The following is a 63494-nucleotide window of genomic DNA, read 5'->3' as shown; positions in this document are numbered from 1 at the left end:
TTGACCAAAGTAACATCATACGTTCTAAGACATTGTTCTAAGACTTAGACTAGGCCCAAGAAATTAAAGGATAGGCACGTCTACTATCTTGAACGAAAGACAGAAGTAGCCAAATGAATCAGTTTGAGTGATTAGGGATGTAACAGATGGAAAGAAAAAGACAAACTTTCGATTTGAATTTTGCTGATCGAGAATGAAAATGTTTAGAAGCAGTCTTGATGAAATCAACTGTTCCTATAGAGTAATATCAAACAGTATAGCTTTCCCCCTATCTCTAACATGTACAATTATTGATAGTTATTCACGCATCAGCAGAGGAAGATTGGCCCTACACTACAGTTTTCGAACATGATCAGGTGTGTAGTATTCCTGGCAAACTTGAAATATTTTTCTTTTTCAGTCATCAGATAAAGTGTAAATGCTAACTGATGGAACAGGAATGTGAAACTTGACTGCATGAACATTTCACCACCTTTTCACCACCGACATGAGAAAGGAAACATCGAGCTGCCCCTGACGGGCCTTTGACGCTTTGAACCCATTGTTTTCATTGTGAGAGGGCAGAACCAGCTTGCGATGTACGACGAGCGGGGCTCACGAAAGTTTCGTCGATTCGAAGAGACGGCTACAAGGTCTTAAAATGACTCAACCCACTCGCTCAGTGCGGCGTCCCGCTGCTCGCTCTCCGGGATGCTATCCGCTAGCAGACGGGCGACAGCTCCGTGCGCTCTGTTCGCATCTCGCCGCTCGGAGCGCAGAAGACTTCCTCACCCGTCTCTGTTCCCTTTCTACCGTCTATGTTCTCTTTCCTTCTCTCTTTTTCTTCGCTGTTCTCGGTCGTCGATGAGTTGCTATGGTTGCCTGACGAAACTTTGAGAACTCGTTTTCGTGGGGCAAGATGGTAAACACATGCTTTCGATTAAAACCAACAGAAAAAAAATTCAGAGCTAATCTCGAATTACAATTGTAGCAATATTTACTTCTTTTATTTCCTCCACTGCCCCAACGACCTTGCTAGTATTTCCTGTGCCCAATTGTTATATACCAGCTTCCGACGACTGTTTTCGTTCCCACAATGTTACTCGTCTACAACGCAAATCCGAAGTTCTGAATCGCTACGATGAACAATTTTTCTTCACATGTATATATATATATATATATATATATATATATATATATATATATATCCACATTATTGCGCGTACTAATAACACTGTAATTAGATAGTTCAGCACTTGGAGTTGAAATTCATTACATTTTTGTCATTTTACTTGAAAGGTGAAAAAACGTAAAGAAACACGATGATTGCATTGCTTAAAATAGGTCAAAAGTACAAAAATCTAACTATATTTTAAAAGGACACGCAGACACATACACATCTACTACATGCACACGTTCCAATGAGTCATGAACTGCTTGGATATAAGCTCCGAATGGCTTATCTGGGACCTCAAAGTTTGTGGATTTAAAGGTGCATAAGATACAACAATAATTGACGCGTCCATCACGCCCTCGTCGCCCGATAGTCGTAAATATTACACCTTCCCATCTGAGAAAGTCACTAGTCTACAGTCAGGCGTTTGCAGTTTGGATTTCAACTTGAAATATTTTTGAAATTAGTTCATTCTTCTATCATTACGCGGAAGAAAAAAAACGTAGAAGGAGGCGATAGATGGACAGTCAAAAACTGAAATAATTTGGTGCAGGAACTGGAGAATATTAGAGGAGAAAGATCACGGACTGAGCGTATGGAAGGAGACGAAGAATTCAGGATCTGACTGGATAACACAAAAAGAATATAATTAGGAAATCGAGAGAGAGAGAGATAACCTGACATCAGAACATGAATATAGTTCAAAGAATGATAGAAAATAAACAACAGGACATCGTAGAAGAGAAAAAAGGAAGGACAAACGAAAGTACAAGTCGACATTGTCATGTAGCTACATGCCTGATAGAGGGATCTGTCGTTACGAATTACGTGATGTCACGAGCTCTTTTTCTCACCCGGAACCGGATATGCCATTTTGACCCCTATGAGGTATTACGCTATATCGGAGGCAACGGGTAACTCGATGTCTGCTATTGATAAGAAAAACTACCGGATATAACGAACACACACAGGCACAAACTGGCGATCAACTCTTGGCAAGGTGTGCCATTCAACTCTATGTTAATGTTGACTTTGATGAAATGAATAACACTCAAAATGAACAGAAAGCTAGAAGTTTTATGAAGCTAAATTTATGGATTTTCCTTGATTCATTGATATTGATCGCAGCCACGCATTGGAACAAGAAGTGATGATACCGTCACCTTATAACTCCCCCATTGGCTTGTGCAGATTAATGTTTTTAACAAAGAATTTAGGTTTTTGTTTACAAAGTTCACTGCTGCAACCTCCTCCCCTTTATAATTTTTGAAGGATTATACAAAGCTCCGTTGGTAAAGGATGCAACTTATCGTCATTAATTTCATTGATATTTAAAAAATAATAAATTTAGTGAAGATCTATTACAGGTCAATCAATGGGAGACTTATGAGGCTCTGACGTCATCGAATCCTTTTCGAAATTTCGAAATTAAAATTTAAATTCCGGGAAGTCGATTATTAAGCCCCCCCCCCCCCCCCCCCCAAAAAAAAAAAAAAAAAAAAAAAGTGGCGGAAAAAAAGAAGAAATTGAGGTAGGTATTGAAACAATCAAAAGGCGATTGGGAAAACCGTGAGAAGACTGTGCTGTATGGTATCATTCTCAGGTGAATCAACACTGCATGATGTACACTGCGGTATATAGGAGATTTCTCCTGCGTTTTGTTTCTCGAGAACCCGACGCCCTGTTTTCCTTTCGCGCAGATGCCTGGCGGTTGTGTGTTATACCGCGGGGTCTGAAGTGGGCTATCCACAGGGGTGTTAAAGGGGTCCCATAGCGGGTCGCTCAGGGGGTGTTGACAGTACTGTTTCGGGCGGCTTCGCATTGCCTCGGTCCAACCCAGCCCGCAAAGCTGCATGGTTTGAACTTGACCGCGCGGTGGTTTACCCCAAGTGGGTTTTAAAAAGCTCTTAAAAGTGGTTGTCATTACTATAAAGGAATTCAAAATGTGATTAGACGTACCTTCACTATTGTAGTACAAGATGACTGCATAAATTTACATTATTTTGAAGGTGTAGTGATTAGTTACATGCTTTTAAGTCGGATTACACATTTTGGAAATGTGAAGTACAGATATGACAACATTTGAATATACCTGAATCTGATTATTATCAGTTGACGATAAAAATTGAGAGTTGACAATATAGAGAAGAACTTCGATGATAACATAGTCTTCTGCCTCATTTTGTAACTTTCAACACGCTAATTTAAAGGCATTATTTACTATTTGCAGAGGGAGCAAAAACTCAGCTTTGGTGCTGCAAAATATAGTTCTAAAATGAGAGTTAGGGATAGAATCAACCAGTGCAGAAATGTTAATCAGTATAATCAATGTTAAGTATTGTTAGATATACAAAATGTGAACAATAGTTATAATACATTGTTTCTATAGAATAACCCGTCTACAGTTATGGTTTATTGAGAAAGATAGTGATATCTCCTTATATTTTACGTTTTATTGCAAGATTTTTATATGGTAGGATGTTTTGTGATACAACTATGATATACATAATATGCAGCAAATGTGATAACTCGAACAAATTATGTGGTAAAACAAATGGTAAAACAAAATGGTAAACAATATACCTTGAAACAATCAAATACTGCCCTCTCGTCAAATTCAAGCTTGTTTTAATGCAAGCAGAACGTATCACTATTGCTATTATCATCATTGATAGATTTCATTCTTAGTTTATTGGTATCTTGCTATCTGCCAGAGTTTCACATTTAAAATGATCACAGTAGAAATCATTTCCACGCCCAGGAACGAATAATGACACACAAACCTATTACCCTGATGTCCTGATAAAATCTCCGCCTCTGATGTGTATACTGTATAAACATGGTCAATGATGTAACCAATCTAAGTCCAATTTATACACACTGGCATCTTGGTCTATTATCCCCACCGCGTTTATTCTCCATCCATGCCATCTTCTCGAACTCGGACAAAGTTTTCCTTCCCTGGCACCTTCATGTCACTTTTGATGGCTTTGAACTGCAAATGGCGCTATAAATCTCAAATGAATTTATTATTGTTGCAGCGAACGGCAGACTAACGCGAGCGGCCATAAATCGGGTGCAACGTATAGGCATGAAAAGGTGAAGGGAAGCTGCGTTGCACCGTGGTTCTATGCAACACTTCCACACGTTATAAGACTGTGTGCCGAGTGAATCGGGCTTCTTTCACACAACAAATTGAATGAAATTAAGGTTATTGTCATAAAATGAGAAAGTGCATTCTAAACAATTAATATTGTTTGACGATAAATATATTGAGAACGGACATTTCACTTTTGTGGCGGTTTAACTTAAAGGACAAGTCCACCTTCATATACATTAGGATTGAGAGAATGCAGCAATATTAGTAGAACACATCAGTAAAAGTTTGAGGAAAATCGGACAATCCGTTCAAAAGTTATGAATATTTCAAATATCTGCACAGTCACTGCTGGACGAGAAGACTACTTCAGTGTATGATGTCACATGCGTACAACTATATTTATTACAAGGAAAATAAAAAGAGAATTTCACAAAACTTTAGTTTTTGAATAAAGTGCACATTTCTCGACTTGCTACTGACGTATGTTAAGGGCAATATTATTCCCCCTGCCTTCTGAAAGAGAGAAGTCGAGTGTTCTTTTATTATGCGAGAAAAATGGAAATATGTTGAATTTTCTTTATTCTTTCTTTATATCGTTGTACTCATGTGACATCACAAGCTTACTTAGTCTTTTCATCCAGTCGTGACTGAGCAGAAACTTCAAAAATTCATAACTTTTGAACGGATTGTCCGATTTTCCTCAAACTCTCACTGATGTGTTCTACTAATATTGCTGCATTCACTCAACCCACATGTCTGTGAAGGACACTGAAGTTGTCCTTTAAAACGTAGTGTACATGACATTGTGGTGTATACTACCTGAACATACACAATTGACACACACACGCGCACGCGCAAGCACACATACGTCATGCAATATCGGGAATATATTGCACTATCGATGCAGCCTACAAAAGAAAGATGCCTATCACGAATAATCGTATACCGTATTATATACTGTCCAAGTTTGAAGATGACGAAAACTGTCGTGATAAACCGAGCGTATACCCAAGTAGGATTCAACTAGGACCCAATGGAAGACCAACCTCTAGTGCAGCTGAATATGGGCTATCCAGCCATCTTGTCAGATGGAAAATGACAAACAAACAAATAAACTGATATACAAACTTTGTTCGGCAAAGAAAAAGAAAAAAAGACATAAAACAAGAACGTGTTCGGTTTCTGATTCCTTGGCACCTGCGTGAAATGCATTTGATACAATGACATGTCTTCTCTGCATGAAGCAGTGATGGTACCTATACCATGGAGGTTCGAGAAATGGAGTCACAACAGTCTTGTTCGCTTTGATCCCATGCTCGAAGCCGCCACCCAAAAATATTTGAAGTCAGTATGTGTCAAACTGGATCTGCCGCTCAGATGCGAAGACAATTGATTCGTGTCTCATTGCATAATCACCAGCCACTTTCCAAGGAAGATATGCCTTTGTGATGGTAATTACTTTTCGCTATCCCTACTTACAAACGATGGGCGGTAGACAATTAATGGTAAAGGCACGGGGGTGCGCGAATAGAAATTGCTCAAATATTGCTGATATAGATATCAAAATCACTCGACTGTACGTGTCTGTACGCTAATCGGACATATTAATTTATAAAGAACTATACTTGTAGATGATACCATATTAGTTTCATTTGGCGGAAATAAGAAGAAAAGTGATAAAACCGGCTTTCCATTTCAAACACTTTCACAAAATATAGCTCAGATTTACACTTTTGCACATAATTATTTTCGAACGGAATTGACTTTTGTTTTATATGCTTTATCATTAGGGGAAATTTTATTGCATTTGATATATAAAAGAGCAGCATATACCCGATATTATGTTAGCGTTAAAAATGAATCTTCAGATTGCTCAGAAAGATGGCGGCTTCAAGCATCGAACATCAAAGGCACAAATGCACCTGTGGAATTCTTTTGTCCATCCATAGAAAACTGACAGCTGATTGAATAATTATAGTCAGTTGTAACTCCATCTCTCAAACCTCCTTGCCTGTACTGCAGACAGGTTTGAATGTCTGCACAAGCATTTTGTGTGTTTGTGTCCGCGCATGTGCGTATATGTGCTTGCCAAAAATGACATAATCTGTAGATTATACACATAGGCATATAATATGTGACTGAAGGACAGGTTTTGACTATGTTAATGCTATGTGGGAGTTACAGTCTTTGCATGGATTAAATGTTTACTTATGTGATTCTGCACTGTCATTCTACCTAAAATAGGAATTTCTTGTCAAACAAACAAAATAAAGAGGAAGTAGTTAACCAGATATATAGCCCTAATTCAATAGGACTAATATCACATTATATAGTAAGAAATCAAAGAAAATATGAAAATGAATGAAGAATGAATGACCTTACCTTTAGGACCACTATATTTACAAGTTAAGTTTTATGTTCAATGCTGCTAGGCGCTTTCATTCATGTGGTATGAAAGCAAAGCGCGAGTACAATCTACCAGTAGGCCTACTAGTCTGGTGACTTCGTAAATTGGGCATTGGCTGTAATAACTTTTAAAGTGTTGATTTTCAAGTCACTGCTGTTTGAAGCCGACAGCTCCTGACTATAAATGACGGATAGCAGAGGAACTCGCATGATCATCATGCGGCCCCAGTGACCTTTCTATCTGTCAATAAATCCTGGCAGAAATATGAAACATAGATTCGTAAAGAAAGATATATGTGTGAGGGCATATAGAGGGGAAAACACAGGCAGACAGATAGTTTTGGATAGTATGAAACATATGGGCCGAGAAAGATATATACAGAGAGAGAGAGAGAGATGAAACGGAGATGGGAGATAAAGGGGGAAAGACGATTAATATTGTTGGACTCATAGTCGGAGCTTTATATTTGGACGCCATATAGGCCAACCAAGTAAAAGGTGAGAAAAAGAAAGATGAGGAGGGATAGATACATAGATAGATCGGTAAGCATATACACGATATAGGTAAGTAGGCCTATAGGTAGGTAGTTAGATAGATAGATAGATAGATAGATAGATAGATAGATAGATAGATAGATAGATAGATAGATAGATAGATATATCTCGGGGGAGAAAGAATGACATTAGATGAGGATACTGAAAAAATATTGTTATGTCTTTATGATTGTGTTAACAAGTATGTATGGATCGACATAAATTATATACGCGTGTGTCTATACGTGTTCATTTAGAAATATAATTGCATATCCAAAAAGAAATCAAGTTCTTTTTCCATTATTTTGATTGTCGTCGGACAAATGGATGAGATAGCAGAGCAATAAGATGAGTTCGGTGCGGGAAATAAGTACATGTGTACATCTCGCATGTCTCGCACGCCGGTTTACAGCGTCGTTAGACCCTGGCGCGGCGGACATACTGAGATTTACCGCGCGGAATACGATGTTATTATTATTCCTTGCTTGTGTAAATTTGCGGTTTTACGGCGTGTCCGTCATATCCAGCCATATTGGAGGGAACACATAAAGGGAGAATATGACAGGCGTATCCTGAAAGGTCAGAGGCAATTTAAATTGTAACTGTTGGAGGGTAGAAAACAAAACAAGAAATAGAGAAAGACAGAGGAGGTACCAGCAACATGAAACGTCACTTCTATCACTGTCATCACTGCCTGCCGGAAAACATCTTTATGAAAATGATATGTAAGATATTCAATCATCCTAGAAAACACTGGTTGTTAAATGTACAAACGATGATAATTGCAGTAGTTTTTGTTCTTGCTGCTTTACTATCCCACACTTGACGACGCCTCTGGACTAATTCGATCAATCTCATTCGGTGACAGTGCACAACACTCGTGAAAACATTAAACACAGCTGCCACGAAATCCTCGAGCTGTTCATAGTTCGACTCCACTCTTTGGTAGCGTCTCGAAAATCATTGGGATTCTGACATGATCAAAGGCAATTTGATTGTAGCCATCGATCACTGTGGGACGAACGAGCCAGAGTTACGACCTGGCTGAGCTGAGGGACCAATAATTTGTCAAATCGGTTATTTTGACAAAAAATTAATACCCGTGTCCCTCTCATAGGGTGAAAGTCACCTAGACGACCAATGAAGCTGTTTTCTTCCACTATCATCCTTCTCCCTTTCTTCTTCTTTTTCTTCTTCTTCTTCTTCTTCTTCTTCTTCTTCTTTACTTTCCTTGTCCCTTCACTCTCAATAGTTGAATGATACTTTCTTGGAATATTCGACTTGTTTTCTTCAGTGATGTGTGTGTGTGCTCTCTAGGTCGCATTGTGAAATTCCCATGACATTTCACCAGATACCCCCCCCCCCCCTGTACGTGCCGTTTGTATTTGGTATGAGAAGCACGGCCAAGGCTCCCCGAGACGCCCGCCCATTTCAGGCGCGCAGCCTCGACGCGACTTCGATGGGTAAGGTCCATCACGTCTCGACATTGGCTCACTCTCTGTGCTATAGCTGAATGTGGTGAATATGGTGGTGATTTTTGGTCGCGTTAGGAATAGCAAGATGTGGGATTACGCTCAAAGAGGAGAAATGTGTACATGATGTACGAATAAAGAATGATTGTTAATGCTCCTCGACAACCGTTAACTTAGAAAGCGTGATATAAAGAGCAGAGTGCCCGGATGTATGAGCGAAAGCAACCGCCTCGTATAGTATACAGGAGTAATGTTGTCATCAAGTCGTGAATTAGATTAAAAAGAATAAATGTCTGTATGCTCGTGCGAGTCGACAGGTGAGCAAGCTGTCCCCCCCCCCCCTTTCACGAATCTCCCTGCCACAGGTGACCTATCTGTATATAATGTCGGGGGGGGGGGGGGCATCTTGAGATTTGGTACTGAGAGTGGTGAAGTCCAGAATATGTCTGCCTGTGAACTGTTGGAAAATTGAAAATCATGGCACGGAAGTTGGATGGGGAGCAAAGTAAGTCAGGTGACCTTTAACTCGTAGCAAATTTACTTCTGTAATGCATTGTGAACGCGATACATCACGCATGTCGGCCCTGACAAGACGCACCTGTGACAAAATCAACAATATCATAACTATTTCTACGGCATGAACAACAGTTGTCATCGACTTCGTGCAGATAAATATCTCACGATCACCACGTAGCTACAGGATATACATTTATATACATAATTATTTCTTCTATGCCCCTATCTATTTTTGCACAACCGATGCACAACAGTTTACTCATCTCATTCATTACTATAATCATTAATGCAAAAAAAAAAAAAAAAAACACCATTGGGGAGTTGTTCAATGTGATTCAGTGGGTGTGACCACGGGCTCTAAAATCTTGCGGCCCCGGGTTCGAATCCAGTGGCGGCAGTGATAGTGCACTAATATGCAAGGTACCTTGTTTTCACTGGCCTCTCCTTCGGTGGGGAACCTTACGACATTGTCAGTCCCTTGGCTGAATGCACACAGCCATTTGGGAGGGCGAGCCCTTTTAGTGGCCGTGATTAAAAACTAAATCCAACATTACAACTCCACACCAACTTCAACTTCGAAGAGGACCCAGCCATCTTGAAATTGAAGTGGCGTCCGAAACGAACGCTCTCAAAGGTGATCGAGAACTTGAAATCTTCGCCTGGCGGGCATCTCCCTGTACGCCGTGTTTATTGTGGATACACAAACTGTAATACAGATACTATCTCCCACGGGAAAGGCACCATCGCTACTCGTATTATTTCATCCTCCACCGACGGTAGCCGAAGGTCGACCGTGTCAGGGTCTTTCTCCTCCTTCTTCTTACTCCTCCTCTTGCTTTTCCACCACCACCTCCCGTCCTCTTCCGCCCCCTCCATCTCCTTCTTGTTCTTCTTCATCTTGTTGTTGTTGTTGTTCTTCTTCTTGTTCTTCTTCTTCTTCTTCTTCTTCTTCTTCTTCTTCTTCACTTTCTTCTGCTTCTTCTTTTCCCTCTTCGTCTCCATCTCTCACTCCTCCTTTCTCTTCTTGCTTCTTTATATTTCTTCCTTTCCTTAACTTGTGAATGCAACCAAACTCCTGAGGGGCAAGGGAGAGAGCGAAAGTCACGAACTCCCTCCCTGGGGACCTCTTTCGTCCCACGATCTGCTAGTTTCCGTTCGCTCTCGCTGCATGAATGTACATCGTTTGGGAAACGTTTCTTTGAGATTCAGAACCTTACGTGACCAATATGAAATTCATTTGTAGCATGAATTCCACTTGCCGATCAAGATTTCTTGTGTTCAAATTAAATGGTGAAAATGACTGTTGATTTGAACATGTAAACATGTGGACATTTCTATTTTGAAAAGAATTAAAAATCCATTGAAAATCCATCTAAGAAATGAGCAGGTCCTACATATTGTGTGAAGTAAGTGAAAACGAGACGCCAATAATATATAGAGACGTTTAAAATCACTGTTAGCTACAATTGAAGATGGAAACTTATTTACTTTCCATTGATTAAAATTTACTGCTACCATGACAACTGCAGCTATTATAAGTTCTGTAGAGTTCTCAATGAATCGGGTAAGGCAGATATCTTTATAGTGAGCATTATGACGCGGGTGTTCGGAAAACAAGCAGTATTTCGGTAAACATGGTAAAATAAGGAGATATATCTTCTTGGGTAAACTACGCGCTTACAACGATAATTCAACAGTAATCACGCAATACGAGAAAGGCATGAAAGATTTCAATCCAGTACGAAGCCTACGTTATAGTTTATTGACCTTAGACGCTCCCCGCCAAGCCCACTATTGTGGGTGTCGGACCTTTCGCGAGGTGCACTTAGCGAGACTTAAGTCGTCATGGGCGTCCTTCCTACTCTCTTTTTCTTTTTAATCTTTTTCTTTCTTGCCTTCTAGATTTTCATCGGGAGATTTGTTTATTTGCAACTTCGCCGATGATTTCATTTTTTAAACAAACGTGAGGAAAGTCGACATTCTCGAGCGGGTGATGAACTTGGCATCGGCTGTAAAGCGCACGGTGAGGCAGAACGCAGACGAGGACATTAAAGTGTCTATTATCGAAGCGCGTCAGATGGCGAGAGCGTTCTGCACCCGAGGAGCGGAAAGAAGCAATACAGGGAGATGACGGCGACACTTCTAAATCTGCTTGCAGTATGCAAAATCAGTGGTGAAGATGTTGGTTTGGCATCATTGAAGTGCTGAAACCCATGATAATATGATGCGCTCAACAGTGTATGTGGTTTTCAAAACATTACTCCATATTTCTAGGATAATAAAAGAGCACTTTACTTGTCTCCTTAAGTGGTCAGGGAAATGGCATTCTTTGGCGTTTTCATATTTTTGCCATTATATTATATTCTAAAAAAAAATATAGTATCTTGAACAAAGTTGTCGCAAGTTTCCTCAGACTCTACTCTGTTTGGTGCTATTAATTGTGTATTCATTCACTGAATCCATATAATGCTAAAAGTAGCTTCCCCTTCAGTCCTTGTTCAAGACAAATCTTAAAGGGACATTCCGGACGATTTTCATAATTTCACATCATGTAGTACATAAATCAACAGCTCCGCATGTATAGATTCGTGGAATTTCTTGTGGTCTTTGAGCAGAGAAACCGATAAGTTGAAAATCTTAAAACAAATTACACTGAACAGTGTTAATGACATCAGAGCCTCATATATTTCAGAAATGTAGCAGTGCAATTCCATCACAATACCACTTGCTCAACAAGTTCACCTGTGAAGAATCTTTGCATGCCTTCTTCTTTTGTTCTGCTTCCTTGAACCCCAACTCATGCATTCTTATGGTGAGGCTGCCATGTCATCATCCTTGTTCATTGCAATTTGTTACAAATTTTGAAAACATTCTCATTAGTCATCCCAATCACTATAAATTCTTAAACTCTGTACTCAGTTTAACTGATTTATAGTTGTTCAAATGTAAAAGTCTGAAAATCATCCGGAGGTCCCCTTTAATTTCCGGAAAGCACTGAGATGAGATAGACAAGGACAATGCTATAAGGTTTCACGCAATATGCAGAAAAGGGATGACAGACATTTGCGTGAAGCCCAGATTCCCTGTTACGTAACTCGTAGCATGAAGGAAAAAATGATAGTGATACAGATTTTAAAGCGTACAGGCAATAATTTTGACATTTCGCCAAGGTATATAGTGACGTCGATTGCTGGGGGTCATCCCACAAGACCGACACCCACGAGTCATACAGCCCACGAGTTCGACATTGATAACAGGTCCATGCGTCATACAGCTCACGAGTCATACAGCCCACTAGGCAAATAAAGCCCATGAGTTCGACACTAGGTGAAAACAGCCCACGAGTTCGACAGATACAACACGGGGCTTAATGTGTCGGTCTCGTGGGCCTTGTTAGCTTAGTGTCGAACTAATGGGCTGTATGACTCGTGAGCTGGATAACTCATGGGCTGTATGACTTTTGAACCGTATGACTTGTGGGCTGTATAACTTGTGGGTGTCGGTCTCGTGACGTGCACCCGACTCATAGTCATACAGCTGTATTAGACCAGATTGCTGAGCTCCGCACACGCTGAGCTTGATTACAGTACTTTGCATTAGCCAGTACTTTGCATCTGTCTGCGATCCTCTCTGTAGCCGGTCGAGTGAGGGCTCATTTCCTTTGATATGACAACGTATAGAAAGCCTGCATGGTGGGTTGGTAGGCCTGCACGACCAGGGGGCATTTCATGAAGCGTTTTGTCAGATATTTTTTTTCTGACAAATTGTTATAAGCTACTGAAATCCTTGCATTTGATTGGCTAAAACCAAATTTATCGGACAAATTTGTCGGACAAAACGCTTCATGAAATGCCCCCAATTCTGAGCTCACACAGATCACACATTCTAATCTGGATAGAACATGGAGCTGCCAGAGATCTTGTAGCTCCATGGATAGAGTAGGCCCAACTAGACAGTGTACGCTATGGAATTTAAAGCATGAATGCTTTAAATCCGAACAGTATAAAACTATACAAGCTTCCTAAAGAAAAATGCAGCAGGAAAGGACCATAAATACCTACATACATTAATTAACATTGATGCACGCACGTATATAAACCGTACACTTGAAATCACATACAATATGAAAAAAAAATCATACATAATGCAACTGTGTACGAGACATCATACACGAGGAAAAGATAAACACGTGTTCCATTCAAGGGCGCGAGCGTTAGCACAACAACCCTGGCATTGCCCGTACCACCGGTGCGAGAAGAAGACACAAACCTTGTTTATAGATTCACCCCGAGGGTGTCGAACGACAAAGGGGTTTAACTCTCGACCACGACCCACAAACCTAGAGCTCGTCGGCCTCAGGAAACGCTCCAACAAAAGACCAGACATGGAGGTGCAGAAACATATTTTCAAACGTTCTCGAACTGTAGTTAGGCCTACTTGAAAAAAAAATAGGTAGAAGAGAGGACTGTTGGTTAGAGCCGAGAGTATACTTCAAAGGACCAACGATGTGAGCCTACACTCTTCTCGTCATCTCGTTATATATTATGAAAGCATCCGGGGAAAACGTCAATTTCACTGAAATGCTCTCTCCCCTCACACAAAGCACGACCATACACAAACACACCATAAAACAGACACATACACACTCGCACACACACACACACAACACACACACACACACACACACACATACACACACAACATGAAAGGCACATATACACGCACGAATATACGCTAATACAACTCAACTCCATATACAAAATTTCTGTGCCGCAATTGCTCCCTGATAATGTCAAAATCCGCTGATACACTTTGTTTGTATTTTTATATTCCCGTTATTCCTTTACAGTTTAACAGATGGATTATTTCATCTCGATATAAGTGATGGCATATCACTTCATATATTCCGACAGATAAACAGTGTTGGAACTTGTCGTGACCACCAAGCCAGCTCTGGAGGTTGTGGTAAATTTCATCGCCAATACCCACTGACAACTTAACGATAAACTTGAGACAAGTGGGGGAAGGGGAGGAGAAGAAAGAAGAAGAGATATATAGGGGAGAGATCGAGATGGGAGAGAGAGAAGGAGGGGGATATAAGAGAGAAGAGGGAGGGAGGAAAGATAGGAGTTGTAAAATCAAATAAGCGCTTTTAACCCGGTTCCCGTGTTATTCTGAAATCCTCACTGGTTTTGTACAGGCCGGTCAGTTTGCGGTAGTCCATGGATTAATGTAAGTGATACGCTCATATCTTTTTTTTTTTCCTGACGTGCATTGATGTGCGCTCGATGGGAACTCACTGCGCAACAAATAACATCGTACATTGCAATCAATACTGTCCGTGCTTTTCCCTGGCATTTGTGCATATTATGGCGAATGCTTACAGTGCGCACGTTGCAACCAGAGTGACAGCCTGACAAATCATACACTGAAACACAATATTTCAGAATCAATGAAAAAAGTTCCTTCTTTCCGGAATAACAAAATATGCGCGTCTGTCTGTAACATTCATCAAAATAAACGATTGTGCTCAAATGTCGTAATAATTGCGACAAAAGCTAAGAATAGCTTTACTTGTTGAAAATCAATTGATTTCCAAATTCTCAATTGAATCTTTAATTTGATAGAAATCGAGGAGTCTTTTATTTTAACTGCAGAGTTTATTTACTGTTACGCCTCCACTTTATAGAAAGAAAGTAAATAGAAGAGGATTATCACTCTCAGCTTTAACATTCTGTCACTACTTATTTCATCTTTGTACAAATCAACAACGTTTTCTGCTAAACTAACATGCTGCTATCAAGCATGACATTTAAAAAAAAAATAAGAACATGAATCATAAAATCATCTCACTGTTTCCCGTTCAACTTGGTCGTTTTCCATCTCTGACTCCACAATTTTTTTCACTGTCATTTTCAAAGTTTTCATTCTACAATATTTTCGTTCTTCCCTCCCCTTCTCTCTGTCTCCCTCGGTTTTTTCTAAGATATTCGACAACCCCATCGTTGAGAAAGCTTTCGGGGGTATACAGGTCGATCGCCTCCCCAAGTCACGACACTATCGCCAAGGCGTTACGGGCCGGTGCGGAGGGAGGTTTACGTGCAGTCCTCGGTATGAGACAAGACAGGACATCGAGAGTACGTTGCTTGACATCCAGCGTGAGGGGTTCAAGTGATGCCTTCTTTGTGGGTCCGTCCAGGCAGTAAATCAAGATGGACGAGGAAAAGAAGGTGGTAAAGGAGGATCAGGAGGAGGGGGGGGGGGGGGGGAGCCAAACAAAAGTACTTCCATCTTTGCTTGCAGCATTTTTCCCCCATTTTTTTTTTTCATGTATGAAATGTCTTAGGTACCTTTTGTCCTTTGTCTATCTGGGTCATCCACAGTGTATGTTCTTTTAAGCTGGTATTGAGCCACCATGAGGATCATCTGTTTGATTTTCTAAAGAAAATGCTCAAGTATCAAATGAGTGAAAGTACGTAGCCATTTTATATCAAGTGTGTTAATGTAAATTAGTTGGTCTTCATTTTGTGTTCGGGTTTGTTTTCATGGTCAGGTCAGTCTTGCCTCGTACTGTACAGTGTTTTAGAATTCATAGCAGAGTTGTCGTTGACAAAATGAGGGTACAACATCCTAAACATGAAGTTGTCTAGTCAACGATTTAGATGGCCACCAGCTATTGAAGGGCGAAAATTATGATTGGATCCTACGGATTATCTAATGCAGCTCGGTTGCCTGTATCAAAAGCGGAACTAGTGACCATTGACGGTTATGATGACAGTTATAAAGAGGGAAAGTTGGTATCAATAATCAGGTAGGAGAGGGGTGCGGGTGGACAGTCAGCTCCAAAACTTCTGTTTGGTTTTGTTTTGGCCGAAGTTCACCTGTACCCCTCGATCGATGCTCCCTCCGCACGTGCCAAAGTTCGCCTCTCTATTCGCACCTTCTCGGCCGACCGTGGAGCATCATCGCAGTGACACGCGTAAATAAACACATCCAGTGACATCACTCACTCACGACTGGCCGACGCGACGGCGACTTTGATTATCAAACACGCATGGCCTACTTAGGTGAAAGTGAGCAATGGTTGTTCTGTCTGTTCTAGATGTTCTTTACCATGATTACTTGCTACTTCTTCTATTTATTCCCCTTACAGTTGAATTGACAAAGGTACATCCTGTCCTTCCCTCAGTGATATTTCAGCTCCCTTTTGTGGATGTGTGTGGAAGCACTGCGGCAGAGCGGAGACGGCGCTGGACTTTCAAAAGGAAGGTCTCGGGTTCGAATCCTTATAGGCCTACGCCCTTGGACGACATGTTTTACACGCTTCACCCGAGTGTGTAAGGTTCACCTCGGGTATACCGGTTGACATTGGCAGCGGGCCTCACAAGCAGAGCTACAGCGGTGAACTGGAGAGGGAACCCCGGGCAGGTGCCGGGTGAAGAAGATCACTCATCCTCTCCCCTTTAAGCCGAATGAAACGAATTCACAACTCCTTGGTACCGGTTGCTTACTTGCTGTAATCGTAACAAAACAAAAATCTTCTACACCTATTTATCTTCTCCTTTTTCTTAGATGTCGCTCTTCTGGTACCTTCATTCTTTCACGCATTCATTGATCCTCCCTTTTTCTAAGCTTTAGTAAACTTGATTTATTCCTTTTCTTCTCAATTCCGTTTAACTTTAATAGTCATTTCCTTCATAATAAAAAGTTTGTCTTTAGTTGTTTTTTTTTTGCGGAGCTTAAATTGTCTCTATTTCATAATACTCTTTACTTCCTCTCTCCCTTTACTCCAGAAGTTCTTCTTGAACATTTTTAATGTTTTGCTCCATTTCATCCCCTTATTTTTCGCCCTTGCTGATCCTTTGTTTTCGTGAAGGATTGCCTGTTTTTCTAGGTGGAATAGTTTTCGTCGCCAGTAGATTGTGCAGTCTCCTCGTTTATCTTACGTGATGTTAACGGCATCCAGATTGTCCGTGTCAACCCTGCGATATATAGGCTCTTTGGACAGGCGCTAGTTTCAATGCATTGCACGTTAAACGATAAATCTCGACTGACAAAGTCACCGAGTCTGAGCAAGGGGGTATAGGCCTACCAGGCTCGCCCAGTACCTCCTTGGTCTGATTATAGGCTATACGTGGAGAAAAAAAGTAGAAAGTAGGTAGAAACACATGTATCACAAATTATTGTTCTCTTTCAATCCAACAATGTTCAAGTTTAGCTTTGGTATTTTATTTCTTTTCCCGAGCTGGAGTGCGCTTGACTGCACGGAGCGCTGCCTACAATCACAACAATACTCTGTATTTGCACGTATGTTTTTATGCAAATCGTTGGATGTAATCAAAACTAAATACTGTCCACATAATGCAACATATTCTGATTATAGACGTCCCCTCGCTTTATGTGTTTTTACGCCCGCTTTAATGTGTTGGCGAACATTCCGCTCCAGCGATCGGGCTTGCTGATGGTTCGAGCCGATATACCCGCGCCACATCTCTCTTCTCGGAGGCAGTAAATGTGACAGGAACGGGGCGAAGCGGAGGCCGAGAATTTGTTGATAGCTATGGTAGATAAGGAGAAATCAAATAAACAGGAAAGTTCTCGATCGGGGTAATAAATGACGAGAGTCGGCATTGATTGGAAACATGATCGAGTCGCGCGCAATGGCTTACAGTGAGTTTTCGGCGCGAGCCCAAATATGGCGACTTTGAGCTAAGTGGTGGCCCAATACAAGTTGATTATGACCGAGATGCTACAAATTTAGATTGTTGGAAATCGTGATGGATAGACGCAACAATTTACTCGCTCAAACTCGCCTAGACTTTCCTATGATTAGGAATGATTTTCAAGTTCAATAATATTGATTTGGCCTGGCTTAAGTGGTTTTAGTTGAAGTAGAAAAATGACTGTTTTTAATCGCGTGTTAGTGTTGTATCTGGTATTGTAGATGATGGTCCCCATCTATACGCATTGAGCTCAATCCTGAGAGCTACAGCTATTCGCTTTTTCCTAACTATATTTGCACGAACTACGTTAATTTATGTAAATGGGGTTGTGATGGTATCTCTCAAGAGGAACTTTCGTGACCACAGCTCTCCTGGATGGTCGTGCCCTCTGGACCACTCGTCATCCAAACCCTCACTTAATGGAGGATGAAACCCAAATGTTTAATGATTGACAGAATACATAAACATTAGTAGAATGCAACAATGAACTGGAGGGAAAATTAAACAATCTGATCAAAAGTTATGAATCAAAGTTTCGGTACAGCCATTGCTGTATATAGAGAAAAACTATAACAATTTGCAATGTCGTACATTGACAAGGATATAGAGAAAATAGAGAAAACTTTCATAACATTTTCTTTTTCTGGCATAACAAACACAACAACAACAACAACAACAAACTTTGCTCACCTCTTTCAAAAGGCAAGGGAATAATATTGCCCTCAACAAAACACGTCAGTAAGAAATGGAAGGAATGTACGCTTTTCATAAAATATGAAAGCCATCTTTAGAACACTACTGTGACTTTGACGGGAATTGGAATATAGACCATTCTCCTGCAACAGTAACAGCGAGATGTTTATCCTCGCGGGGTAGGCCAATACGCAGATAGCTGTCTTGTTTTGTTATGACGTTCCTGTGCCCCTGATTTCGGTCATTGTGTGGTATATTCGGCAAAGTCAACATTTCTGTGTAAGTTCGGATAGAAAAGTGCTTCTGTTCAGAAATTCAACACGCCTCTCTCTAAATATCATTCGGTCCAAAAACTTCACAGAATCTTTACCCTGGAAGCAGTGGATCGTGTACTGCTTGCATCTCATCACCACTACCTCCAGTGTCCCGTTGCCATGGCGATCCGTGTCCTGTGCACGAAAGAGGCCAATCGTATGATTGATGGGGCATAACTCAAATTAAGAGTACCGGGAGAACTGGTGCTGGTAAAAGTTGATCCCATCGTTTGGGGGCCACAGAAAAAGTTGAAAACGAGTAAAAGAACAACGTTCGACTCTCCCTCCCCTCCAAATTTTCTCTTTAAGAATCAAGATATCATGGGATGATGCTGACACCGAAACATTTTGATATATGGACGCCATTGCAGTTTGCTAGAGATCTGTCGTACTTCCATACACCCTCATACTAATCTTCCTTACTCTATCGTAACGTCTGGCACGCCTCTCTATATTTTTACGACTTATGATACCACTCATTTTTATTATTCAGACCCAGAACGTGTACCATGGTTTCCAAACTCCTAAGTTACGCCACTCCTCAACGAGGCCATAAACTCGCTTCTGAGTACGCGACCCCATGTTCTGCGCCGAAGAGCTATAAATGCTTAAAGGAGTACATGTATTTTCTTTTGCAAAGTGTAAAATCAAAATTTGACAATGATGACAATGATTATGATATTAATCAATATTGCTGACGATAATGATGATGATGACGATGATAATAATAATAAATGATAATAATAACAACAACAATACTATTACTGATAACAATACTGATAATAATAGATAATGTGATACTTTTTACCCTGTGTTGCCTTTTCAGTGTATAACCATTGTTGTGGCAGAGGTCGCTGCCTTTAAAGGCATAACTTACCATTTGCAGATGAAACAAAAACCTAGCATTAGTGCTTCAAAATAGTTTGTAAATGTGAGTTAGAGATAGAAACAACCAGCGTAAAAATTTGAACCAGTATAATCGATGTTAAGTATTGTTAAATATACAAATGTGAACAGTAGTTATAATAAAAATGTTTCCAGACTAAACCGTCTGCAGTTATGGTTTGATGAGAAAAATAGTGACATCTCCTTATATTATAGGCTTTATTGCGAAAATCTTATATGGTAGGATATTTTGTGATACAACTGACCTACACATAAAACATGCATCAACAGTCATATCTTGAACATTTTTAAAATCACTTTCAATGGTAAACAGGACCTTTAAAGTTGCCCATGTGTTGCAGGTTTTCGGGCCTAAGTTTGTAGAAAGACTAGCTGTCCGTCGCTGTCCGTCGTTACCTCCTTTCATTGAATCATTATTTCTTGAACATACAACATCCCCATTTATAGTTTCACTGATGTGTTCTACTAATATTGCTGCATTAGCTCAATATATTGGGTGAATCTTCCCTCTTATATCATTGATTAGATGTACTCTTCTTGCACTCCCAAATAAGAAAGAGAAAATTTATAGGGAATTCCAACAAATTTATTTTTTTTTCAAGTACACATTCCCTCGACTTGTTACTGATGAAGGGTCTATGTGAAAGATATTGGTTTACCATTGGGAGCAGTGATTTAGAAATGTTCGAGTTATCACATTTATGTTGGTCAGTTGTATCACAAAACATCCTTTATACCGTAATAAAATTTCGCAATATAGCCTGAAATGTAAGGAGATATCACCATTTTTCTAACTAAGCCATAACTGCAGACGATCTAGTCTGGAAACATTTTCATCACAACTATTGTTCACATTTTGTATATTCAACAATGCTTAATATTGACTATGCTGATTCAAACTTTTACATTGGTTGTTTTTATCCCTGACTCACCTTTTAGAACTATTTTGAAGCACTAAAGTTGTGTTTTTGTTTCATTTGCAAATGGTAAATAACGCCTTTATGGTGAACCCGTCGTTTAAGCACAGATGTAACAAACCATAGGGCCTACACAAAAGGAAAAATATTTGAGGGTCGACCGCTACAGAAGCTCTGGTGTTCCAAACAGTAGGGCTTTTTTTTCTTGAAACGGGTGTCGCTGTTTTTTTCAAAATGTCCATGCAAAGAAAAATATAGCAACAGGAAACGGTTGTACATATTTTCATGAAATATGGACGGCGATATTGTTTGAGTTCATGCAAAATATGAGCGAGTTTCAGACGTTCCGCTAGCTGGAGAGCTAAGATGTTTCACCTATCAGGGTTTCATCAGACCCATATTTCATGCCATGGGTAATTCCAAACATCAGCCCGAAAATGATTGAGGATCGAGAGGTACAAAAAGTTGCTGAAAGTTCACGCCGCAAGAGCATCGGGCACTTAATCATGAAAGAAAAGACAACACAGCCCCACCTCTTTCCCTCTCTCTCCCCTCTTCTCTCTTCCTCCTTCTTTCCCTCTCTTTTTCTTTTTTTTTTCTCTCTCTCGTCCCTCTGTCCTCTCTGTCGATGTATTCTTTGGATTACTGTCAGTCTCTTCTATCAAACTTTCTTCTTTCCTTTTGTGTCTGCCTACCCGCTCTCTCTCGTAAGTGTGAATGTATACATTCATACATATAGATATAATTTATAAAACATATAAGGGCCTTCGATCTGTCTCTCCAATGTTCTTTAGTACTCACGTCCCTATACTCTCCGTTTGTCTTTATGTGTTACTCTCCTAAACTCCGCGGCAGTACTGGTTCTTCCCGAGGGGGCAATCGGTAATATTGGATAAATTCAATGTTGACATTTCTTCAAATGAAGCAGCATCGCATAAATCATTCTATTTTTTTTTTTCATATCACTTTGATTTTTATACTTGTGCTAAAAAGAAGGCCAGCACATCACGCCTTAGCGATCAAACTGACATGTGAAAATCCTCAATCCCACCCCCCTCTCTCAAAAGTGATGGAACTCAAACAGAATTAAGGTAGTTTTTTTTTTTTTCATTGGCAATCAAACCCAAACTGATTTTCTGTTTGTTTGTTTGTCTGTCTTTCTGTCTGTCTTTCTCTCTCTCTCTTTGTACATACAGTAGACCTACATGCATCATTAACCATAGCCACCCGTATATATATATATATATATAATGATATACATATTATATATATATATATATATATATATATATATATATATATATATAATATATATATGATATATATATATAATATATATGTATATATATATATATATATATATATATATATATATATATATATATATATATGAATTCGCATCTCAAGATATGTGTACATTTGGTAGGTCAAGTCAAACTGCCTGCTCCGTTGACGCATCTTTCTACAATTCCCCCAGAGTTCGAGCGCAGAGCAATATATATGTCGCTCCTAATCGTCGAAGATTGAAAACAAAATACCGAGTGCGACCCCTGCTGACGGAGTCAGGGAGGGGAATGACGGCGAAAGGTGATTTCTCAGGTTCGACACCCACTTTCACTCCATTTCCAACCCTCCACTAAAACTCGTAAAAAAGTGAGTGGTAATGACCTCATAAAACGTGACATCCAAGTCGAATCGCCGGCGCTGCATTTTCGTTGACTTTTCGGCGATGGCTTCCCCAGGCCCAGCCCCTGAAGATTTCCATCTCCCCATACGACTCTGTCTAGTCAATTCGTTACAGGTTCTCGATCGGTTTTGTCGTATTCTGTTTTTTTTTTTCTCGCATGGCAAGAGAGTCAAGTTATCATTGTAGAGTAACGACATGATTAATTTGTTCGTGATTTTGGTTTTGGCATTTTACATCGCTATGCCAATACTCGTGTCTATACAAAAAACCGTTGTAAACGTCTCTTAAACCATGGGCCTCAGCATGTTGAGTTGTCGTACAATAAAATTTCCATTCTATAATTGAATCCAACAATCCGATAGAACTATGCCAAATAAGGACGTCTTTTTTTTTTACAAAGTTATAACGACATGTCACGTTTACGACCATGTCTGCAATGATATTCTTGAATTTGAATTCAAGTCGCTCACCATGTCTGAACATTATTGTTGTTGTTTTTGTAGTCAGAATCAAACTCGCAGTCATTGACTTCCGAAAGCTGTGATGGCGCAATGAATGCAAAGCTGCCACTAGCACTAGTCATGTTTGTCTTGTCTTATTTCGTCGGCAAAAACAGAATACAGTGGACAAGGTAACGAGATATCTCGTTTAATTTAAGCCAAAATGGTGTCTTATTGATTTGCAATGGCTTTGCGTAGTATACTCGTGCACCGTACTATGCATCCGAAAATTCAGCACCCAGCCAGGAAGCTGGAGATACTGCGTCCGGTAACAACTCGGCCCCTCTTCAACTCGCACCCGTCGACCAGTGCATCTCATCCCGCTGCCCGTAGGCGACTCGTCTGCTCTTCGCGCTCCCTAAAAGCAATATCGCCAAATATTGACACTGTCTTCAAGAGCGCCGGACTGTAGTGTACACCAACTGTCAGCAAGTGTGACATGCCCGAGCGATCATAACTCTTCAGTTTTGTAAACAAACTTTCTTGAAGGCGGAAAGGCAAGTTGAGTGTGTAGGAAGAGAGAGGAGGGAGAGACAGGGAGAGAGAAGAAATATTTTTTTTTCTTTGTCCAAAGTGCTCGAAACATCCGAAAGTTTACAAAGTTTGGAACCCCCTTCCGTCCTTTTTATTCTTGTCCCTTTTCAGCTCTCAGAGGTAACTTGGTGAAGAGGTAGAGATCGAGAGAGGGAGGAAAGCATGAACAAAATAAGAAATAAGGTAGTATGAAAAGTACCAAGGATTAAAACTTGAAAGTCCCGGGGATAATTTATGCCCTGTTGAGAGTCTGAAGTGGGACAATGAAGGCTGAAGTGTTCCGAATAATCTAGCGGCAAAAATGGAAAATGATATAAATCATTTCGTTCTCTCAAGGTAAGAAAGGAATGAGACGGGAGAGCCAGGGGGAGCCATACAGGCAGACAGCCATCGAAACATCACCGAGACAGTTCGTGCCATTCCGAAGTACTGTCGTTAATCTTGAACCCAGTATACTTCGGGTGCCACACGTTAATGCATAATATAGGTGCGTATATTATTACAAAGAAAGAAAAAAAAAAAGTTCCGCTGCTTCAGCTTAAGTTTGCGCACACAACGGGGAGACAGCACTGCCAATATCACAGCCTAGGTCACGTAGAAATTGCAATTATGAAATTCTTTATACCTCTTTTCCAATTCTACTCAACGTAAGAGGTATGAAAGTGACCAGCACAACGCGAATAATAAAATACTAAGTTCCCCTCTGTTACCATGAATCACTGACGTGAAATCTTAAAGCTGTTTCTTTTCATATTATTGTCAGGTATCTAAGGTCGATAAAAACTGTCTATGCGTGATCTGAAATAAAAAGTGATGACTTATGAAATAGTACATGTGAGTTTCTTTGTCTTCATTCATTTATCTATTTATTTGAAATGAGTTTCTTGTTTTGATCATTACACTGCTGATGGAAGACACAGTAGCGGATCCAGAGAGGGCGCACCGGGCGCGCCCCTCTTTTTTTTTTAAACAAAAGAAATAAAAAGAAAAAAAAGGAGGGGGCGCCCCCTTTAATTTTGTAAAAGCGCCTCCCTTTACGGAATTCTGGATCCGCCCCTAAAGACGGATACATTAACTTTACTGGAAGGCTTGACGAAGTAAGGTAAAGGTTCACATATATCTTACGTGACATGAATATCGGAATGTCACAAAGGGACAATGTCAAATTTGTGAGCAAAAATGCTATCTTTATCAATCTGGATCAAACAACTCAAAAACTGATTTTATCGGCAAACGTGCACGCGCGTTCATTTTGGAATTTCTCTCAAGTATATTTAATTCTTGTCCCTAATTCTTGTCCCTAGCGAGAACAGGTCCTCGGGGTACCAATAAGCTATTTTACTGTCGTTACATTCTTGTTTTCACATTCTCTTGTTTCCAAAAACAACGCAATCAAAAACAAATTGACTCAGACGAGCAATTTCAGCCCGCTCTTTTGTACGTCGAAGACACAAACAAGACAATGAAATGCATTCTGATCGTGAAACATATACGTCAGTCATTTTTTAGCAGCAAATCAAGCGCGGTTTTATAACCATGTGCAGAACATGTGTGGTCACGGGAATGGTTATTGTGTTGGAATAGTTATCTACGCTGGCTCGTTTGCTGGCACTACACTCTTGAGTACCTTTGATTATATACCATTATTCCGTTGTTCGAGTGGCAGAGAAATTCCAGCACATCCTTTCCTGGTTGGTATATCTAAAGAAACGTACGGGTTTGTATGAATTCTTCACTTTATGTTCATGTTTAGTCAGTCATTCAGGTTTATCTAACTTTATATGAAGGTCATGTGATTTGAAAAAAAAAATTATATCGAAAATATTCAAGTCCAAACTTGTGATGACGTAGTTGTGTGTAGTGGAAGTGAAAGGGGGGAAATCCGCATCTTACATCAAGGTTACAAATGGGAAAGCTAGAGCTAGCTTGACACAGTTAACACGAATGCGAACACATGTCAACTTACTCGAATACATCATATAAGCAGTAAAAGACTGATGTATTATAGACTGTCCTCTTCTATAGAATATTTCGCTTTTTCGGTTCCATTCTGATGTTTAATCTTCTTTGACCAAATCCCTAACAAAATTCATTCTTGTGACTTGTTACCTTGTAGTTTTGTCTTTCCAGTATACCTGCACGGTATATGCATGCACTGTCCAGTGCAGAAAGCGATATGTTTAATGTGCTCTGACATGTTCTTCACGGGCCCTCGGTTCCTTTAATGGTCTCTTTCATTAAAAGTTTTGGAAAAAGAACTAAACCTCAAATAGCATCATGTCAAGTACACTTTCGTCCAAATAGTCGATGACGGTTCCACTGTTTGAGTAGAAAGTGAAAGAAAAGGCCATGTGTGACTTTGTATCAAAGCAGATGCATTAGGTTCTAAATACCTTGAAAATATTCTGATCTACTATAAATACCAGAATACGATTTAACTATACTGAAAGTGCGTCCTCCAGTACAATTTTTTCAACCTACCACCAGAATAGGATTTATAGCGACGCAATTTCTCTCTTTCCTCTAATTTTTTTTTAACCTGCCTGCATGCACATTTTGCACCCCTGCAGCTGGGAAGTCTTCCCCTTTAAGCCACATAATCTCTGCTCGTACGGAAGACGAACACGGGACGATTAATCGTAATGACAATCGGAGCTGAATCTAAAATCAAAACCATTTGTTGTCGACTCTCCGGATGTCGCCATTTCTTCCCTTCTTTTTTTTTTCTTTTCTTCCTGTTCTTCCGCGAGCTTTGTTTTTGGATTTCGCCATGTAGCAATTACCCAATATATGTCTGTGTTTCCTACTGAGTTGTAATTTGGTTGACGGTTCTTTCTGGGACCCTTTTTTTCTTCTCTGTTGTCACTACCCCACCCCATTTTCTTAGACGACATTAATCCGAAACATGTCGCTGTACACGAGCTATAACGACAAAACACTTACCACAAGCTGTTTATACTCTTTGGATTGCATGTATGTGTCATGTGTGTGTGTGTGTGTGTGTGTGTGTGTGTGTGTGTGTGTGTGTGTGTGTGTTTGTTTGTCTGTTCGCCTTTAGTTTTGCTTCTCAAATCAATTTAAAAGGCTTTATAAAAAAAGATGTATTTTTGATGAAATGTACCTGAAACTGAATGTATAAAGTATGCATTGTTTCCGCCTCTGCCCCTTTTCTTCTCTTTTCTTTGTATCTGTCATCTTTGTTTTATCATTTGAATTTGTCTAATTATTTTCTCAGTTAAAATATAGTGATTGTTTGTAGGGAATCAGTTCTAACAAACCTCTTGTGTGCTTTCTATGATCCCTCCATTCAAAATGGATAAATTGTACCGAGGCAATCGTATTTTGATTGTTGTATGTTATGTTTTTAAATGGAAATGGATTAATGAATTAATGACGTCAAAACAATATAGAATTACTCTGCTGTAAAGAATATTAAACAAAACATGACTAAATTACGAAGAAGAAAAAGAAAAGAAATCTTAAGTGATACTCCAGTAATATCATGAAACATAATTTTATGGTTGCATACATCACACAAAGGCTGATTTGATTCAACCATGAAGCAGGAGACCGTCAGTATAAAGCATGGCTTGACTGGGCTGACGGCCTCAATGGGAATTTAGCTCAGGTTTGCCTCTCACAAAAAAGTAGATTCTTGCAATAGTATATAATAGGAGGAGAAAGATGTAAGATATAATGCTTTTCGCGTGCAGTATGTGCATTAGTGTGTTTATGCTGGGCAATAATAATATATCACGATAATTCATCAATATTGATATACCATAATATAGAGACCAGAATCTAAACAGAATCGTGTAATTTAGACATTCAGATCTCTTTTACCGAGTATATTCCGTAGAATGTCTCTTTGAATGTTCTTCTTTGTGTTGACTCTATAAAGGAAAACATTGTTATCCTTGTAAAAAAAAATGATAAGTTTGCTACGTGCAGGCTAGGGTACTGTTTTCGTCATTAGCAACCAATGGAACCATGTTTAAAACTGTTGAAACAAAACTTTTAAGCACGTGTCGTAGTATATACGCAGAGCGCATTCAGTCGATATGCAAGCGTCCGTTTATGATGAGAATTTAGAATGGGCAACGACAAAACCAGGGCAATATTTAGATAAAGTTTGAAGAAAACACGAGGGGCTGTGAAAACAAGAGTAAGTCGAATGTGCGCAGCCGATCACATGTGAGCTAGCTGTCAATGTGATTTTTGACACCTCGAATGCATCAGAGGAGAGAAAAATTTGAAATGAATCTTTTTTTTTCACCGCCAAAATTTGTTCATTCATAGGCGACTGAGCAGCGATAATAGCGGAACTTAACAACTCACAGTGATGTGTGTAAACATGCTCTTATCACGGCACCGAAGTTAAAGGTAATACAGGATCCACCGCATTCAGACTTACTTATATATAGCCATACCCTGACATTCAACCACACCAAATGGAGCTCATATATTTATTGTAAATGCAAGTTTGGTTTCAAACACATTCCTAAACAATTTTTTTTTCGAGCATATCTACCGGTAATTATTGCTATCCCATTGTCGTTCAAAGTAAAAATAAAGTAAAACTTCTGCATGTATACATACATATAGAGTTAACATCAGGTAGTTCTGCTCCAAGCGAATCGACCAGTGGATAGGAATACTTCAAAAAAAATGAAGCAATCACGTTTTGTCGGATTTCCAGCAAAAAGTCTGAAGTAGCAAAGTGTTACAAATTGATTTAACTTTTGATTGGGGCATAATGATAACGGTAATAATAACAACAACAATAATAAAGATAATAACAAAATAGTAATAATGAACACTGATAAGAATGATAAAAAACTATTCTTTAAAAAATCTGATCAACTATCAGAACATACATGAGGAGTCCATGACTATACAGCCAAGCTTTTTGGGTTCCTCCATTTCCACTGTAATCATATCAAGTTGTACATACTATGGTTTATGATGTCATATTTTGCTGTTATTTTTATTTAATAAAAATGATATTGTATTTCGTTCTTATTTTGTTCTTTTACTTTTTGTTGACGGCAATGAAATATTTCAATTCAATTCAAATCAATATACAAAGTAGGCTTATTCTCCATGCGGACAGTTTAATGTGATCCAGTGCACTTTGCCAATCTACTCAAAACTCGCAGGAAATGTTTCATTTTGAAAGCCAAATGATGAAGATATTTCAAGGGATCGCGTCCAGTTGGGTGTACATGGGGTAGGTTTAATTTGTAGCGTGAAAATACGAATATTTCATCTGACAGACCTTTAAACTGGAACGTTTGATAAGATCGTTGCACTTTGGGGCTGTAAAGAGCCTTATTTAAGGTGAGAAGGAAAAATAACAACAAAAACACTATCAAAATGCTACTGCGGTATTGGGGAGTGTTTAAGCCCTAACCACATTGTATTAACCACGCGTTATCGCCGAGCGAATAAAATCTTTTCTTTTCCACTGACGCAGTCTTCTTTTCTTTGCTGTCTCTCTTTTTTTTTTCTTTTTCTTTTTTACAATCCCACATGCCACCCGACTTTGTGTACACAGAACACAACTTTTACAAGTATTACGGGTATTAAGACATGACTCTTGAATCAAAGTGAGTGAAAAAGAGAGAGAAAAAAAAGTTGAGAATTGCTTCGGGTCATTTTTATGCTTTCTTTTGTGTGTTTTCCCCTTCTGTTAACGAATCTATTGTCCGGCACCTTTTGAGTACTTTTATTTCTTGCCTTTCACTATTTTCCTCAGTTTTTGTAAGAGCTATGTTTACATACACCTCCCCCTTGTCCAAACTTTTTTCTAGAGTTAGTCTGTGTTTTACAGAGAAAGAGAGGGAGAGAGAGAGAGAGAAGAAAGGGGTGATTCTAAATTCTTTCCATTAAGTCACCTTTATTTTCATATGCCGAGAACAGTGCTGCTTCGCAATGAAAACTGACTGACTGTTTGTAGCGCGTTGTTGTGAGAGGAAACAGGCGTTTCATGCAGGTTCCAGCCACCGACACTGAAGGCTTTATAGCCAAACTGCTCTACGTTGTTTCGAGTGCCTGCCTGCCTGCCATCCACACAAGGCGCGTATAGCTTCCAGGACAGACACGGTACGAAAACACTGATACCAGGGATAACAATACTCGATAGCTGTGCACAGGTTGATGTTTGTGAAATTAAGAAATGAGCGGGAGAGAAAAAAAAGATAAAGAGACCGAAGACTTCTATTAAAACGATGCTCTCAGAATACATAACTTTAGGAAGAAAATGAATTCTAGAACATAAAAGACTACAATCCTAAATGTGAGAATAAAACCCGATGTCTGGTGCCTCTGGTGCCTGCGAAACTCTTTTCCATCCTTAAAGGACAAGTCCACCGTCATATACATGTGGATTGAGTGAATGCAGCAATATTAGTAGAACACATCAGTGAAAGTTTGGGGAAAATCGGACAATCCATTCAAAATTTATGAATTTTTAAAGTATCTGCGTAGTCACTGCTGGATGAGAAGACTACTTTAGTGTATGATGTCATACGCGTACAACCATATAAAGAAAATAAAAAGAGAATTTCACAAAACTTTACTTTTTGAATTAAGTGCACATTACTTTGACTTGTTACTGACATAATGTTAAGGGTAATAATTATTCCCCTGCCTTCTGAAAGAGAGAAGTCAAGTGTTCTTTTGTTATGTGAGAAAAGTGAGAATATGTTGAATTTTCTTTATTCTTTCTTTATATCGTTGTACTCATGTGACATCACAAGCTATAGTAGTCTTCTCATCCAGCCTTGAGTGAGCAGAAACTTCAAAAATTCATAACTTTTGAACGGATTGTCCGATTTTCCTCAAACTCTCAATGATGTGCTCTACTAATATTGCTGCATTCACTCAACCCACATGTCTATGAAGGTGAACTTGTCCTTTAACCTCAAACTGACTGCTGTTAGGACCAACAAAAACAAACGTTTGTAGACTGCTTTTGATAAAATGTACATACTGGACATGGAAGAAGAATTGCTTTTTTTAAGTAGAATGAGGAAAACAGTTATCCCTTTTGGTTTTTGTGGTAGGACCTACTAATATAATCTCATGATATAATGTAATTTGGTGTGTATTTCAAAGGTTTAATATAACATCTTATTAAAAATATTACATTGTTATGTATCCTGTTATACATGTTACATTGGTTGGTTGCATTATGATAATCCATATCAAAATTTCATAGTAGGGGCTTCTTTCTTTCATTACATACTATGTCACCTAATATATAATTATGTATTCATATATATCGCTTTCCAGTAATCCCTTTAAGCGTAGACGTCAACAAGACAGAGTGGGTTAACTTCTAGAAGAGCAGCCCATTGCCCGTGAAGCTGAGTGCACATCAGCCACCAATAATAAACATCAAATATTTTGACATCTGTACGAAATTTGTGTCACCGAGTCATAAAGTACCTTTGTCTATGCATGACCACGAAACCTTGTGAGGGAGGTTTACATGCGCAGTATACGAGCATTCGAAAATAGGCACGAACGATTTGTCAATAAATTTTTCGAGCACAGCAATTATTGTTAGGTCCCCCGACGCGCGTTGACAAAACTTGACATCCAATTAGGTGCAACTAATTTGTCAGCCGCATCATTTGAATCGAATTCGATAATTGTCAGTGATGGTATTCCCGCACAAGCAGGGTGTATCGTATACGAGCACGTTCGTTCAGTCGTCTGCTCGGCCGGCCTTGCACTAGACGACTCAGTCATGATTGGCCGACTGTCACGTCATGAAAATGTTGACAAGTCAAACGACATTTGGACAGAATTCGGCAATCAGCATTCTCCTTTTGCTTCGTCATTTATCTGGACAAAGGACGAAAGAATAAGCACGACTTCAAAATAACTTTACAGTCTTACCAAAAGAGAGAGAACGCGAATAATCAAGTTCCACACTTTCCTGTAAGATGATAGATACGCCATGTTTGGACCAACAAATATTCCACCAGGATGTATGGCACCAACCACAGACATATAGAAACTGGAATCTGTCATCACTGTCGTCATAAATTCACTTACACTTACTCTTCTCTGACAACATTGCACTGTTTCAAGAACACACTGAGCTCATTTCGAGAGACTACGACTTTCATAATTAGGCCTTTGACTTGACAAAGATTTGATGCGACGTTTTGATTACAAACACAATGTGATGAAGTTTCTTTTTAGGAATTGCTCGCACGTGTATGCGTGTTGACTGGATCGAAAAAAAACCCACAAAATGCGGCTGTCTAGATTTTATGGCGCATCAGGTGGGATTTTGTACATAACCCAACATTATTTGGAACATCCGTTGACTTTTTTTTGTAGCCTAATCAATGACTGCAGTAGGTAGACAGAGTAAAATACAAAATTTAATGTACAATGGTATGTCACTTGCATAGTTGACTACAATCCTAGAAGTATACTTATACAACTGGTCCCGAAGAAAACACAACTTAAAAAATCGACAAAACAAACGCGCGAAGTCTTTAAGGAACATTAGTCTATCTTATATCCATTAAGACTAAATTTGATTTCCTTGATTATCCCACAATCTTCCTTTACTCTGAAAAAAAAAATGACTATCAAAACACTCAATCAAATATTTCACTAGACCGGGATACATCTCCCTATAAGATACTCAGCTCTTCTTATGTCTCCGTTCAAAATGAGTTTATGTTTACAGAGTTTTTTCCATAATACTGATTATTTCTTATGAAATAATTAACACAACACGACGTCTTAAAGCAACACGCTGTGCAATACTCATCCCACAGAGGACAAGGCAACATAGCGAAGAGATCTAATTGGACGAAACTTTCCACCAATCACGGAAGTGAATGATACACTTCCGTGGTAGAACAATGGGCAGATATAGTTTGATATTGACTTGCGTAATCTCTAAACAGAAATAGAAAGTCACAGAGAGGGCGCTCATAATGATCTGTAATCGATGATATTTGTGATGCTCTACGTGAGTTCGCTTCTTTGTTTATAGATTATTTCTCCAAAGGATTTACATTAATCGTGTCATCAGAGGGATTAGTGTACGTACATAAGTTCCTTCAATGATTACTTTATCTGCAGCTACTTGTTGGAAATGACTTCATTCAATCATTCCTCCAGTCTTTGTAATTGTCAAGACAAATGCACACATTCTGTTGGAACATCGTCGTGTCAGTGCAAGAGATAAGAAGTCATGTATATAACCCGTACATTGACCATGTTGACCACGACTTCGTTTTACCTATTATTGATTTAGTATGAGTAAATTGCTTTCATGAAGTTAGATTCTCCATATCATATCTTATCCTATGGAAATGATTATGATTATGATGGTAATGATAATTACATGAGAAGTAATGACATTCATAATGATATAACTGCAACCAACATTTTAGAGGTCCTTTCTATGAGGGCCTCTTCAGTGTTGTAGCGCCCTCTAGACGAGGGCGCTACGGTCATTGTGATTCGGCACTGCCAGGACCCTGGGCTCCACTCACTTTCACACCTGGATGACGAGGGGCATTATGGGTAAAACATCTTGAGCAAGGTTAGAATGCAGGGAGGGATGCGATTCCTGTGCTTTGTATATCACTCGACTCTGGCTATTCAGATCATAGGTACGACGACAAAAATTAGTGGTTTTTTATATCATTTCGGCAGGAATTGAATCAAGCCTTGTCGACGTTGCATGAATCGATTAACAATAAAATTGACATGAAACAAACATAAAGTTCTTTGGTATCATCGATACATATCATGTAGTCTCATCTCACTGATATATCAAGTTTCAAGTTGCAGAGATAAAGTTCTGGGAAAAACGCACAAATAAATGTATTTATAGTGATTGAATCATAGCTGGGGACAGTGCAATCAACTTTGAGAATGGTGTGTTTGCTCTGCATGCACTGTGCTCTATTGCCTTTTTGATATGACGTTTCTGTGATTTTTGTCCCCTTCTGACAGGGAAAGACCCACGGTCATACTTGTTTATTGACCAATCTCGAGTCTTAGTGCGCGAGAATTTGTTTTAATAGCGATTAGATTACTTCCTCATGGTCGTCATAGAGCTAAGGCTGCAAAGCCCGCCTCGACGCGGTGTATATAAATACATTTTAGCGGCTTAGCGGTAGGGCCAACCCGCCGCGTCGCCGGCAAGGATATTACCGTCACCGTCGAAGTGCAGGAAGGGATGGAGTGGGTATGGAATAGAGCGAGACATCATAGATTTGGACAAATTCGAGAGGGATAGATATCAGTTCAGAATTCCGCATACAAAGCCCCCTTAGCTCAACTATGGGGCGGGATCTTGCAGGAGCGCACGTTTTATTAGGTGTTAGTGAAACTGTTCACGCTCCCACAATTTTTTTTCTCCACCTTCCGCTCTTTTTAGCTTGTTTTGCTTTTGGTTAAACCTCGACTATAGTCCAGAATGGGGGAGAGAATTTCCTCTCGCGTCTCGCAGAGATCTTCTGTTTGTTTTTGCTGAGATCAAACCGTGAAGTCATCTTCAAATCCTCTCAGAGTAAGTGGACTATTTGCATTTCTACCGTGCCTGTCATTCATACGAGATTTAACCCACTGAGTGCTGAGCTCGCTTAGCCGAGAGTAGTAATCCACCTTCCGTCGCAGCCCGTGCTCGCATCGCATACTCTCGGCTTGTTCATCTGGATCAGTCCATGTGTGTGTTAGAACAAGGGAGGTGTGTATTTTGTGAAGGTTTTGAAGAAGGCTTATCTGTTTTTTCCCGGCACATTACGACCCGGGTGTTGACTGACAACATATCTGACAGAAGTGACAGACGAACAAGCAATTTTTTTTTCTTTATCCTAAGCTGAAAGTTTCCCGTCTCATTGGTTTTTATTGTCTTCGAACTATCAAACAACAACAACAAAACAGATTTCATTCAAGTCTTCTTTTTGTCCTTGATTTTAAAGACAACAAGAAAATAAGCGATCACTGCTGAATAAGGTATACACTTTCTTCTCGTAGCCCTCTCTGATATGAACCACCTCAAAACAATTATAATATAGGCCCAATAATACTGGTAGTGACAATTATAATGCATAATGCCAGATCTTCAGGGTGAACATGCGTTCACTCCTGCGTATTGTAATGAAACAAAATATACGTCTTTTGAATATGTCTACTAAAACCTATACTTTATAGTTTTATTTACATCAATGCCTTCGATGTGGATTTGCTCTTCGATCGAATAACACGAAGACAAAATTGATTTAGTGAACATGTGACTTAACATGTGAATATGGCGTTGAAGTGAAATGAAAATCCAGTGAGGAGGAATGAACGTCTATGATTATGACTGTCTTTCGGTCTGTTAACATTCAGGTCATTTGAAAGTATAGTTTGATTATCATTATTATCAAACCCATAACAATACTTCTCGCGATGATGCCAATATTGTGGACTAGATGGTCATGCCATATTTTAAATCCAAGAATATATGATTGTGTTTCAGTGTTGATATTCGTTTTAACTTTTTTGTCATGATAAAAGTGACAATGTAACAAGACAGAAACTCGTCCCTTGTTTAGTTACTTTTTGCAGACTGCGTGCGTGCATATATCGTGTATTTACAATGTATATATGTATATACACACATATGTGTGTGTGTGTGTGCGTGCGTTCGTGTGTGTGTGTGTGTGTGTGTGTGTGTGTGTGTGTGTGTGTGTGTATGTGCGTGTGAGCAATCGTGTGTTCTTTGATTTTTGATTGTTGTCATTTTGTGCTTGTAGGCCCTACTGGGGACAGCTGGAAAAATGTGGCCGGCTGGTCCTCCATCCTTTTTGTGCCAAAGCACTGTTTATCGACGAGCATCTAAGCGACCTTCTTCAAAGTCAAGGTTAGTCCTGTTTAGAATTTGGAAGCCTGACGCCATGTCGGAGCCAATTGTGTCCTCACAGAAAGATCCGGACCTATTTTGTTTTTGCTGTCGCATATGAAAAGAGAGCTAAAAAGGACGTCTGCGTGTTTCTACTCAGTGTATACTGCTCAACTCCTCACAGGTCCAGTATACCTTCTGGTGAATATTGGCGGCGTGGATTGCCCGGTATTTTTAAAAAAATTGTGTGTGAGAGGTGAGAATGTTCAGTCCATGCAGGGGGTGTTTCATAACGCTGTTCGTAAAGTTACGAACAACTTACGAGCGACTGGTGATCAGTTCTGATGTGCTATTACTTATCAGAATTTTCATAATTCAGCACAAGATCTGATCACCAGTGGCTCGTAAGTTGTTCGTAACTTTACGAACAGCTTTATGAAACACCCCTCTGCGCAACAGTAGGAGCAGAGTGACATAGCGGAAGAAGGTCTTTGACTGTACACAGGGAATGTATAGGGTTCGAATCATGGGTTTGAATTCTCCACGGTACCTCACCAACAATGACCCTCTGCTTTAAAAGTGTGCTGAGTTGTATACTGGGGTTTAAAACTTAATATGAAAGACAACTCGCCAACTCGGGAGAAATCACTCTGGATAAATTCTTTAGGACCGGTAAGGTATTCACAATGAAGAGTTTGATCCAGTGGCGTATCTAAGGGGGGGCAAGGGGGGCACGTGCCCCGGGCGCCACTCCTTGGGGGCGCAAAAAAAAACGAAAAAAAAAAAACGAAGAAGAAGAAGAAAAAAAAAGAAAAAAACGAAGAAGAAGAAGAAGAAAAAAAAAAAGAAGAAGAAGAAGGAAAAGAAAAACTCACCCGGAAGGGCGGAGGGAGAATGGTGGGGGGCGGGGAGGGGGGGGGGGGGCGGGGGAAGAAAACCAAGTCAAACAAGATAAAGACAAAACATGATGACGCGGACAAAATGACAATGTTTATTGTGTTCACACAAAAATTCCATGTTCTGTGAGCTGAAATACAAAAATTTTCGACTCGCTCGCTGCGCTCGCTCGCCAAAATTTGTATAAAAAAGAAGGTAAGAACAAAACGTGATGATGACAAAATGACAGTGTCTATTGTGTTCACACATGTCATTTTATATTTAGCAGGCAAAATGTTACACGGAGCAGCGGCTGCAATTTCTTTCGTTCAGAAGCGATCAGCAATTGGATCAAAAGAAGGCGCCAAGGGTTTCGAACATGGGGGGGGGGGGGGGCGCAAAAAACCCAAATCAAACAAGATAAGAACAAAACGTAATGATGACGCGGAAATATACAAATTTCGGCTCGCTCGTACTGACTTAGAGTATTTTTTCAAGTCCTCAGTTTGTTGATATAAATCGTTATCTATAAGGCCGTCGCTATATCTTGATTAGAATTATAAGATTTAATAAGCAAAAAATGACAAGAGTTTCATGATTTGTAAGCAGAAATACAAAAATTTTCGGCTCGCTCGCTGCGCTCGCTCGCCAAAATTTTTATAAAAAAAAGAGAAGATAACAACAAAACGTGACGATGACGCGGACAGAATGATGAAATGAAGAAAGGAAGAAGAAGAAGGAAAAAAAAAACTCGCCCGGAAGGGCGGAGGGAGAATGGTGGGGGGGGGGGGGGGGAGAAAACCAAATCAAACAAGATAAAAACCAAACATGATGATGACGCGGACAAAATGACAATGTTTATTGTGTTCACACAAAAATTCCATGTTCTGTGAGCTGAAATACAAAAATTTTCGACTCGCTCGCTGCGCTCGCTCGCCAAAATTTGTATAAAAAAGAAGGTAAGAACAAAACGTGATGATGACAAAATGACAGTGTCTATTGTGTTCACACATGTCATTTTATATTAAGCAGGAAAAATGTTAAACGGAGCAGCGACTGCAATTTCATTCGTTCTGAAGCGATTGCCGATTGGATCAAAAGAGGACGCCAACGGTTTCGAACATACGGGGGAGGGGGGCGCAAAAAAAAATCAAAAAAGATAAGAAAAAAAGTAATGATGACGCAGAAATATACAAATTTCGGCTCACTCGCTCGTACTAATTTAGATAATTTTTTCAAGTCCTCAGTTTGTTGGTATAAATCGTTATCTATAAGGTCGTCACTATAATTGTGAGATTTAATACGCAAAAAATGACAAGAATTCCATGTTTTGTAAGCTGAAATACAAAAATTTTCGGCTCGCTCGCTGCGCTCGCTCGCCAAAATTTATATATAAAAAAAGATAAGAACAATACGTGATGATGACGAGGACATATACAAATTTCAGCTAACTCGCGCGCACTAATTTAGAGTATTTTCTAAAGTCCTCAGTTTTTGGGTATAAATCGTTATCTATAAGGCCGTCACTATATCTTGATTAGAATTGTATGATTTGGTAAGCAAAAAATGACAAGAATTCCATGTTTTGTAAGCTGAAATACAAAAATTTCGGCTCGCTCGCTGCGCTCGCTCGCTAAAATCTATCAAAATTCATTACATTTAAATCACCCTCAAAGGATCCCTTTTAAGTGCTTGAAAAGCATCATGTGGACTTTGTTTAAAAGTCCCTACCGGGATGGGGTTGGGGTTGAACACTTTTTCAGAAATTAGGGGCGCAATTTTCGTGCTTGCCCCGGGCGCCGTTTTCCCTAGATACGCCACTGGTTTGATCGCAAACAAAGAAACAAAGTCCATCATCAGATATAGCAAAATAAAACCTCTCCAGTATTATAATACCTCACTTTTTACACAACAAGGAATATCATTGAAATTATGAAGAAATATCCCATATATCATTCTATTTCTTCTTATATAGCTCTACTGGCAATTATCACAAATTAACAAAAATGAGGTCTTATGCAATCATAGCTTACGTACGGGTTACTTTGTTTCAACATTCAATTTCCTTACACGCCCTATATCAAATAAAAAACCGTTCAATTCGAATCACTTTATCGTATTGCACCTTCAAAACTAATGAGCTAAGATTGACGCCAGTAAAACATTCATACTGAAAAACATGTTTGCACGTTGCCTCTGATGTGATATTCGTGCTAAAGGTATATGTAATTCACACCACACTAAGTTACGCAAAGTGATTCCGTGCTATGCATATTGGAATAGGCCCTACTTTTTTTCACTTATCATATCGTGTTCATGCTCGTGACAGGGGAAAAATTCCACTGTACAAAAGATGATACAATATAGCATAGCGCGTAAGGCTTTGCAAAAGAGTCACCTTTCCTCTCGGGACACAGACTGAGGCGGATTGAAACAAAACGGAAAAGGAAATGGGTTACACAAAAGTAGAGTTTTCCCAGTCTCACCCGTGAATGAATATGGGCGGGAAAAGAAAACACTCCTTATTGTTCGTGCGCGTAAAAGGGGGAGCGCTGCGGTTGTGCAGGCGACCGCTGTACAACGAACTTATGAAAGCGCACACAAGTCGTCCACATTAGCACACGGTCGCGCGCGCAGCGCTACACAAAAGCTCGCCGCGGATGCGAAGTGAAGTTGTAAAAAAAATTCTCTTGACGGCATTCTTGGCGAATGTTTTCATTCCTGCTACGTTTGTTTTTTGATCCGAGCCAAGAGTATCTAAACTGTTGTGACTGTATATCCCACTGCATAAGCACGCACTCGTGCACTTAGATAGATGGTCCACATCGAACTATCGATCAGTGCTTCCTTATAATACCATTATGATTTGATCAATCACTACACACAAAAACACAATAACCAAAACAACGCAAAATTGAAATCAAACGAAAAAAAAAAATCCAAGAAATGGAACAAAGTCCTGACATCCTTTTTCCCCTCGTCTAGGTTTCTTCGACGTGATCAATTCAATAGTCCGTGTCGCTGCGTCTCCGTGTGCCGAAAAATAACGCGAGTTTGATGTGATTGGAGCTGACGACAATCACATTGACACTTAATCGAAGGACTGGAATTAGTGCGCGTGATCGACTAGGAATGATGCCTAATCGATGTGCTACATCCCTTTTTACTCCTTGCTCGAACGAACAAAAAGAAGAACGTCCACATGAAATATCGATCGTATAATCTTTCGATCGAAAAGACTGAAGGGGGGGGGGGGGGGGGGGTGCGATACGTCGGAACGCTCACCGGCAAACCAAGTCATCCATGCCCTGTCAGGAGTTGGTATTACCAGTACCTTAGACATCTCAAACAAAACCTCCCGCCTTCGTTCACGATTTGAATCTGTAAATGTTAAACACTGAAATCTATGACACAGTATACATCATCACTTATTTACTGTATTTCCTGTACTTTTTTCCTTACTTCACGCGAAAATGTACGTGCTAGAAGGTAAAAAAAGAAAGAGACCGAATAGAAAGAGATATAATAAAATAATAACCAATGGCAATAGTTCTTGAGTGGCGGGGAAATGAGATTGAAAATGAAACTGTTTTATCGTAAAGATTCAAATTCGGTGGAGTAAGTTTGAAATTATACAAGTGGTCACGTCTTTCACAACTGTAATGGGGCCAAGCCACTTTCAGCATACTTGAAAGGAATTAACTAATTTGATTCCTTTTCTTTTTCTTCTTCCGTATATTATTTTCCTCGCTCTCTCCCCCCCTCTCTCTCCCTCTCTCCCTCCAATCTCTCTTTGATTTCTTATTCTTTTATCCAAGACAATAGACGTTGTACGCCCTCACTCTACCATTTGGATGTTAATGGATTTAAAAAAAAAAAGAAATAGTCTCGAGAAAATCAATGCACTGAAAATAGTTTAGAATGACTAAATGCTTGCTGATCATTCTCGTTCTTCGGTTTTCCAGCAGGCTCTTATCTGTATACAATACTTGTAGTTCTGGAGGTATAGCCGGCATCGCGCACGCGCTCATTACTCGCTCGTTGATAACATTTTCTACCCCGGAAAAAAAGAAAGAAGAGAAAAACAGGTTTGGGGCTTGCATGTCACTAATTCCTTTTTTTCTCTTGCATAATGGCCCAATTGAACGGAACATTTTTTTGGTAGCAGCGTGATAATTCGTTATTGAATATTAATGTGAATGTGTGAGGTAAAGACTTACCCATTGCGAAACCCATGAGATGGTCCGGTCCCTTCCTCTTTCGTGGTCTGCCTTTATGAATTGGGGAGAGTCCATTTGGAAAGAAGGGGTGTCCGGTAGGAGGCGACGCGCCTGGGGTGGGTGAGCAGCTGTGACTGTGGTAGGGCGGTGACAGATCGTGCATTGATGGGGGCGGGGGTGAAGAGTGGAGATGATGGTAGGTGAGGGGTTCAGGAGAAGGGAGGTAAAGAGCCTCGTAATGCAGCTGGCAGTAGACAAGGTTGTCTCTCATTCCGTAGTAATCCCCCGTGGTCAGCTCGCGATTGCACACGGCGCAGCTGAAGCAAGTCAGGTGGTACACAAGCTCGCGTGCGCGCATCACCATTTCGTGCGACGCGATGCCGAGCTGGCAGCGGGCGCATTTCTTGGTTCCATACCGTCTACAAAATAAAGTGTAAGGATAAAAACAAAATGCTGTCACAAAATTACCTAAGTACATCGCATGAGAGAACGAATGCAGTATAAAATTCAGATATTTCAAAGTTTTTACTGGAGATAATTACAGTGCAGATCCGCTATAAAGTCATACAGGCAAACTTGCAACAGTTTCGTCAAAATCGAACATGAGCTTAGACACTTTCAATATTTCTTTTAAGTTTTCCAATTTTTCATGACAAAAGTATATTGTTGCAATGAAATTACGTCAGTCATCTGACATCATCACACAACTCACGATATATCATTTGTCGTCACATCAAATTATTGTGGTGTTGTTGTCACCTTTTAATGACGACTTTTAGGAAGGACACGTTCGGCCTCCCTGAGGACCTCTTCTAATTTTAGTTTCCAATGTAGGTCTTATTCGCAGAAATCATGAAATACATTAGCGTGGGATGAGATTAAATCTCATGTTAAACCGTTTCAAGTAATGAAATAGTATCTGCTATCAGAAAAGACGCAACACATTTCGCACTTACGGGCAGATAAATTTAGTAATTAATTGATTTATAACGTATATAATATATCGTGGGTGAAAAGATGAAACAGTACATAATTATATATATATATATATATATATATATATATATATGACATATAATTGAATGATATTATGAACCAAAATGATGAATCAACACTTGAGTATCTAATTCATTAAAATGATTGTGTGTATCAGCTTGATTATATTCGTTGAGAACAAGAAGCGCAAAATAATGATCACCAAACTGTTGATGATTTGAATAAATTGCCTATGATTAATGAGGATTGCGAGTACAACCATTCACAGCTATTTGGCAAGAAATGAAAATGACAGAAACATGCCTTCTTAACTTAGGACTTTGGAAAGGGCACACGAAAGTCCTATTTATACATTAAGCCGGTGTTCTCTATTGAACTCATGAGATCTATAAAGTTATCCAGTATCATTTTGTTTGTTAGATCACAGTTCATGTTTTTGCTTGTTTATGTTTTTTTTTACCCTAAAAGAATCTCCATGATGGATGGACATGTTGATATAATCTTGCATTTAAAAATCACTCGTTGCTAAGCAACAAGATGATCTAAATCTGTTGAAATGACAACACTTTCGTTTTCACGATCTTTGATACGAACAATAGTTTGCCCTCTGGCTGTATACATATATTTTTTTCTTCGTCAGAGGGACCAACGACTCGACACATTAGCCTCGATACAAGACGCTTAAACTAAAAATCATCCATTCCCACCCTCAGTGTCAACATGTAGGGCATAAGATGACAGAGAATAGTATCAGATGTCATAGACTTCTCCTATTTCTGTTTAACCCGAAAAGGAGCATGCAGAGGTGCATTCTATGACGGAATGGGTTTCCCCAAGAGTATTGAAAAGTAAAAGTTATTTCTTCCTTTCTTTCTATGTGAATTTTCTTTTTCCTTTCAAAGTAGGATTACGAGGACGTCAAGTACTGAGTATAAAATCTACTGTGGATTTTCCACAGAAGGAAGTCACTGGGTATAGATAATAATCATGGAAGCAGTTTTGTCTATCATTCGTCAACGATATGGTATCACAGCCATGCTATTTGTTGAGAAGCATTCCATCAGCTCAAGGTCCTGCCATTAATCATCGTATAGGTCATGTTCTGCGTGAAATTGCTGAGGTTTCGTTTTGGTGAGCCAATTTCATGTGGAATCTTTCGCTACATTGCTACCCCCATTGCCGCCAGAACACTTTAATGAAACAATGTATGTCCACACAAAGCTAAAAGAAAGCTATCTAACGTATATAGGAGATTATTGTCTAAGAGACATTGTGATATAGACGTCCTTCTTATCCATTGCACCAAATTTAAAAGGTAGATATTAGTAACTCATGATCACCATCGGATTATGGGATAACTATTTGAGGATGAGTATTTAGGAAGTGAGAGGACCGTCTTGAAACGAAGCGATGAAAGAAAGGGAGAGAGGGAAATGAGAGAGAGAGAAAGTTATGACGAGAACCAAACTTACTTTAAGTAGTCGTCCTTGCAGTATATATTTCCTTCCTTGGCGAAACATGAGAGCTCGGTGTCGAGTTGCTGCTTGCACTCGCAGCACTGCAGACACTGCGTGTGCCACTGGCGGTCCGCGGCCAGCAGGTAGAAGCGGTCGGTGATCCGGCCCCCGCAGCCGGCGCAAACGGCGGGGCTGCCCGCCGCCGCTGCCGGCGAATGCTTCGCGCTCGCCGTCATTCCCGCGCTCTCCCCCTGAGGCGACTCTGGGTCCTTGCTCGCACCCATCACGGGCATGGCAGCTGGGCTGTGCTGTGCGTCGTCCAAGCCTTCCAGTCACTGCTGATGCTGAAACTCTCGCTGCTTTTGCTTTATACTCGGATAAGTCTTCAGAAAATGCTTCTGTGAGGTGTCCCTGTTCGGTGGCTGACGTCTTCCTTATGAGAAGTCTGAGTTTTTATCAAGCAAACAAATAGACAAACTAGTTCACAAGACCTTTTTTTCATAAGTAAGTCACATTGATATGAATTACGTCAATTGTAAGGTTTCTGCAGATAATGAATCAATTCCACTCCATATTTGTTGTTCATATCACATGACATCATTTTAAGCATTGACATTTGGGTTTTTTCGCTGTCGTTAAAAGGTCACATTGTTTGCTTGCTTCCTCGACTTAAACTCTGCACTTTTGTGGTAAAGCATCAACGCAAATATGAGAATGACTTGACAAGCACACCGATGTGAATAAACATACCTATTAAGCAGTAAACATCTAAACTTACTATTCGCAATGAGGTACTTGCTTATGAGAAACTTCATTAATCTAATTCTATGATAGGCCTACTTTGAACAAAGTTATCAATCTTGTCTCCCGTCTTCGATATACTTGGACTATTTGCTTTATTAATTTTTACAAGCATTTGGCCTCAACATACATCCTATTCTTTAGCGCTCAATCGCTCACTAGCTGAAGAAGGTTAGAATGTTTCTTTTTGTTTTGTTTTTACGCAGCAATCAGTCTTCTACGTATGGAATGCAAATGATAAAACCTCAACCCCCCCCCCACCCCAGCACAAACACTACATGCACACCAGCACCACCACCAAAGCAACAAAGTAATTAAAACTCAAGAGACTGTACTGTTATTCAGAAGGACAATGATTGACTGATTGATTGATTGATTGATTGATTGATTGATTGATTGATTGATTGATTGATTGATTGATTGATTGATATGATTGATTGATTGATTGATTGATTGACTGACTGATTGATTGATTGATTGACAATTTTATTGTCCGCAATGGGAATTCATCTTACATTGGATATCATAATATTGTTGATATGTATATAGGCTGCTATGGATCATCTGAAACACGGTTTTCCCCAAGAGAGAGAGAGAGAGGGGGGGGGGGACATAGAAAGAGGGGGCAGACTCTAAGTGACAATATTGATTGGAGAAACGGCACCCTCTGTTGTAGCGTTTTTATAGATTGACACCGACAAATTAAAGTCCCTCCGCTTGTCGAAAATGGCGAATGGCGTTAACGAGACTAAAGGGAAAAGTTCTTTCATTGGGGATTGCATGTTTAAATCTACACTGAGTTGCGACAACGCGATGTTTAACGAAAATTATGACACTAATTCACTCTTTTTATATATATGGTAGTGTAAAATGACAGTGACTCTCTTGGAGGTGACGTAATGGGTAAAAGACCAACTATATGGCTGTTGGGCTGAAACACTGGCAACAACATAGTTAGCATCATCACTTTTTGTAAGCGATCAGAGAAGAGAAAAAGTTATTTTCATATCACTTTTGCCCCCATCCCGATATCCGCTGTGGTTAACGGATCTAGCATTTACATTTCTTTAGAGAACGATGTGCAATTTCTTCTGCATCTTATTTTCTATTTGTTTATTTGTGTGAGTGTGTGTGTGTGTGTGCGCGTGCTTGTATGTGTGCATGTGTGCGTGTGTGTGGGTTTTTTTTTTCAGTTGGTTTTCCAAACCCGTCGTTCTTCTAAATCAGGTTAGACAGAAATTCTCTTAACATCACTTTATAATGCCAACGTTCACCAAGCGCCCATCACATTCATATTTGAGGACAATTAATTATATATATATATATATATATATATATATATATATATGTATATATTAAAATATATATATATATATATATATATATATATATATAAACCAATTAAATCCCAATGCGAAGTACGGCGCGCAGTTTGGTAGTATAGCTGCCTGAATAATCACTTTTGCTGGCTGGTTCTCGCTTCCTTTTCTCCCTTGCAAGCTCCCTTCCATACCAGTTACTCAGTAACCTACAAAAACATCTTATTTGATTTGATTTGATTAATCTGGACGATATTGATTTTGTTTATCGACTTCTTTACCATCATCATACATATTGGTCTCAACGTACAATTAATTTTCAATTCAAGGTAGGGAAAGGTTTTTTGTTTGTTTGTTTGTTTCGGGGTGTGTGTGTATGTGTGTGTGTGTGTATGTTTTGTTTGTTTGTTTGTTTTTTGTTTGTTTGTTTTTAAGATTCGGATTCAAGGAGATATAGGTCCTACCCCTGAGAGTCTAGTGACAAACTTTGAGTACCTGTCTCATTACAACGCGCTGGTTTCGATTATTTCTCCTTGCAGAGAAAAAAAACCGGTATATTAGAGTTGTTGCTAATTCAATAGTAAACCCATGCAAGAATCGATTCGGCTACAAATATGTGGACTTCATTATAATTCATAAAGGAGTGCTTCCTAGAAGATCTACAGTAGTACCCAGTGCTTCATATTTTTATGGCCAATAACGTGCCTAAATACGTCTTTCGTAGGTCACAAGGATTTATGTCAAATATTACTGAAAACCTTCATTATCAAGACGCAACCATTCAAGAATAGAAAATTTCATCTCAATGGCCAGAAATGATGACAAAATTCGAGGGAAGGATAATTGTGCATCCAGCCAATAACACCCGAGGACAGAAAAGAAAAAAACAAACAAACACGTGAAACACGTGAAACGCCTAAACATTTCGTATTAATACATGTGTATACAGTAGTTTGCTTGTTGTGGTAAACAAAATGGCATGCTTAAGTAGCGGGATTCAGGGTGGAAAACTTAAAACTTGTAAGTACTTGAGCCCCAATACCTCACGACACCAAATCGTCGCCGTAATGTCCTAACATCGATTTGGAGAGATAACTCCCAAAATGAGTTACAAAACATGCACAACAAAGTAGTAGCCAAATCACAACACAGTTTGATCTTTGTTTGTTGATTTGTTTGGCGAAAGAAAAAAAGAATCAGTGTGTCAAACTTTGTAGAATATATCTGTTCACAGAGCATTGTGTATAATGGACTCTTGTTGGTCATTCCTTTTAAAAATGACTACACATGCCATGCATGCAGGGCATAATAGAGTGTACTGAAAAAAAGAGGTGCACACAAGAAGAGCGTATCTCATTATTACCTTTACTGATTTTAAAACAAAGACACGGACTCTACAAAATGTGATGGACGTTGAATTTGAATATGATGATAGTGAGTACCTAAAATATTGTGTGCTCATGTAAGCGTTATGTATATTGCTTTGTATTACTTTTACACGGAAATAAGATCATTTGAATTGAAATTGAAGTGAACTGAATCTTGGAGCATAATGATCATCGTTTATAATTGCGTAAAACAAAGCGACAATGGTCGCACAAGTGTCATTTTTGTCTTTGTCTGGTGACTTTCTTTCCTTCTTTTTCTCTCCATCTCCTCTTTTTGGTTGACACCTGGCATGCCTGGACAAAATATCAATTAATTCACTAATGCTAGATTTTGTCTCAACTTTTATGGCAGTTGTCGCTGTGTTTTTATTGTTCTAATACGGATAAGTTTGTGATAAGTGTATAATCATACATTCCTTTTTAGGCCAAGAATGACGTGTTTGCGCTTCTATTGTGTATGAAGACAGTCCCTTCTGTAAAGATGAGCCAAGCAATTAAGAACAACTCCCAACCGCCTATACCACACCACTCCCTACCCTCCCCCACACGCACACGTACACACACACACACACACACACACACACACACAGTGGACACACATACACACACACACACACATTATCCCTCCTCTCCAACTCTTTGTTCATATTTGAATGACCATAATATTAATCTTCTCTAGAATTCCAGTTACGAGACGACGCAAGGGGAACATTACATTTAGTTTATTCGATTGTAGATTTATCTTATAGTTCACTTCACTTCCTTTAAGAGCCAATATACAATTCACTGTAAATATTCTTTGCTTTGTGCATTAAAAACTGACAAAAGATAAACAAAACAAGAGAGATAATGAAAAAACAGACACAAAAAAACAAAAAAGCATAGAGATTCACTATGTAAAGATAGGTATGAAAAGTTATCAACATAAAACTTATCGAAAGATATCAATAACTCTGAACGACTTGAGGGAAACTTTCTTAAATGTAACTTTTAAACACCCCAAAATAAAATTGCCAGAAAGAGCAATTAATATGCACAGGAGTACAAGCTTATATCCAAGCTGTACTGTGTGCTGTTTGGAATTAATTTCAATGATACCGCGATTATTTTGCTGCGGTACTCTTCAGATAGTTTCACAGCTTGTTGGTAATCCAATTCCTCTGAGAAGAACTTAACAGGAATGGTTCCCCCTAAACAAAAGACTAATTTCGATTGTTTGTTCGTGGTCTTGGTTATTTGACATTTAAAATTTTAATTGCATGAGTCCACGTTTCCAAAGACAGTCGTTGGGCAACTTGGGCAGATACGCCCTGGTTTAGCTCAGAATGATGGTCAGAAAGTAAAAAAAAAACCAACAAACAAACAAACAAACAAACAAACTAAACAATGCACAAAAAGAAACACCAAAACAAGACAAAAATGAGAGAAATACTTTTTGTATCCTTGTGCAGAGTGGATTGTGGCTGAGTGAAATACGTATACAAGAAAACTTACGGTTGCAAGTGACATCATTATCGAAGTTGTCTTTTTGTCAAACCTGTTTGAAATTGCTTCCAAAGAGTGCCAATCACTCTTCCAATGTTTGCAGTAAAAGCCACTACAGTGTAGTTTGGAAGGGTAAGTACAATCAGCGAAAGTAAAGTTTATTCGATAACAAAGTTGCTTGTCACGTATGACAAGCAACAGGCATGGCCTTCACGTTAACATAATTAATTATTGTTCAAATTGCGCGGAAGTTTCCTTTTCGTACTTGGTACTCTTAAATCTCTCAATCACTTACCAAAGAGTTGATATGGATGTAGTGACCTCCACGTTGATATCCTTTCCGGCAATGTTGATTTTTCTACGATAAGAAGTCAACGAAGAGCTGAGGTCTCTCGCCAAACCATCATAATCATTCCCCTCTCCATGTGAATTCCGCTCCTGTTTACGTTTTTCTTTCTTTTCAAGAATGCCCGAGGAGAAACACACTTGCTGGGAGTGTCAAAAAGTAAAAATCATCTAATGTGAGCTCTGACGATGAGATAATGATTAGAAAAGAAAAAAAGAAATAACAACAGTAGCGAAAGATATCAGAACATAGCGATGAGTTGCGTCAATGAAGATTTCCCTATCGTGGGCTGCAAACAAGCGTCTGGCCGTCTGGTTCTGCTCCCCGAACTCTCCGGCCGCACGAAGGACGATCCCTGCTGGCGTCTCGTCTACTTTGGTTGGAAGTGTTTTCTTTTACCGTTTTGAAAGCGTGCAGAATAGCCCGACGTCCGAGTGAATATTTCCGTTAAGGTTTAACTTCAAAGTTTGATGGGCTACTTTTGGGGGGAAGCAGAAGCAAAAAATCCACGTGCCAACACTACAATGCGTGGATATAAAGTCAACTGTTGTGGTGTTCTTTATCTCCAAGAGGAGCCGTAGGTCCCTTTCGCCCGGCTCGTGTGGTCGGTCTGAGCTGAACAGTGGTGGTACTTGAGAGATGGACCAGCCTTCAACCAGCGCACTGCCGCGAGGCACTCTGAATATGAGGGCCCTCGCCGGCGAGACCGCCCCGTTGGGAGATTGACATGTTGGTCACCAGTTGCCACATACAGTATACGTAGCTCTTGTTGAGCTTCTCAAACCACCTATGTATGTCTATTGTTGTTGTTATTTTAGTCTTTGGCTCTTTTGCAATTGTGGTTAAGCCCAGTCAAGTGGTATAGAAATTAAAGATATGGTCAACAAAATCGCTGCTTATTTTTTGCAAGAACGTTGTAATAAATGGGCAGTAGTTTGCATATAACTGAGTGATTGTAAACTCTTTTCAGGGTTGTATTTCTAAGATACTGTGATGCTATGACTGAATGCCAATCATTCCTTCCAGAAGATATTTGGGACTGGAATCAAAGACTAATACAACTTCCGTATCGCTTGGAAGAGCACAGCGGGAAACTTCTTGCGACCACAGGGCACATTGGAGAATGTCCTTTTTTCAGCAAAAGAGGGAGCTATGCCCCATCTCAGCATTGCCGCTCATAGCCTTCACTATTAGCACGCGTTGAAAGCACGAGAATACATTTTTTTTTATTAACACACCTACATCCACGAACGCACACACAGACGCAGCCACACTCACATTGGAGTCCCACATACACACACTTCAAATCTGCGGGGTAGAGACAAAATTGCCAGTTTGCGCTCTTTTATTCTTAATCTCCACACATACTAAGGAACATCACATCTCAAGTTAGAAATAACAGAAATAATGGTCTCCAGGCAAAATGTAGTGGTGTTGGTAATATTGATAATGGGTATTCATAACCGTTTTAACCTTAGAATTTATACACGAATAAAGGCGGTGTTATGGTGTTCATATCTCATAAACATTTTGCATACCACCGCGTACTATCCTCAGATTCAAAACTGACTAAAAGCCTAAAGATTTTGAGCATGAGCTTCATCAAGGCTCACGAAATACTCGAATATTCTGTGTAATCCAAGAAATAAGGAATGATAATTCACTGACGACTTTCCAGCCGTACAGACGAGTAGATAATAATTTCATATCCAAATCACATCATTCCCAGTGGCGGATCCAGAGGGGGGCGCAACCGGCGCACGCCCCCCTTTAATTAAAAACAAAGAAAATAAAAAGAAAAAAACTGAAATGAAACCCGGAAGTGGCACCAGAAATATTAGTCACGCCCCCCCCCCTTTACAGAATTCCTGGATCCGCCCCTGATTCCTCTATATATTTTGGTGAACTGTGCATGACTTGTGATGTTGACTGAATAGCTGAAGGTGAGACATTCTAGATCATTATGGGCCATGAGCGCCCTTCAAAGGTGGATAACGGGGAGTAAATTACCATGTGACACAGCAGAATTACTTGAGTCGAAATCGAGCCCCATTTGACCAAAAAAAAAAAAAATAGAATGCTTGACTTGTAAATGTTTGTCATCATCATCTCCTTCTTTTGAACGTTTTCTTTTTTGGCCCATGGCCGCTCAACCTTTCTTTGTGTTGTTATTTTATTGTTTTGTTTGTTCCTTTCCTGTCTTTGTTTGCTTGGTCTATTATCTGGAAAAAACAACAACCCAAAGGTTCATTTTCAGGTGCATTCGTCTTAGTTGCTATGACCTTAATGTTTATGTACAAGATTAGAGAAATCGAGTTCATTCGCCTATGCTGAACGTTTGACATAACACGTTGTAGTGATGATACATCGGATCAATCAGCATGATAAACAGTAACCATGGTAACAGTATTAAACAAGATTGGAGATGGAAGCATTGAGGAAGGCTCTGCTCTGTGGAGTGTCTTTGATGGCAGAGAACAATCAAAGTAGAATTTATTGTTAATTCATATCTGCATGCATGTTACAAATCCACCCTTATGCCCTAACTCGTCGTGATTTGTAAAATCTCTTCAGAGATTGAGCTAGGCAAGTTGACCGAGACAACAGTCCAGACGGAGGTTAAAAGAAACCATTGGCCAATTTTGACAGTAATTTGAAGATTATCTGCTCCTCTTTTGTATGTGCATCTTTCTATTACTCCTTCACTGTTTCTCTCTCTCTCTCTCCCTTCTCTTTCTTATCGTCTACTCTATTGTCTCTCTTGTTAATATTTTCCCATCTCCCCCCCCCCCCGCACTTTCATCCACAATGACACTTCTAACTGAAGAGTCCTCAAACGAAGAGATTTTAACCTTGGTGTTCATTCGCCGATTTACCAGCATTTAATAATGCCTGCAGGCTCATACAACCAAGGCCGAAATACATCTCGAAATCATGCACAATCTCAAATTGCGTTATTTGCCTCCGGGTTGATTTACACTAATCCCCCATCAAAATAGAAAAAAAAAAACAATAACAGCAGAAAATTGAAGAAAAAAAATATGTGTGGCGACACATTACTTCAATTGGATGATTTAAGCGGCATGTTAAGAAAAGAAGAAGAAAAATCCACACGTTCAGTTGCTTTCGATTTCTTATCCCTTAGCAACAATTTCTACTTTTATTTTTGTCTTTGTATCAAAATGATTTATTTTATTGTGAGAACATCACATGTTAATTCAAAACAAGATCACCGTGTTACAGCTATTTTTGTGTGATTCTTATACAATAGGGTGTGGTAAGTAACAAGTGATTAAAAAATCATCACCCTAGCTCTTTGTTAGTCACAGGATTATGACTAGTTATGATCTATCGTTGTTCTAATGTTGAAATCCATAGGTGTTGGTGGGATGGGTTTGTTGTTTTTCTTCTCCCTTTTCAAGTACATGTATAGCGAAAGAACAGTAACAGACGGATATTATTTTCAAATTTTGAATTGGAATTCATCCGTATTGGAACCACTGGAAGCAACGCGTAATGTACTAGCTGCTTGGCGCATCAGTCAGACTACTAATTAATGTTACAGAGAGGACCTTGTCTTGAATGTGTGCTAGTTATTCCAGTTATTATAAGATGTTGAGAAGAACATGTCCGCTAAAGCTTTGCCCTAGGAATGAATGTAAGTTGTACCTCCTGTTTGATCAAAGCGGATAGAGAAACGAAAACTGAATGCTTGGCGTAAAACCTCTAATGGTTACAATCAGTAGGTGTGAGGAATCTATAGGTATATAGAGTATAATATTCTTAACAAGGTGATCATCATTACGTTGAAAAAAAAGAACACGAGAGTGGTTTGTTTGGATGTTTTGTGGTTTTTTTTCTTCGTTTGTTTGCTTGAAATTGATTGCATGTAGCACGTTTAAAGATAAAGAGTTGCTATTACCAATGGTGGGTACACATTTGGCGCTACAGTTGTAGCAGACGGCTTCATCAAGACCTCTAAAATCGTTGCAGCTGATCATCGTCTAAACATGTAAAGCAACAGACTACACAGACAATCTGGCCTTCCTTCTGTGGAAATGGTTCAATATTGGCTATAGCCATGTATACGTACTTCTGTCTGTATCAGACTCGAGCACTTTTTTACGTTCATCTGACAGACGCACATGCCAATCAAAAGTCACTTCCGCCTGACTGGATAAACGCTGTCAATGAAACAAGAGGAGGATCTGTTTGTCCAGTCAATCGCATTTCTTCGGCCCTATGGAGGGCGGAGTAGTATCTTTGTCTGCTCCCATTGTGTTGGTCCTCTCTCCCTCTCAAGGTGACTAGCTGGACAATGAGTTCCCCCGCTGAACTGGCTCCCGCATGACCGGGAAACCCCTCGGTTTGAGGAGGGTCCGTCACCGCCCGAGCTGACGGGCGGACAATAGGTGCAGACTCGCGCTACTCGATCCCGTCAACAGGCAAGCTGTGCGGCGCAGATCACGACCTCTTCAGCGTCCTTTGTGTGCCGTGATACGGTTAAGTCTCAGCTTGTGAAAAGGCACGAAATTACGCCGAATTGTTGTTTTAGATTCCCACCTATTCTCCCTTTTCACCACTCCGCCCTAATATCTGCCTCTTTCTTTCTCTCCGATTCTTTTGGCGGAAATAAGGTGACTGATTACACCTCTATTTACTCGTCACCTTTCTCCGTCCGACGTGCTGACATTTTATTGACATTGTGTCAAGCCAACTGACAGCCACATGTTACCACGGTCTGGTAGCCCGCACGTGCGAGAGATTCGCTCCAGTAGAGTCATGCCACTATTTCAATTTTGCTCGGAGTACCAGTTTTAAGCTTTTTAAGCACAAGCATCACGAAACCTCGTCACAATATCCATTGCCACACTGCAGTTAGCAAAGAATATCCGACTTCAATATTGACACAGTATGAATTCGTTCGATTTTAATTTTGATGGTTATCATTTCTTTAAAGCTTTGATTTGATTTTTTTCTTTAAAAAAGTGTTTGGTACTGCAGCAACGTAATGCATGATATGACTTGTACAGCCAAAGTGTCGCTTTGATTATAATGCGAAAATGGTTATTATTTAGTGATATTAATTTGTGCGTCATTATTTCAGCAAAATACAGTGATTCAACGCCTAAATAATTATAGTTCTGCTGATATCCTACTCAATGTTTTACAGAGTGAAGTACTACACTCAGGTCACAGTGGGAGTAAAAGATAAAACCAAAACAAAACAAAAATCCGTTCCTGTAGCAACTGTTTATAATGTTTCATCAATCTGTCAGCAATCTTGTTTATTTCTACTACTAATTCAATTTCAGTCATTAAGCATTAAGTCATTTATTGATAATTTATCTTATCTTTTTTGCATTTCTATCCATCTATTCGTTTATCAGTTCGTTTATGTTGTACTTTGACATGAATAAGTGTTTACTTGTGGGGTAAAGGATACTTTTTGTCGAAATGTAGAGAAAATGGTTGTATTTCAAACAAAAACAACAGAATCATCAAAACAGTCATTCAGCTGTCGTTTCGAAGAATCAAAGATTCGATCATTGGAACTTTACAGCTAATTAGGCCTACTTAAAGGTGGTGGTAAGCACATTGTACCAAAAGAAGAAGCTAATCACAACATGAACCAGCTTAGGGATATTATGTTTATAAATGCAAAATACACCACAGGAGAGTTCTTACGTCACACTTTAATTTCAAGCGATTTTTTTTTTTGTCATTCCAAAAAAAAAAAGAAGACATACAGGCACACTAAGCACAGTGTCTAAATGGATATTGATCTGATGCATCTACAGATATGGATGCAGCGTTAATTCATGTACAAAACAATGTGCCACAGATATTTACCGAGTGATCGTCACTGACATACCTAGATAAAGGGAAAATAGAACAAAACAATACAAACAGAATACTATATTAAACGGTTGAATATATCATATTGTTTCATTGTTGCAAGTTGTATTACAAAATAATTATGAAGTTAATAACAATCAGAGTTTATTGCATTGAATCCGTAGAAAAATCATATAAAATTATTATGTACCAGATCTAGTTCCACTAGCATATGCCTTTAACTAGAGGGTGAGGAACTTATCAGGAAAAAGAACTTTTATGTGGGAGGAGCTATGAAGCTGCATAAAACGTCTGGTGTTAAACTTCAATGCTTGCGAACAGATGGGCATGGATATAAAAGCAGGTACAATAATGAAGAAAGGGAGGGGTAAAGGAAGAAGGACAGAATGACAGAAAGATGTTAGCGAAGCAGAACAACAATGCAACGGCGGGACATCAGACTGGCAATCACACAGCGATTCTCCTCCCTCAGCTGGGTGTTGTCATATATGTCCCAGATACGAGCCCCAAACACACGTCTGTTTCGTCTTCCTGTCTCCTTTCTTCCCGATCATGTGCCGATTTAATCCGTACTAGCTGCCGTACTTTCTCGACGATCGGGAGAGAGCCATCCAGAAGGTATAGCATCTTGTCAAGGATAAATGAAGAACATAATTCTCTTCTGCGGCTTATTTTGATTTTAGACCCGACATTGATATTTCTGCATCTTCTTTCTCCTCACGCCCCTTTTTACTCTCTATTCATCTCTCCTTCTCTCCCTCTCTCATCTCTCTGAGCCATAGGAGTTTAAACAAAACAGTCCATACGCTAGAGGTCACTTCCATTATTTACTTCATCTGGTATATAATGAAAAGTCAGATTCATTTGAATTTGTAAAGATATAATTGCCTTGGTAACGAAGCTGGCGGCAGAGTAATCGCCAGAATACGTCATTAGAACAAAAGGATGCAGAATTTACATTTGTTTCGGATATGTCGCCACTTCAAAGTCATTCCAGGTGCTAGCTCTTTTTCTCTCTTCGTTTTCTTTTCTACAAAGATGACAGATTGAATGTGAGATGTGATCTATTTAACGAAAAGTTTTCTTTATGTATTCCGTTACAGACAACACTGACTGCCACAAAGCTGCACTTATTAACGAAAGCTTTTAAAAGTACTTTGCTACTTACGACCAAAGAAAAAAAAATATATATAAAAATGGCGACATATTTTGCACACAAAGAGATGGTCGAAACCATAATAGATGAAGAACGTAGCAAGTTGTGTTTCCACGAAAGGAAGGACATTGTTCGAGAGACACACTGCCCCCAATAGTTAGCCCTCATGTAGCATTCATACATAATTCATACATAATTCATACATATTCATTCATACTTCATACTAAAGACTGCAAGCCAGACTAGCTCAACCAAAAGTTTACCAAACAATGTAATCATCTTCTTCTTATATCTATTTCGTCACTTGGATTTAGCCCGAAAGTGGAGATACATAATAATGTAAATAATCCTAAACAGAACCCATAGAAGCCTGCCTCGATCAGCTTAAATATTTTCTGCTACGTACCAATAGTTTCCGCGGTCCTCATAGTGAACTCAAATCGGTTACGGCCCATTAAACCCAAACTACGGTTATGTATTTTGAATATGTATCAATGCTGTGGAAACAGTGGGCCTAAAGATTACTAATCCCCGGCCCACATCAGGGTCATTAATCTCAAACCTTGTTTTGACATTAATGACTCTCATTTGCATGCTAATCTTATAATCTAAAACATTAATACGCGCATTAGTCAGCAGCTGGTACGCTCGATTTATCCGAGCCCGTGAGTGACGACTCATTAGTGTCATCAGATTAGCAAAAGAGACCTTTATTTTCTATCCCAAACTTGTAGAAACATCTCGCCTACATAGATTCCGTTTCTTTACAATGAGTTTATCAATAATACAAGGAACTCCATGTTGTTGTTTTTTCACCAAAATGGAATGAAGAATTTATTTTCCATACTTTCGAGTGATTGCAACGCGTGAAAGAAATTGTGCTGAGTTCTGGGCAAGAATATACAATCTTTTATCTCTCTCGTTGCTATACTATCAACGGGCTGTTTTAGGAGCAGGTGATCTATAGATAGTGCAGTGTGCTATCTTGTTGTTGCTGTTGTAGTTATAGTTGTTGGGTAGGAGGGGTTGACTGGCAAAAAAGGGGGTAAGGTCCAAAAGTCAAGGGTGGGGCTGCAGCCCCCCCCCCCCTCGCCTATTCTGCTTGAAACTGCGGCAGCATTTTGCGTCATTCCACGCGACTGTCCGTCTACATTGCCTGAATGCCCAGAAGATCATAGCGTATCTCCCCGAAGTCATCTTGAAGAATGGAGCGCGTTTAGCTGATGACCATATTGTAGCGACTTAGCGGGGTGTCCCTTTGAGGCGAGACAATGGGGAGTTAAATGCTCTCGCTGCTTTAAACGGTCTTTATAAACAATGTTAAAGACACACGTACGACCGCACTGCCCGTTCTGAGGAATGGACAACCCAGCGTTCTAACTGAGTTTCGGTAGGCTTGTCGTCTGAACATGAAGATAAGATTGATCGTTGTCACTGGCGATGTTTCCGATGACGAGACAATAATATTACGCAAGCTGTGACTGATAATACTACATCATGACCCAACTGTGACGTAATGTTCAATACGTTAACGCAGTAGTCACCAAGGTGTACATGTGTATTTATCATCTGTAAGAAATTGTCTGAAAGGTGACGAAAATAAGAGGACGATTTGATATGTAGTGTATTGGTCTCAATTATTTTCAAACAGTGCATATTTCGTAGAACGCAACGAGCAATACATTGTACAAAGAAATGACATACAAAATTATTACAATTCGGCATCTGTTTGATTAGACCAACCATAGATTCGATTTCGTAATGTTTTGAATCTCGTGTCTTTCATGATTAGTTGTAAATTGCAACAACAAAAAAATGATAATCGTACTTCTATTCCTTTATGGCTAGAATCCAACGTGGAATACAACAATATTATGGTGTTAATTCCCTCCGGTGAATTCATGATGGGTAAAGTTGGCAAGACTGGTTCTTTTATCTATCCCATCATCATTTTTTTTTTTTTGCTTGCTCCCAATTACTTTGCCACGATGTATCTTGCATTCGAAAGGTCAATGCAACTTTCACACACCCTTATCACATAGAGTAAAATGTGAAATTAGACAATGCGAACGTTTTAAGTTTCTGTTTCAGTTTTCAATGCGACATAATTACGTATATACACTGTCTTCAATTTCACCAGTTTACAACTCCGCCGCTTTCAACAAATCATGCGTTTGGTAATTTAGCCCTCAACCACTTTTCCCGTCGTCATATAGGTTGTTGCATGACCTTGTCTACGATGCTTTGAATCCAGGGACACAACGTATTCTTTGTAATTCTAGACTACAAACAGAGAAGAACTTAGTTGAGAATTTTAGTTGAGTTAAACCGAAGACTATTGGGTTATATCATTACCGTTGTCACTGGACATATTTCAAACCATGTCATTGGAAATCATGATGGAAAGTTTTCTGGAAATGTTACAAAAATGTCATACGATCAGACTCATCATCATGAGTATCTAGCAGTGAAAAGAGATTAAGATTTTTTTTAAATCTTTTTCCACCCTCTCCTCCTCCCTTCCATTTGTTTTCCTTTCCATTGTTTTTTCTTTCCCTTTTAAAGGGGATGGCTAGTAACTGATCAGTGGGAATCAGTGGGAATGCTGAGGGATGATTGTTCCAATCCTTGTGGGATTCATTTAAGAGTACATTATATATCTATTCTTGTGTGAAAATTATTTGCTTCAGAATGGTCTCATATTCAAGTAATGTGCAGTTTAATGCTGCCAGGTAAGCGTCCCTGGTCAGTGACGGGGCATTAATCTGCACATTACTTGAATATGAGACTGTTCTGAAGCAAATAATTTTCACACAACAGTAGATACATAATGTACTCTTAAATGAATCCCACAAGGATTGGAACAATCATCCCTCAGCATTCCCACTGATCGGTTACTAGCCATCCCCTTTAATTCTAAATCTCCAATTCTAGATTTTTGACTTGGAAGAAGAAAACATAGAAAAGAAAGAACAAAAAGAAGAAGAAGAAGAAGAAGAAGAAGAAGAGAAGGAAGCAGAAAAAACAAACAGAGCAGAAGGTGATGGATAAAAGATGAAGATGAAAACGTTACAAACGGAAATTCGTTATGAGTGTAGATGTTTGATCATATGGAACACCATGTCTACCTCGTACATTCTTGAACTGAAATGAATTTGCTCAGTTTGAAGTACAAGCTGGTAATCGGTCACGGACGCCCGTCCGTTATATGCAGAACGTTTGCGCGGCACGCGCTCACAGCTGCCGTGTTTGTTTAGGCAGCGGCGCGCGCGCTAATGAGCTGTAAAATTGTAAGCAAACAAAAACGGAATTCTGCCACTCTTCGCGCGAGATGGAATCTCCTGCGTATCGCGCGAAATCTCAACACTTCTCGTCGATTGCGCTTGTTTACTGTTTTTCTTTTGGGATGAGATCCTTCCGATTTCTCCCTGTCAATCTACCGTCTAGCTGCCAGCCGTCACTTATTAAAACTAGACCGACAGGGTTGCACTTTTTTTTCTTCCTTTTTTTTTTTGTGCGCAGAGACGCAATAGGAAATGAGGAGAGATAACTCTATAGCACAACGTCTTAGCGATCATGAGTTTTGTGTAAAGGTGGTAAATATGCAAACCACTTGAGTTTGAGAGCTATAGGAAATGATTATTTCCTTTTATCTTTAAGGCTTCAGACGCTGATAGATAACTTTCATTATGGCTTCAGAATTTGAGTCAGGCAGGAAGGGGCCATGGGTTGTAATCCATGTCCAAAAAACACAAGGTTATGCTACACGTCAATATGAAGCTGCAAACCGTCTTCGGGATAGAATTAATTTAAACGAACTGTAGATATGGAGGCCAGAAACATGAGCCTACTTGAACTTTGATGACGTCAGGAAACAGGGTTTCTACTTGTTTTGCTAAGCCTTGCTTTTCTTGATGGAAATATTCATGTTTTGTCACGCACACGTTTCACTGATTTTGTAAAGCACTATTTCGGCCTATTATTCAAACATGTGAGGGGGATTGCTATTGCCTCCTCGAACTGCGTTTGATATGTATGTGATGTGCATGTGTATGTGAGTGTGTGTGCATGTTGGTGTGTGTTTGTACGTGTGCGCGCGTGTGCGTGTGTGAGAGAGAGAGAGATGCTTTGCAAATTTCAAAAAGTGCGAAGCATTTTTTTTTAGTTGTAACATGAATGATCACGTAAATAATAGTGTGTTGTAATTCACCAAGTATTCAACGTGATTTTGGACATTAACTAAAATTAATTTCTAATTACTATTATAGTACTACGAAATTCATTCCTAATAGTCAAGAGCCTCTTCATGGAACATATTCCGAACGTTTGCTCACATATTATTGGTTCAGCAACGTTTCCATTTGATACCCGGCGTTTGTTTTGTTGTTGTTGTTGTTGTTGTTGTTGTTGTTGTTGTTGTTTGTGAAGCAGTCATGTCTAAAGTTGCCATGTGTGTATTAAACTATGAGTGTCATTTTACTTTTAATTTGCCTGTCAAAATTGTCTTTCTTACATTTTTAAAAAAAATTCCATTTAAATATTTCAACTGACGCACAAACATTGACACTCCAGAGTAAAAATGATTTGAGTTCAACCAGTTTTCAAGTGACTAGATTCTACAGAAGGAATGACGACCCGCCGATTGCAATGTTGAAGAAAACTTCAATGCGGGAAAGAGCTTTTGACCCTCAAAAATTATCCACATATACAGTGTAAAGGAGGATTGTTGCTCTGCGCTTTTGGCGGGGGCTAATGGTCAGGAGAAAATTATTTATCACTGATATTCTGTTGTTGCCATAGTAACATGATTGTATGCAACGGTAACAGCGGTTGGAGGTATCTGTTCCGAAACGCTTAACAGGCAGAGCGCAAGGCAGATGGCGACGGGAAGGAGGGAGCTGAAAATCAAATCTCTGAAAACCCTAGCTCGGGTAGACACTGACCAACGTCAGATAAAAACTTATTATAACAGGTTTTAAGGGCTGGTGAATTCTGTAGAGAATACGAGAATATACCGAATCGCGTCATTTATTCCGTGGGAGGGTTCGCGTTGTTATCGCTGCTGCCTTTAACAAGAAACGGTGGTGTAATTTGGATTGATGATGTTGACTGTTTTATATTTATTTTCCCACTTCTTGTCAAGATGGTTTTTAGAATTCTTACATAACATTAGGCGTCTGGGGAGAAAATAACATTTGTCGTACCTCGATTACTCACCCTGCCGTGCGGTCATGAAAATTAGGGGTCATCACAAGAGACCGACTCCCAAGAGTCATACGGTCCACGAGACCAACATTAAAAATAGGTCCATGAGTCAAACAGCCCATGAGTTATACGGGTGAACGTCACGAGACCGACACCCACGAATCATACAGCCCACGAGTCATACAGCTCACAAGTTATACAGCCCATGAGTTATACAGCTCACGAGTCATATAGCCCATGAGTTATACAGCTCATGAGCAGTGGCGTATCTAGGGGGGGGGGGGGGGGCAAGGGGGGCACGTGCCCCGGGCGCCACTCCTTGGGGGCGCAAAAAAAAAAACGAAGAAAAAAAAAGAAAAAAGAAAAGAAGAAGAAGAAGAAACTCACCGGAAGGGGGGGGAGGAAGAATGTGCGGGGGGGGGGGGGGGCAGAAAACCAAATCAAAAAAAGATAAAAACAAAACATAACGATGACTCGGACAAAATGACAATGTTTATTGTGTTCACACAAGAATTCCATGTTATGTAAGCTGAAATACAATTTTCGGCTCGCTCGCTGCGCTCGCTCTCTAAATTCTATATAGAAGAAGAAGGTAAGAACAAAATGTGATGATGAAGCGGACAAAATGACAATGTATATTGTGTTCACACATGTCATTTTATATTTAGTAGGCAAAATGTTTCACTGAGCAGCGGCTGCAATTTCTTTCGTTCTGAAGCGATCGCCAATTGGATCAAAAGAAGGCGCCAACGGTTTCGAACATACGGGGGGGGGGGGGCGCCAAAAAAAAATCAAACAAGATAAGAACAAAACGTAATGATGACGTGGAAATATACAAATTTCGGCTCACTCGCTCGTACTAATTTAGAGTATTTCTTCAAGCCCTCAGTTTGTTGGTAAAAATCGTTATCTATAAAGCCGTCACTATATCTTGATTAGAATTGTAAGATTTGAAAAGCAAAAAATGACAAGAGTTCCATGTTTTGTAAGCTGAAATACAAAAATTTTCGGCTCGCTCGCTGCGCTCGCTCACAAAAATTTATCAAAATAAAAAGGAGATAAGAACAAAACGTGATGATGATGACGCGGAAATATACAAATTTCGGCTCACTCGCTCGTACTAATTCAGAGTATTTCTTCAATTCCTTAGTTTGTTGGTAAAAATCATTATCTATAAGGCCGTCACTATATCTTGATTATAGAATTGTAAGATTTGATAAGCAAAAAATGACAAGAGTTTCATGTTTTGTAAGCTGTAATACAAAAATTTTCGGCTCGCTCGCTGCGCTCGCTCGCCAAAATTTATCAAAACAAAAAGGAGATAAGAACAAAACGTGATGATGATGACGCGGAAATATATAAATTTCGGCTCACTCGCTCGTACTAATTTAGAGTACTTCTTCAATTCCTTAGTTTGTTGGTAAAAATCGTTATCTATAAGGCCGTCACTATATCTTGATTAGAATTGTAAGATTTGATAAGCAAAAAATGACAAGAGTTCCAGGTTTTGTAAGCTGTAATACAAACATTTTCGGCTGGCTCGCTGCGCTCGCTCGCCAAAATTTATCAAAACAAAAAGGAGATAAGAACAAAACGTGATGATGACGCGGAAATATACAAATTTCGGCTCACTCGCGCGTACATGGGGGGGGGGGCATTTCATGAAGCAATTTGTCAGATATTTCGTCTGACAAACTGTTAAAAGCTACTGAAATCCTTGCTTCTGATTGGCTGAAAGCAAATTTTGTCCGACAAGTTGTCGGACAAAATGCTTCATGAAATGCCCCTCTGATTTAGAATATTTTTTAAAGTACTCAGTTTGTTGGTATAGATAAATCGTTATCTATAAGGCCGTCACTATCTTGATTAGAATTGTAAGATTTGATAAGCAAAAAATGACAAGAATTCCATGTTTTGTCAGCTGAAATACACAAATTTTCGGCTCGCTCGCTGCGCTCGCTCGCCAAAATTTATCAAAATTCATTACATTTAAATCACCCTCAAAAGACCCCTTTTAAGGGCTTGAAAAGCATATCATGTGGACTTTGCTTAAAGTCCCTACCGGGATGGGGTTGGGGTTGAACAATAGTCTTTTTCAGAAATTAGGGGCGCAATTTTCGCGCTTGCCCCAGGCGCCGTTTTCCCTAGATACGCCACTGCTCATGAGTCATACAGCCCATTAGTTCGACACTAAGCTAACAAGGCCCACGAGACCGACACATTAAACCCCGTGTTGTATCTGTCGAACTCATGGACTTTATTTGCCTAGTGTCGAACTCATGGGCTGTATGACTCGTGAGCTGTATGACTCATGGACCTGTTTTTAATGTCGAACTCGTGGGCTGTATGACTCGTGGGTGTCGGTCTAGTGGGATGACCCCGTTATTATGCGGGCGTCATGAGAAGCCTTCTTCGTGGGGGATTTTCCCAAAGTGTCATGAGGATTCAGCGATTGTATAGTAGAACAAATCACTGAAGTCAATTAAATTCAGTTCAATTCAGTTCTGTTTACTGTTAAATTATTTCCAACAAACAAAATTTAATACACGCTAATTTTATACACGCTACACGTTTAATGATACTAATACTAATACTAATACTGATATTAATACTAATACTAATACTGATACTAATACTAATACAGTACCAATATTAATATCAATAATAATTATAACAATAATAATGATAATTATAATGATAATGATAACAATAATAATAAGAAGAATAAGAATAAGAATACTAATAACAATAACAATGGGACTTATAATATATATTGCTCAAAATCCACTCTGTAGACTGCTCAAGGCATATATAATATACTATTACCTAAGTCACCATTGGCCTACATTATATCCCCAACCAGCACTAATATTGCTCACTCTTCACTACCTTGGGAGCATTTGATAAGTAGTACAAATCAAAGTATCATACAAAATTCATGAATGAATGAATAAATGAATGAATTATCCGTCGCAATAGCAATCATTGTGCATGTTCACAAGCAAGGATATACCAGGAAAAAAAAACAACAACCACACATGCTAGTCGAGTCTGAC

General features: G+C 39.5%; 1 protein-coding gene across 1 annotated transcript; it reads right to left on the bottom strand.

Annotated features, from left to right (window-relative positions):
- Positions 1-17587: 17587 nt before the first annotated feature.
- LOC139717892 (protein apterous-like) lies at positions 17588-43163 on the bottom strand. The gene is made up of 6 exons (XM_071629379.1): positions 42895-43163; positions 40427-40845; positions 34071-34155; positions 32876-32996; positions 18968-19046; positions 17588-17739 (listed from the first exon to the last, which is right to left on the bottom strand). Exons 1-6 carry the CDS (start codon positions 43161-43163, stop codon positions 17588-17590), a joined length of 1125 nt encoding a protein of 374 aa, XP_071485480.1.
- Positions 43164-63494: the final 20331 nt, after the last annotated feature.

This window comes from Diadema antillarum, unplaced genomic scaffold (genome assembly GCF_040938485.1).
Source record: "Diadema antillarum isolate AM-2024a unplaced genomic scaffold, OU_Dant_1.0 scf00000085, whole genome shotgun sequence".
Lineage (NCBI taxonomy): Eukaryota > Metazoa > Echinodermata > Echinoidea > Diadematoida > Diadematidae > Diadema > Diadema antillarum.
Note: the sequence above shows the minus strand (reverse complement) of the source record. Positions and strands in the feature narration are given on the sequence as shown.

Excerpts from the sequence above, each read along its gene's own strand:
- LOC139717892 (XM_071629379.1), bottom strand. The coding sequence starts at position 43,163 with ATGGGTGCGAGCAAGGACCCAGAGTCGCCTCAGGGGGAGAGCGCGGGA. Across the intron at positions 32,997-34,070 it reads CTAAGCGAGCTCAGCACTCA|GTGTGAAAGTGAGTGGAGCC; the intron begins GTGGGTTAAATC and ends CTCGTCATCCAG. Across the intron at positions 19,047-32,875 it reads AAAGGACCTCTAAAATGTTG|GACACGGATCGCCATGGCAA; the intron begins GTTGCAGTTATA and ends TTTCGTGCACAG.